This window comes from Diadema antillarum, unplaced genomic scaffold, assembly GCF_040938485.1.
Source record: "Diadema antillarum isolate AM-2024a unplaced genomic scaffold, OU_Dant_1.0 seq00000652_RagTag, whole genome shotgun sequence".
Classification (NCBI taxonomy): Eukaryota; Metazoa; Echinodermata; class Echinoidea; order Diadematoida; family Diadematidae; genus Diadema; species Diadema antillarum.
In genome coordinates, this window is record NW_027271565.1 from 736,084 (window position 1) to 808,172 (window position 72,089).

A 72,089-nucleotide genomic window follows, 5' to 3' on the forward strand; every position below is an offset into this window, starting at 1 on the left:
TGTCCAGATATATAGCGACTTATTCCTGAGTGTACTTCATTAATGGTATACGAAGATACGGGCTTCCACAGGCAATATGGCGGCCATTTTGCATATAATTATATGTAAATATATGCAAAAACTATATAAAGGGATGCTTGAAAGTTGCTATACATAACATAATTGTATTCCTTGACCTAAAAAACATAGGTTTAGAAACCGGAATTTACTTTCTATTGGTTACGTATCCCGAGATATAGGCTTAAACAGGTTGTATGGCGGCCATTTTGAATTTATGCAAATTAGATACTGATCCACCACTCGAATTTTAGGGAACTTTTAATACGTTATTTTAATAGCTCTTCCGGGTCAAATGCAAGCGGAATCGTTTCTGTTGCAATTAGTTGTGGGTTAACCCACTTTTTGTCGTATTTTGACTGGACTAGTCCAGTCAAAATATGAAATGACCCACAACTAATTGCAACAGAAACGATTCCACTTGCATTTGACCCGGAAGAGCTATTAAAATAACATATTAAAAGTTCCCTATAATTCGAGTGGTGGATCAGTGTCTAATTTGCATAAATTCATAATGGCCGCCATACAACCTATTTATGCCTATATCTGGGGATACATAACCCACAGAAAGTTAATTCCGGTGTCTAATTCTATGTTTTTTAGGTCAAGGAATACAATTATGTTATGTATAGCAACTTTCAAACATCCTTTTATATAGTTTTTGCATATATTTGCATATAATTACATGCAAAATGGCCGCCATATTGCCTGCGCAAGCCCGTATCTTCGTATATCATTAATGTAGTACACTCAGGAATAAGTCGTTATATATCTGGACATAAAACCCGCAGAAAATAGATTCTGGTGTCTAAACCTATGGCTGTTTTTTAGGTCAGGGAATACAATTATGATATTAGCAGTAACTTTCAAACTTCCCTTTATGCAGTTTTTGCATATATTTGCATTCAATTAAATGCAAAATGACCGCCGTAGTGCCACTACAGGCTTATATTTCTATCTGTAAAAGGTACCTAGTGATGGTGTCTGTGGTCTTAATTTTACTGCTGAGAATCACTAATGTAGAATACGTTCCACTCAGGAATAGTTACCTATATTTCACTAAAAATTTGCATATATTTATACATAAATCTATTCAAATTACTACCGTGAATATGATTTCAGATATACGAATACAAGCTGCAGAACGTTAATTGTACTGTAATGTCTCATCCAAGATATCAAGGGAAAATTGTTATAATACCATTTAAAACCTTGATGATTATCCTACTCCTAATGTGTATATTCTTGCATTTATCAAAAGTATTGTATTACATTGTACTCACATTTTCTTGAGATACAGCCTCAAAACAGAAAACAACTGTAAGTAGCATCGAATAGAACATACCTTTAATTAACTGTAAATTCAACTTATCTTCCAAAGTGTGCTCAATAGGTACACAAATATTAAAGTCTGAAATTATGTAGTAGGAATCGTTAAAATATACATTTCATGATTGCATGATATTTAATGTAATATGTTTTGTAATTTGCCCTCATGTTTACTCTTACTGCTTATTACTTGTGTCTATGTTGCAATTCTTTATTTCTTCTCTCTCTTTTTTTTTTTGCCAAAGGGGGGGGGGGGGGGCATATCATCAAGTTCATGATTATCCATAAGCTACTCTACAAAAGTTTCATGAGTTTGGACATATCTCATATAGGCCCTAGCTTTCAAAGTGTGCTTACGGTACACAAAAATTGGTCTTAAATCATTCAGCAGGGTTTTTTTTTTTTCAAACATCTTTTTCCTTACCTGCGATGATTTACATCCATGTTTAGTTGATACTTGTGTCCTTTGTTGCAAAACTTTTGGTAAAGGCATGTTTATCAATGAGCAACATATGACCGTGATAATTTGTATGGAAGTGGATTTTGTCATATTCTTGCACGGTTTCACCCAGTGACTCACTGAAAATGTAAAACATTGTGATTTACAGCCAGATACAAAGAAAAAGAAAAAAAAAGGTAATGCCTTAAAGGAGACCTCCGGATGACTTTCAGATTTTTACATTTAAACAACTATAAATTAGTTATACAGAGGACAGAGTTTCAGAATTTATGATAACTGGGTTGAAGAATAAGAGTATTTTCAAAATTTAGAACAAATTGAAATGAACAAGGATGATGACATGGCAGAGTCACCATAAGAATGCTTTAATTGGGGCTCAAGGAAGCAGAACAAAAGAAGAAGGCATGCATAGATTATACACAGGTGAACTCGCAAGCAAGTGGTATTGTAATGGAATTACACTGCTACATTTCTGAAATATGTGAACCTCAAATGTCATCATCCTTGTTCAGTGTAATTTATTTAAGGTCTTTCAAAGTATTGTTTCTCTGATCAAGAACCACAATAAATTCCACAAATCTATACATGGAGTTGTCGATTTATGTACTACATGATGTGAAATTATGAAAATCGTCTGGAATGTCCCTTTAACATTTCTATTACTAGTACTCTGGATTCATCAGTCGATCAATACAAACAACATCCTTCTCATTGGCTTCAAGCTCATACAACACATATAAATTCTTATAAGTCTTACTTTTACCATTTTTCGTGTTATATCTGCAGCTTTATTAAAAGAAATGTTTCTTATTGCATTGAGGCTTCGCACTAATAACATTTTCACCAACACACAGTTGTTGTTTTTTAGAAATGCGAGCAGCATGAAGGCTGAATTCAATTTTGCTGGCGAAAAAGCAGTTTTAAGTCAGATAAAAAAGAAAATACATAACATCATTTTCTGTTCCTAACCCTTCCAAAAGGTCCCTTCCCTCCACCTCGGTAGCAGCTTTTCTTCAAGTTAAACAGTGGAAGGGAAATAACATACAATCATTGGAATTGGGACGATTTGAGGAAGATGTTTAATCAAAAAATCAAATATGTTCTGATCACTACAGACAAAGCTGCAGCTATTAAGGAACTCCTGAGGAAAGTCTGATGCAACTGCAAGACAGGATGTTAGCAACTGGCAGTGTATAGTTGCAGGGCAAGCAGATTTGACTGCACACAACCCATACCAGTGTCAGATGCGGGCCATTATATATCAGACACTTGTAATGTTGTATTTCTAAAATATGTGAGGAGTGAGATTATGCTGCTCTAATTGGTGACTAGGAATAAGAAGCATTCTCGAAAGACATCGACACAGTTTGCAACAAACGTGAGACTTGCCACGCTTCAGTATGAAATGGAGCCGAGATCCTGTTTGCTTTAAATTAATCAACTGCAATTTCACACCATCCTAGTCCAGAATTTGTGGTAAACACATAAAACACTGTGAGTGTAAGCTATACTCGTTTTTCACTTTTATCATTGATCTCTATTTTGAGAGATCACATTACATACCTTAGTATCTGTATTATCACAAGCTAGAAAATGAAAATAATGTACAGGAAACGAAAGAAAGTTTTCTTGAAATCAAGTGACTTTGATCCATTAGATTTTAAACTCATCTTAGCCAAAGGTTCAAGACAGCAAAAAAGGTTCAAGCTAATATTGCAAATAGCCATCATTTATATTCTACTGTCCGGTCGTCGGTCATGCATACATTTTCAAAAAAACATTTCCAGGTTCTCTTTAAAAAAAACCCATGTAATGACAGATTTTCAACAAACTAGGCAAGTAGCATCCCAAGGATGATAGACTTTCAAGGTGTTCAAATAGACACCATGTCCAAAAGGTCCCAGAACCCCGAAATTAAGGAAACTATTATAAAAAAAAACTCCCCTCACACACATACACCCTCACACACACACACGCACACACACACACAAAAGTAGAACCAAGTGTAACAGAGCTAGGTATAATGTACAAAGTTGAATATCTTGGAGATTGCATATAGATTTAAGTTTACTTTCGCAGTTTAACTTGTTTTCGAAATATTACACATTGTATATATATATATATATATATATATATATATATATATGATACTTGTAATCCATGTGTTGGTACCAGTACAGAAAAGATGACTAATTAGGGTGGTAATGCATTTCAGTCCAACAGTGCTATTTAGTCAGACCAAATTTTCGACGAAAACATTCGTCTTTCTTCACAATTGTCATTGTCGATCCTGAGGAAGACGAATGTATCCGTCGAAAATTTGGTCTGAATAAATAGCACTGTTGAACTGAAATGCATTACCACCATACTTCGTCATCTACTATATATATATATATATATATACAATATATAGTAGGATGGAAGGCGTTGCTTTATTAGTGACTTAGCTGGACAGTCTGTTTCGGCCGAAGCCTCGTCAGCAACTAAATCAGTTTCTTGTTAAAGTACAGTGTAAGACATATGGCTCTGGTGCACTCAAGCAAGCAAACAAAAGATACAAAAGATACAAAAAATACATGCACGTGGCTACTTAACAGCACAATAAAGTTGATAATGACACTGGTACTGGGCTTAAGGCAGGGGTAATACACTTGTATGGCTTAAATTGTTACATGTGGAAGCCGGGGAGGGGGGGGGGGTGCTAACCAAGCTCTGCGAGGGAAAACTTTTTCTTATGTTTACATGTTGAAATGAGTTCTGTTCTTGAGTTCAGGATTGCTGGTTTCTTGGCCGTGATGATGTGGTATTTCTCCCATAGACACAGGTTGCAGCGGTTTGTTTTGGGCGAGTACGGTTGGGCGTGCCTGACGATCCTCCATGTGAGTGAGTAGGGAGTGCCTTCATCCTTCAGTTCCCAAATGTATTTACTCAGTTCTGTCTGGTGTCGCTTTTCCCTGTTTGTGAAGCTTGCCTTGTGTGTGGCATATCTGGATTTGAAGGAGGTTGAGGTGAGGCCGATGTATATTTTCTCATCGTCTGGGGTCGCTACCTTCGCTTCGTATATGATGTTCCTGGCTGTGCATTTCCCAGGGATCGGGCAATCTTCCTTCTTTCTGCAGTTGCAGGAGTCCCTGGCTTGCTCTTGACTGTTGTTGATTATTTTGTTGTTGTGTGCCTTTGTTATAGTATGCATATTGTCCATGCAGCTGTAGCTTACTTTCAGAGTGTTCCTGTTGCATATCTTGCTGAGCTGGTGTCCTTTAGGGAAGTGGTGCTCGACGAGGGCTAGGAACTTCCTCCCGATGTTTGTTTTAACATGTCTGCTGAACGGGGGGTTGAACCACGTTATGTTTCGTTTCCTTTGGTGTTGTCTTTCTTTTCTGCAGCTGTTGGGCTCTTTGGGGGTGTACGTCAATGTTGTTTGGTGTCCCGCCTCGTGGAGTGCGTTCTCGTAGTCTGGTTTGGTGCTGTTGAAGATTTCCTCGTTGCTGGAGATGTTGGATAGGCGGGTCTGGATGGACTGTGGTATTCTCTTAGTGACGGTGGGTGGATGATTCGATTCTGTATGTACGTATAGGTGTGAGTCCCCTGGCTTCGAGTACGGTTTGAATTCCTTCTTGGTGAGGTCGAATGTGACATCGAGGAAGTCGACGATGGTGTCATTTGCACTGGCCGTTATCTGTAGCCCGAACTCTTTGAATTTTTCGCAGAGCATCTTTTTGGTGTTCTCGGCTGCTCTGCGGGGTTTGTGGATAATGGCAAGACCATCGTCTCGGTAGAGCCCGATGTTTTCTTTGGGGATTATGGTGCCGATTTCTCCTAGTATGTATGCACCCACAAGTTCGCATGTTTCAGCTCCATCGTATGAGCCCATCGTGACATCGAAGAGGTCGTCTGCGTTTGCTTTTTGCCAAGGCTCGTTGTCATGGAAAAGGAGAGTGTTCTTGGCGTGGAAGATGATCTCTTCTTCGGCTGGCGTGATCGTGGTGAATGTTTTTGCGTATTTGATGGCTTTATTGAGCAGTTTCCTGTCAATGGACGGGTAGAAATTGACGACGTCGAACGAAAGGAATGTGGAGTTTTGCCTTGTCGGGGTACCCTTGAACCAGTTGATGACTGCGGTGGTGTTTTTCCATTGGTTGACCTTCGTCGCTTCCAGGACCTTGCCATTGATTCTCTCTAGCACTCTCTTCGATATGATGCCGATTTCACTCTTGCTTGGGTTGATGAGCCTGCATGTAGGGTGATTCCGGAAATTGTCTTTGTGGTCTTTCAGTGTGATGTATGCTTGCTTCGGGGCTAGAACCTGGATCCTGTCGGAAAGCTCTAGATTGTCGGCGATCCTTTTGGCCTCTACATTCGTGCTGTGCTCTGTTTGGTGGTTTGACCTCCTGTATGTGGTTGTGACATTATCTCTCATCAACTTGTTGTATTCTCTGGGAGTGACTGAGTAGTAGTTGTTTGTTTTGTCGGCAGGCACCAAGATGTTTTTCTCGCTGCGTATCCTTCTCAGGTCCTCCTTTAGTTTGTTCTGGAATGGTGAGTTGGCGTTGCGGAATTTGACATCTTCAATCAGTTTGAGCAAGTCATCTTCGAAGGGTTTCAGCTGAGGGACAGAAGGAGGGGACTTTTGGCTTCTGAATCCGTAAGTTTCTCTGTAGTCGGGCTTTGAGTCTTGGTTTAAGAAGAAGAATGCTCGCCATCGTAGTCGTTTTATGAAGTCTTCGACTTTCTGTATCAGTCTCTTGATGTATTCGCTATCAGGCGGCACTGGTATGTTCTTCGTGCTGTACTTGAAGCAGAACTTTTCCATCCTCAGGTTGCAGATTAGAGTGCTCGACGGAGGGAGCGGTTATAAGTAGAGTGTGAACTGCAATATGGCTGACAGTGCTCAACTATATAGGAGCCCATGTAGTACAATATATAGTAGGATGGAAGGCGTTGCTTTATTAGTGACTTAGCTGGACAGTCTGTTTCGGCCGAAGCCTCGTCAGCAACTAAATCAGTTTCTTGTTAAAGTACAGTGTAAGACATACGGCTCTGGTGCACTCAAGCAAGCAAACAAAAGATACAAAAGATACAAAAAATACATGCACGTGGCTACTTAACAGCACAATAAAGTTGATAATGACACTGGTACTGGGCTTAAGGCAGGGGTAATACACTTGTATGGCTTAAATTGTTACATGTGGAAGCCGGGGAGGGGGGGGGGGGGTGCTAACCAAGCTCTGCGAGGGAAAACTTTTTCTTATGTTTACATGTTGAAATGAGTTCTGTTCTTGAGTTCAGGATTGCTGGTTTCTTGGCCGTGATGATGTGGTATTTCTCCCATAGACACAGGTTGCAGCGGTTTGTTTTGGGCGAGTACGGTTGGGCGTGCCTGACGATCCTCCATGTGAGTGAGTAGGGAGTGCCTAGCCTAGTGCCTAGTGCCTAGTGCCTAGCCCTCGTCGAGCACCACTTCCCTAAAGGACACCAGCTCAGCAAGATATGCAACAGGAACACTCTGAAAGTAAGCTACAGCTGCATGGACAATATGCATACTATAACAAAGGCACACAACAACAAAATAATCAACAACAGTCAAGAGCAAGCCAGGGACTCCTGCAACTGCAGAAAGAAGGAAGATTGCCCGATCCCTGGGAAATGCACAGCCAGGAACATCATATACGAAGCGAAGGTAGCGACCCCAGACGATGAGAAAATATACATCGGCCTCACCTCAACCTCCTTCAAATCCAGATATGCCACACACAAGGCAAGCTTCACAAACAGGGAAAAGCGACACCAGACAGAACTGAGTAAATACATTTGGGAACTGAAGGATGAAGGCACTCCCTACTCACTCACATGGAGGATCGTCAGGCACGCCCAACCGTACTCGCCCAAAACAAACCGCTGCAACCTGTGTCTATGGGAGAAATACCACATCATCACGGCCAAGAAACCAGCAATCCTGAACTCAAGAACAGAACTCATTTCAACATGTAAACATAAGAAAAAGTTTTCCCTCGCAGAGCTTGGTTAGCACCCCCCCCCCTCCCCGGCTTCCACATGTAACAATTTAAGCCATACAAGTGTATTACCCCTGCCTTAAGCCCAGTACCAGTGTCATTATCAACTTTATTGTGCTGTTAAGTAGCCACGTGCATGTATTTTTTGTATCTTTTGTATCTTTTGTTTGCTTGCTTGAGTGCACCAGAGCCGTATGTCTTACACTGTACTTTAACAAGAAACTGATTTAGTTGCTGACGAGGCTTCGGCCGAAACAGACTGTCCAGCTAAGTCACTAATAAAGCAACGCCTTCCATCCTACTATATATTGTACTACATGGGCTCCTATATAGTTGAGCACTGTCAGCCACATTGCAGTTCACACTCTACTTATAACCGCTCCCACCGTCGAGCACTCTAATCTGCAACCTGAGGATGGAAAAGTTTTGCTTCAAGTACAGCACGAAGAACATACCAGTGCCGCCTGATAGCGAATACATCAAGAGACTGATACAGAAAGTCGAAGACTTCATAAAACGACTACGATGGCGAGCATTCTTCTTCTTAAACCAAGACTCAAAGCCCGACTACAGAGAAACTTACGGATTCAGAAGCCAAAAGTCCCCTCCTTCTGTCCCTCAGCTGAAACCCTTCGAAGATGACTTGCTCAAACTGATTGAAGATGTCAAATTCCGCAACGCCAACTCACCATTCCAGAACAAACTAAAGGAGGACCTGAGAAGGATACGCAGCGAGAAAAACATCTTGGTGCCTGCCGACAAAACAAACAACTACTACTCAGTCACTCCCAGAGAATACAACAAGTTGATGAGAGATAATGTCACAACCACATACAGGAGGTCAAACCACCAAACAGAGCACAGCACGAATGTAGAGGCCAAAAGGATCGCCGACAATCTAGAGCTTTCCGACAGGATCCAGGTTCTAGCCCCGAAGCAAGCATACATCACACTGAAAGACCACAAAGACAATTTCCGGAATCACCCTACATGCAGGCTCATCAACCCAAGCAAGAGTGAAATCGGCATCATATCGAAGAGAGTGCTAGAGAGAATCAATGGCAAGGTCCTGGAAGCGACGAAGGTCAACCAATGGAAAAACACCACCGCAGTCATCAACTGGTTCAAGGGTACCCCGACAAGGCAAAACTCCACATTCCTTTCGTTCGACGTCGTCAATTTCTACCCGTCCATTGACAGGAAACTGCTCAATAAAGCCATCAAATACGCAAAAACATTCACCACGATCACGCCAGCCGAAGAAGAGATCATCTTCCACGCCAAGAACACTCTCCTTTTCCATGACAACGAGCCTTGGCAAAAAGCAAACGCAGACGACCTCTTCGATGTCACGATGGGCTCATACGATGGAGCTGAAACATGCGAACTTGTGGGTGCATACATACTAGGAGAAATCGGCACCATAATCCCCAAAGAAAACATCGGGCTCTACCGAGACGATGGTCTTGCCATTATCCACAAACCCCGCAGAGCAGCCGAGAACACCAAAAAGATGCTCTGCGAAAAATTCAAAGAGTTCGGGCTACAGATAACGGCCAGTGCAAATGACACCATCGTCGACTTCCTCGATGTCACATTCGACCTCACCAAGAAGGAATTCAAACCGTACTCGAAGCCAGGGGACTCACACCTATACGTACATACAGAATCGAATCATCCACCCACCGTCACTAAGAGAATACCACAGTCCATCCAGACCCGCCTATCCAACATCTCCAGCAACGAGGAAATCTTCAACAGCACCAAACCAGACTACGAGAACGCACTCCACGAGGCGGGACACCAAACAACATTGACGTACACCCCCAAAGAGCCCAACAGCTGCAGAAAAGAAAGACAACACCAAAGGAAACGAAACATAACGTGGTTCAACCCCCCGTTCAGCAGACATGTTAAAACAAACATCGGGAGGAAGTTCCTAGCCCTCGTCGAGCACCACTTCCCTAAAGGACACCAGCTCAGCAAGATATGCAACAGGAACACTCTGAAAGTAAGCTACAGCTGCATGGACAATATGCATACTATAACAAAGGCACACAACAACAAAATAATCAACAACAGTCAAGAGCAAGCCAGGGACTCCTGCAACTGCAGAAAGAAGGAAGATTGCCCGATCCCTGGGAAATGCACAGCCAGGAACATCATATACGAAGCGAAGGTAGCGACCCCAGACGATGAGAAAATATACATCGGCCTCACCTCAACCTCCTTCAAATCCAGATATGCCACACACAAGGCAAGCTTCACAAACAGGGAAAAGCGACACCAGACAGAACTGAGTAAATACATTTGGGAACTGAAGGATGAAGGCACTCCCTACTCACTCACATGGAGGATCGTCAGGCACGCCCAACCGTACTCGCCCAAAACAAACCGCTGCAACCTGTGTCTATGGGAGAAATACCACATCATCACGGCCAAGAAACCAGCAATCCTGAACTCAAGAACAGAACTCATTTCAACATGTAAACATAAGAAAAAGTTTTCCCTCGCAGAGCTTGGTTAGCACCCCCCCCCCTCCCCGGCTTCCACATGTAACAATTTAAGCCATACAAGTGTATTACCCCTGCCTTAAGCCCAGTACCAGTGTCATTATCAACTTTATTGTGCTGTTAAGTAGCCACGTGCATGTATTTTTTGTATCTTTTGTATCTTTTGTTTGCTTGCTTGAGTGCACCAGAGCCGTATGTCTTACACTGTACTTTAACAAGAAACTGATTTAGTTGCTGACGAGGCTTCGGCCGAAACAGACTGTCCAGCTAAGTCACTAATAAAGCAACGCCTTCCATCCTACTATATATTGTACTACATGGGCTCCTATATAGTTGAGCACTGTCAGCCATATTGCAGTTCACACTCTACTTTATATATATATATATATATATATATATATATATATCCCAACCCCCCCCCCCCTCCACCCCAGGCCACAGGATGCCCAAAGGCACTTTAAATATTACCTATAGGTGCGGACGCCTTGGGGCTGGGACCAAATTATTGGGGGCCACTTTAGATTTTTGATCCTCTTTTTGAAAACATATGGTCACATTTTCAACAAACTTAGTACTGTAGGTGCATTTATTGCTAGTGTCATGAATATATGAACATCATGCCTCCCTGGACCATGGAGGTCCCTACAGGCTTGTAGATATGGCCCTAGAGGTTCCCAAAGTCTTCCAATTTTCTCTCTCCCAAGTAATAGTCTGTAAGAATGGATGGAAGGTGAACTTGAGATACTCAGTGAGGACTGGACCCCTGGGTCTTTTATTCAGAAAGTGAGTGAGTGACATGGTACCCTGATATGACAAGAACATTCTCTAAACAAATGTCCAAACTCATGAAACTTTTGTAGAGTAGCTTATGGATATAAGCTACTCTTAATTTGAATAGATTTATGTATAAATATATGCAAATTTTTTGTGAAATATAGGCAATTATTCCTGATTGGAACGTTTTCTACAACAGTGACTTTCACCAGTAAAATTAAGACCATAGACACCACCACTGGGTACCTTTTACAGATAGAGATATAAGCCTATAGAGGAATTATGGCGGCAATTTTGCATTTATTAAATGCAAATATATGCAAAAATGTATAAAGGGAAGCTTGAAAGTTACTGCTAATATCATAATTGTATTCCCTGACCTAAAAAACCCCCATAGGTTTAGACACCAGAATATATATATATATATATATATTTTTTTTTTTTGTGGGTTTTATGTCCAGATATATAGCGACTTATTCCTGAGTGTACTTCATTAATGGTATACGAAGATACGGGCTTCCACAGGCAATATGGCGGCCATTTTGCATATAATTATATGTAAATATATGCAAAAACTATATAAAGGGATGCTTGAAAGTTGCTATACATAACATAATTGTATTCCTTGACCTAAAAAACATAGGTTTAGAAACCGGAATTTACTTTCTATTGGTTACGTATCCCGAGATATAGGCTTAAACAGGTTGTATGGCGGCCATTTTGAATTTATGCCAATTAGATACTGATCCACCACTCGAATTTTAGGGAACTTTTAATACGTTATTTTAATAGCTCTTCCGGGTCAAATGCAAGCGGAATCGTTTCTGTTGCAATTAGTTGTGGGTTAACCCACTTTTTGTCGTATTTTGACTGGACTATAAAAATGCCTTTTGGATTCAAGATTCAAGATTCAACTTTCTGTTTCACTTCCATCAAATAAACAAAGAAATTATATACATTGCATATGTGCAGGATATTTTTAATACTTGCAGAATGTAATTTGACAAGAAAATGAGAAGTAGATGAAAAATAATGCAATAACATCTTTGATAATATATACATAAAGCGTATAATACAAGTCAACTAAGGATGAGGATGGAAGTGGAGGGTCCCAATAAGAAGCAGAGCTTGTACGATATGGGACCCTCAGAAACTACACAAGACAGCAATATAAAACAAAATAAAGCGAACCGATGTCAACTGACATCAAGATGATTGGGAAGGGCAAAAGAAAGAAAAGGAAAAAAAAGAGAGAGAAAAAGAGAAAAAAGGGGAAAAAAAGGGGAAAAACTACGGCACGTGCCATCGTGGACACAAGCAGTGTATATTCCATAATGTAAAATAAGTGATGAAATACAAGCTGGATTGAATATAATGCAAAAAAAAAATTTATACGTAATTATGTCGGTAAGAATGCAGGAGAAAAAGAGAATAGACACATTGTTATATTCAGAACACAGACAGGAACATGATTATAAGGAGGACTTGTGTAAAAAAGAGTGATGACTTGACTGAGATGACAAAGGGAAACTAACTCGGTTGGATGTTGTAAGATTTCAATAAAAATGATTTTAATTCATTCTTAAAGGAGTTCAGAGATTGAGCTGTTGTAATATTGTTGTGAAGTGAATTCCAATACTTTGGCCCATCGTAGATGAATGTATTTTGAGCCAACAAAGTTCTCAGAAATGGCAAATGGAAGTCATTTGATCGCCTTGTTGGATAATTGTGAACGGATTGATTTCTTTGAAACATTGTTTCGAATATATTTGGAAGATTATTTTGTTGTAATTATATATAAATTGTCCTGAATTAAACAAATACAAATCATTAATTTTCAATATTTTATGCTCATTGAATAGTGGGTCAGTATGGGACAGAAATGCAGTATGATATATGATACGGAGTGATTTCTTTTTCAATAAAAGTAATTTATCTAAAAATGTTTTATATGTAAAAATGTTTTATATGTAAAAAATGTTTAATATGTAACTCGTGGTTCACGAGTTACCTATCAGAAAGATCCCAATTTGTACATGTCAACGGCTTTGACTCTCAAAGTAAAACAATTGCATGTGGTGTTCCACAAGGGAGTTTATTAGGCCCATTGTTATTCATTATTTATATTAATGATTTTCATAGATCCTCGGAGAAACATTCATATTATTCGCGGATGACTCTAACCTTTTTTTTTTCTCACCCTGACCCAAACATTTTAATAAGAACAGTCAATGAAGAACTGAAAAAGGTTATACAATGGATATACGCAAATAAATTGTCATTAAATATTAAAAAAACAAAAGTTATGCTTTTTAGTAATTCTTCAGATAGCCTCCCAGGCAAAATAACATTTGATACTACTCCCTTAGAAGAAGTTTCTTCCTTTAAGTTTCTTGGCGTTTGCGTTGATAACAAGCTTTCATGGAGGAATCATATTGATAACATATGTAAAATTATATCACGTAACATTGGCGTAATGAATAGATTAAAATATCATCTTCCTTCATCTGCATTATTAACTATTCATTCTAGTTTGATACTACCTTATTTAAATTACGGGATTCTTGCTTGGGGTAATACACATCAGATGTTACTTGATAAACTTCTTTTATTGCAAAAGAAAGCGCTTAGAATTGTTTTTAATTTACATACCCGAGAACATACAGATGCTTTGTTTTCTGACCATAAAATAGTAAAAGTAAATGATTTGTATGTGTTTCAACTTGGCCAGTTCATGTTTAATTACAACAGTAACTTTTTACCTAAAATATTCCACGATTCATTTCATCGAAACAGTCATGTTCATAACTATCCCACGCGACGATCCGACGAATTTCATCTTCCATTAATGAGAACCGCACATGCCCAAAATACATTTCTTTATACCGGACCCAGACTTTGGAATAATTCAGATAATAGTTTAAAAGATTCCCCCAAATTTGTTACATTTAAATACAAACTCAGAAAATATTTACTTTCTACTTATAATCTCAGATAATTTAAATTGTTTTGATTCATGCTTGAGCCTTCACCTGTCCTGATGTCGCAGCACTTGGCGTGTTCTGTGTGCAGACTTCCTCTTCTTTCTTCTCTCCTCTTCCTTTCCTGTCTTTTGTTCTTCGTAGACTTGTATTGTTACCGTCTTCTCTCCTCTCGGTACTGTCTCGCGTCTTACAGTGTGTATACGTGTGGGTAATCGAATGTGTGTACGAACGTGTTGTCCTTGTCATATTTTCCCGGTACACGTGGTTCAGTGAGCAGTGTCCGGGCACTAGCATTGGTATTCTATATATTTTTTCCCAACCGGTGTATCTCAAAATAATTACATGTATATTATTATAGAATAGTATATAATTTACTCATTATTCATCTAGCGATCCACGTCCGACAAGCTTTGCTTTTTAGTGGATCACTATTTTCCATAATCGAATTTATTTTCCGCTCGCCCACGAAGAATTTATACAGTGTTTTTCCTAAATATTGTACATGTTATATGTTGTTCTATAATTTGTCTCGTATATATATATTACATGAATCTTTTGCAAACGTTTGAACCTTATTTCATCACATGTATACTTTGTACTATGTTTTTTGATTTTCGTTGATTGGAAATAAACTATGATTGAATTGAATTGAATTGTATTTCCCCACGCGAGAATACCGTAATTTAAATATGGCAATATTAAAGATGAATATAGTACAAGCAGGGACGACAAAGGAAAACAAAACTTAAGCTCATCAATTATACCAATATTACGTGAAATAATTTTACACATGAAGAGTTTGTTTGTGAAAACCGATAAGTCCATATTTGCCAAATGGAGATATTTGCGATTAAAGGTCAAGAAAAATAAAGAGAATAATAAGAAATTTTTTGATTCTTTTGACCATAACTTCAAAAATATACCTTCATATGTAGAGACCAATATATCATTTAGAAGGTATTATTTTGTACTTTATGACAGAGACCGTACTTCAAAATCTTCAAAAATGGACTTATCGGTTTTTGCAAACAAACTCTTCATATACTGTCATTATGAAATTTCCATGAAAGCTTATTGTCAACTGTTATTCCAAGAAATTTTACATGGGAAACATTTTCGAGTGGAGTACCATCTAAAACAATGTCAACAGGTAATGCCTCAGTAGAATTACTAAAGAGCATATATTTTGTTTTTTGAAGATTAAGAGATAGCTTATTTGCTTTTATCCACTGGGCAACATTTTCTAATTCTGAATTTATTATATTAACAAGGGTAAGAAGATTATTGTGTGAAAAAAATAGATTTGAGTCATCTGCAAAGAGAATGAAAGAAAGAACATCTGATGATCTACAAAAATCATTTATGTAAACATTAAACAACAGTGGACCTAATAAACTTCCCTGTGGCACCCCACATTTAATATCTAACATTTGTGAATTACAACCATAGAGAGGCATATTGTTTCCTGTTCATAAGGTAGCTCCTGAACCACTCCAAGGCCTTTCCAAGATCTTCGCCAGGCATAAACAGTATGGAGGAATTGGCAACCTTAAAACAGAAATTGCACACTATTTGGAGGGCTGAAAAGGAATAATTATATTTTTTTTGGGAAAACAGTATTTTACCTTTTCAGGGCTGCCAATATTGGAAACGAGTTGAGAGTGAGACTCCCATAGGCCAATGCTATGATTTAGGAGTCAAAATGAGTGAGATCAATAGAAATGCATGCAAATGAAATAAACTTTTAGAGTGAGAAAGGACCAAAATGAGTGAGTCTCACTCTCAATGAGTGAGAGTTGGCAGCCCTGCCTTTTCCTGCGATATATGTACTATGTAGGCAATGTGTATTGTAATATGGGAAAAATGGAAAAAATAGAGCATATAACTTTGCTTAAAATCGCAAGCTGGCAACCCTAAAAATGAAAAATCTCCCTACTGCGGAAGGGGATATTCCCTCTTCTACACCTCCCCCCCCCCCTCCACGGAAATAAAAAGCTAGATCCGCCCCTGGTATGGTATAGGATGTTTTGCTACCTAACCAACATAATACGCACCAAATTTAATGATAACTCAAACGTTTTCGACATCACCACTCCAAATAATCAAGCTTACTATTTATGGAAAATAATATCTCTAAAGACAAAAATATATGAGGACTTTGTTCGCAAAAACCGATAAGTCCACATTTGCCAAATGGATATATTTGCGATTAAAGGTCAAGAAAAATAAAGAGAATAATAAGAATTTTTTTGCTTCTTTGGACCATAACTTCAAAAATATACCTTCATATGTAGTGACCAATATATCATTTAAAAGGTATTATTTTGTACTTTATGACAGAGACCGCACTTCAAAATCTTCAAAAATGGACTTATCGGTTTTTGCAAACAAACTCTTCATATACTGTCATTATGAAATTTCCATGAAAGCTTATTGTCAACTGTTATTCCAAGAAATTTTACATGGGAAACATTTTCGAGTGGAGTACCATCTAAAACAATGTCAACAGGTAATGCCTTAGTAGAATTACTAAAGAGCATATATTTTGTTTTTTGAAGATTAAGAGATAACTTATTTGCTTTTATCCACTGGGCAACATTTTCTAATTCTGAATTTATTGTATTAACAAGGGTAAGAAGATTAATGTGTGAAAAAATAGATTTGAGTCATCTGCAAAGAGAATGAAAGAAAGAACATCTGAAGAGTTTGTTTGCAAAAACCGATAAGTCCATATTTGTCAAATGGAGATATTTGCGATTGAAGGTCAAGAAAAATAAAGAGAATAATAAGAAAATGTTTACTTCTTTTGACCATAACTTCAAAAATGTACCTTTATATGTAGTGACCAATATATCATTTAAAAGGTATTATTTTGTACTTTATGACAGACATCGTACTTCAAAATCTTCAAAAATGGACTTATCGGTTTTTGCAAACAAACCCTTCATCTGATGATCTACAAAAATCATTTATGTAAACATTAAACAACAGTGGACCTAATAAACTTCCCTGTGGCACCCCACATTTAATATCTAACATTTGTGAATTACAACCATAGAGAGGCATATTGTTTCCTGTTCATAAGGTAGCTCCTGAACCACTCGAAGGCCTTCCCAAGATCTTCGCCAGGCATAAACAGTATGGAGGAATTGGCAACCTTAAAACAGAAATTGCACACTATTCGGAGGGCTGAAAAGGAATAATTATATTTTTTGGGAAAACAGTATTTTACCTTTTCAGGGCTGCCAATATTGGAAACGAGTTGAGAGTGAGACTCCCATAGGCCAATGCTATAATTTAGGAGTCAAAATGAGTGAGATTAATAGAAATGCATGCAAATGAAATAAACTTTTAGAGTGAGAAAGAACCAAAATGAGTGAGTCTCACTCTCAATGAGTGAGAGTTGGCAGCCCTGCCTTTTCCTGCGATATATGTACTATGTAGGCAATGTGTATTGTAATATGGGAAAAAATGGAAAAAATAGAGAATGTAAGTTTGCTTAAAATCGCAAGCTGGCAACCCTAAAAATGAAAAATCTCCCTACTGCGGAAGGGGATATTCTTCCTTCCACACCCCCCCCCCCCCCTCCACGGAAATAAAAAGCTAGATCCGCCCCTGGTATGGTATAGGATGTTCTGCTACCTGACCAACATAACATGCACCAAATTTAATGATAACTCAAACGTTTTCGAGATCACCACTCCAAATAATCAAGCTTATTATTTATGGAAAATAATATCTCTAAAGACAAAAAATTATGAGGACTTTGTTCGCAAAAACCGATTAGTCCACATTTGCCAAATGGATATATTTGCGATTAAAGGTCAAGAAAAATAAAGAGAATAATAAGAAAATTTTTGCGTCTTTTGACAATAACTTCAAAAATTTACCTTAATATGTAGTGACCAATATGTCATTTAAAAGATATTATTTTGTACTTTATGAGAGAGACCGTACTTTAAAATCTTAAAAAATGGACTTATCGGTTTTTGCAAACAAACTCTTCATATATACTTGATACGGTTATCGACATTTAACATTTCTTTGAATAACTTTTACTGTGTTTTTAAAAAAAAGAAATGACTTTAGTAAAAGTTTTCAACTAACCATGATGGTTACCTGCCTAATCGTTTCGCCATCTGTAAGTGGATGTCATGTGCTCACGGGGTAACACATGTTTGTTTGTTTGTTTGTTTTTTAATTGGGTAAATTTTCAATCTACCTATCTTCATTTTTTTTTCAGTTTGCGATATACGGGTAAAGTGACTGGGTGCTTTGGTGACTGCACTCTGAGTAAACATTACTCTGAGGCACAATATTTCAATACTATTCTGAAAGCTAGCCACAGTCAACAAGGAGGGCTTATGACCTTTCGATTTCCAACCAGCAATATAATGATTGCAGGCAGCGTACACTATTGGGAAGCAGGCAAATCATCGCTTGGCGTTCGCATTATTTTATTTTTGTTAGAACCGTTTCGGTATTTTATACTTTCAGTTTCAAGTAGGGCATACATGCCTATATCTGTTTAGTCATATGACCCAAAGTCTGTTGAACTTTTTTTTTTCTTTTGTGCCGTGCATGTGATCAACTGAACTTTGTAATTGATGTTTTGCGGCCAGGCTGGGTACCATGACTGGATAATTATTGTATTTATGATTTTACCTATACTACAATGTCATGGCTGGCATGGCAGAGTGATACAAAACCAAAAATTGAGAGAATAAGGTTGAATATAGGTAGATTTCGAAGATTTCAATTTTCGTTTTATAATGCCACGCCTCATTTAATTCCTTGCAGTTAAAAACACCAAACATTGTAGTTTAAATAGCATAGACGTACAAACGGAAATTGCGCGTCCCCATTTTTGTGACATTTGGGGAAAAATGAGCGACTGGTTGTCTACAATATTTATTGGGAGTGTTGGACGAATCTTTTCTTCTTCCTTTTTTTTCTACAAGTATTGGGGCGTGGGTGTGTATTTATTTTTATGTGAATGATTGTTTTATTTTCATGATGATACCAGTATGAAAAAGACTATACGTGAACACAGAAACTGCGTGTGTGTGGGTGTGTGTGTGTGTGGGGGGGGGTGTCATGATAATCTATAATTATGTGCGTAGCAACGTAGTCTTTACTTTCTTTTAATGGGTGTGCATCATGAGTGTTATATTCTGTTATATTCTCATTGCAAAAAGAACACGTTTTATTGTGTTGCAATAAGGATTGATATCTAAATTTCGAAATTTCTACAGTTATATGTATATAACTACTCTTATGCAAAATCAATGACACGTGTATCCTTTTATTTTTTTCTTCGCGTAATTTGGGTAGCGACCGAAATCGCACAAACCAGTTGGATTCCCCCTTTTTCCTTTTTTTTTTGGTCTTTTTCTTTGTCTTTTACAATCGACGCAAAAACTTGGACTTTTATCAATTGCAAAGGGAAAGTAATTCGAAGTGTACAGGTCAGACAGGACACCACTTCAGGACAGGAAAACAAGTGAACTTTGAAAACCCTAAACACATAAACAAAAACACAACAACACTGTCTGACTTTAAAGGGTGTGTAATTCTGGTCGAGGTGAAGATTTAGCTTTTAACGTTTTGCGAGATATTCAGAAACTACTCTATGAGATGTCAAAGAGAATGCAGTTCTAAGGGGTATCAAAAGTTTATTCGATGAAAATCGTTTTTGAAATGGTTGAGATTTCCAAAAACAACGTGAAACAAAGATATCCTAATAAAGTTGGGGCATGTCGCCTTTTATTATTAGCACTTTTTTGATATCTCAGCCATTTGAAAACCAATTTTCATCAAATAAACGTTGAATCCTTCTTAGAATTACATGCTCTTTCATATATCATAAGAGGCTTTTCATTATCTCACTAAGGAATGTTCAAAACATGAATATCTCCCTCAACCAGTACTGTACAGTCCCTTTAAATGTCCCGTTTACCTTTGAGAGCAGAGATTCCAAGAATCTTCAAGGTATCACATTTGATGCATATAACTATTGCGAAGGTCAGTTGTATCACAAAACATCCTACCATATACAAAATGTGCAATAGAACCTTGAATATAAGGAGATATCACTATTTTCTCAATAAACCGTAACTGTAGACGGTTGAAAAGTTTGGAAACATTTTTATTATAACCACTGTACACATTTTGTGTATTTAACAATATCTACATTGATTATACTAACAAAAACATTTTACATTGGTTGTTTCTATTCCTACATGTAGCTCCCATTTTAGGCGTGAAGATCAACCTTATATTCGCAATTGGTATCCTTCATATTATCGTTAAGTAAAATTTACTTTACATAATCATGAAGGATGAAAAATGATTAGTTTTGAAAAGTTGTCATTAGCAAAATTGTTCTTATTTAACTAAATGACCAAAAATCCATACATTCATCTCATGCTCTAAAAGTAAAAAAAAAAAACCGGGCCTCTTAAAATCATGAAATTTATCCTTTTTTTTTTTTTTTGCAAGCGTAATATCGATAAGTATTACAAAAAAACTCTCAAACCATGTGAAACGTGACATTCAGTGTGCAATAGTTACTCTCTAAAAAAAAAAATTCGAGTGAAAATATTCACTCTTAAAAGAGTGAATACAAAAAAGAGTGAATTAAGAGTGAAATTGGAGTGAATTTTGAGTGAAAATGTTCATTTTCACTTAGTTTGGAGTGACCTCAGGGATCACTCGAAGATTTTGGACTGATCCCTGAAATTCGATTTTGACCCAAATTAATGGAATTCCTTGAATCATTGCACAAAAACGGCCCATCCATAATATACTTTTAGGAGGCCGAGACTAGCTGAAGTCCATATTTATTGCAATCGTATGATTCTGCAGTACTGAACTACAGCTTGATGTCTTACTTATGACACGCTTACTTACCCTGTCTCTCCTTCGATGAATTTATTGTAATATATCTATATTATGTTTGAATTCACCGAAGGGGATATGATTGCCCCAATAGCGTCTTCTACGATTAGGGCTATAGGGCTCGAATTTCTTTATGCTATTCCTGCACATGTCCCTGCATTTCGTTGTTCTTTTTTCAGGTGTTTCATCATTATCTTTTCATTTTTTCTTCCTCAACTTCTAGATGTTTCTCTTGACATGCTTCTACAGAAGATTGCTGTCTCTGTTGTGCGCTGTTTGTTATGTTGTCTTTCTGTTAGTTGGTCTTGTTCATTCTGTTGTGTCCCTTACTGTCTATGGAATGACAGTGGAACGATATGGAACGACATAAAATAATTCCACAAAATTCCATTTCATTTGGATTATTTTTCCCCATTTTTATTTCAAAGTAATGTTAAGGATAGAATCTTTTATTATATATAATCTCTTATTAAGCAGGGAAGTCAAGTGTCTCGTTGCTATAAATATAATGCTAAAAAATAGCAAAATCGTAGAATCCTCTTTAAACATTCAACATAATGTTCCATTGCGTAGCACCAAAACTTAAAATCCTCATTAAGTTCTAAACGGATTGTCCAATTTTCTCAAACCTCAACGATAATAATGTTCTACCAATATTGTGAGATTAACAAGTATTTTGTTTGGGTAAAGTTTTCCTCTAACTCATATTCACAAATTCCTACGGAGATCTACGTCTATCGATTCTCTGGTGAGCTCTTTCCTTCTAACATTTTAAACAAGATGTTACAATAGACACCAGACGGTGATTAGAATTTAAAAGCAACACTTGTTGGGAATAGGTTCCTGTGGGGTATAATATGTTTTGTGTTTGGTCCTTACACTTGAAGGGTTTGTTTGCAAAAACCGATAAGTCCATTTTTGAAGATTTTGAGGTACAATTTCTGTCATAATGTACAAAATAATACCTTTTAAATGATATACTGGTCACTACATATAAAGGTATATTTGTGAAGTTATGGTCAAAAGAAGCAAACATTTTCTTATTTTTCTCTTTATTTTTCTTGACCTTTAATCGCAAATATCTCCATTTGGCAAATATGGACTTATCGGTTTTTGCAAACAAACTCTTGACTTTCAGAATTTCTGTGGGAAATAGATGGAGACAAACGGAGGGAAAGAAAGAGAAAGTGAGAAAAAATTCAAGCACCCTGCTGTCACCTTACATGCTGTTCGACAAACTCATCAGCTGCATCGCGAAAGCGAAAGCGAAAGGAATCACGTTACTTCCTTTCTGTGTTATCACAATTGATGTTGGTATACTGTTGATCGACTGTATAAAAAAAAAAAAAACACACTCATTATTTCCCAAGCATTGTTTCCTGTTGAACCTTGTTATTTTAGCAGGATGTGGCTTACATTGTATAATCTATACTCAAACAATACCAGAGGCCTTGTTGTACAAGCCAGACAGTTATTTTTTGTTTACACCCAAAGAGTGATGATTATGATGACCTGTGCACCAGGCAAACCAGGCGCTAACACTGTGAGATTTCTAGGGAACCATCTAGGCCGTACAGGGTGAGTGCTGGAGAACGTAGTTTATACGATATTTCGCCTTAATAATTTGGCTTTACATTTTAATTGTGACCGCGCATCACATAACAAACATACGTTCAGAAAGAGTTGTTCTTTTTCTACACTGTTCTTTAGTTTTGGTTCATAAAGTGAATGGGGAAAGTGTGTTCTCAGCAGTTTTTTCTACTTTTTTTTTTCGTACCAATAGGTTGTGTGATCAGGTATGTCTTTGTAGATCGCGTAGCCCCTATTCATTTCTTGAAAATCCACTGCACTCTTCACTTTCAACTCTAATAACTAAAAAAAAAAAAAAAAAGATAGCGCTACTGCTTTGAAATTTGGCATTAATCATGAACAAAACGTGGTGGTAGAGGATGCTAACTTTTATATTCATTTGATAATGCCTTCTTCGTTGTTGTTATTAATTCTCTCAATCATTGTGCATCTAGCACGGTTGGTTTAAAGATTAAGCGCTTGAAATAGACCCTGTACAATAACTTAAGAGCCTCTTTTCGCAGTTCACACTTTTCCAGAGTGTGTGCATTCTTTCCAGTATTTAGAATGGTTAGGAGAGTCCATTTGAATGAAGTTATACATCATTTTAAAGAGAGATGGAGATTTTTTGTTCGTTTAGTGATACAGGGTCACAATTGTTAACACAACACATGTTTGTCGCAAATCAGAGGGTTCAAGAATACACGGAAGTGTATCGACCCCAAAAAGTATTATCAACGCTAAATGTAATGTGGACCATAATGTAAAACACCTTAACCCTGTATGTAATAACAACCCCAAATGTAACACATATAATAATAATAATAATAATAATAATAATAATAATTGCATTTATATGGCGCTTCATACTGACGTTTCTAAGCGCACCTTGCTACTCATACAAATAGACTAGAAAACACAAGAACATTAACAAAATTAACGTTAACAGTAACAAAAGAAGAAGAAAGAAATCACTAAAATTATCGCTAAAATAATGTAATAATCGAGTCAACCCTAGATGTAATACATATTTTAACCCTGAATGTAATAACCGAAGAAAACCTTAAATGTAATACATTCCAATCCTAAATGCAATATCGACTCTAAATGTAATAATTTTTAACCCTAGATGTAACATCGACTCTAAATGTAATGATTTTTAACTCTTAATGTAATATCCAACCGAAATGTAATGCAGCTTAACCCTAAATGTAATACATTTAAACACTAAAAGTAATAACACTTAATGGTAATGACGCAACAGTTTTAGAAGAAAAGATAACTGTAAATTGCACTAAATAAGGTAATGGGGTGGATTAAGAAAAATCGGCTCGTCCTTAACACTGACAAAACTTCTGTCATGATTATCGGTTCCCGTGCTAATCTCGGGAAAATTGAAAATTTCAGTATTTCATTAGATGGCAGTCGGATTAAAAGAGATCAGTTCACTAAGTGTTTAGGTGTTTTAATAGATGAAGAACTGAAATGGTCTAAACAAATCGAAAATGTATGCAAACGTACCCAAAAAGTGTCTGCATGATAAAGAGAGCGAAGGCCTTTTTACCCCAACAATCCCTAAAATTACTTTATAATAGTCTAGTTTTACCACAATTTGATTACTGTTCTGTTGTTCGGTCAAACAGATTTCAATCCCATACAACTAAGCTAGAAAAAATTCAAAAGAGGGCAGGAAGAATAATTATGGACAAAACATAGGACACATCGTTGGCTGATTTATTCAAAAGTCTTAAATGGAATGCACGAGACAAACGTTTTGATTTCAGCCGCGTTATGATGATATATAAATGCGTCCATAACTTAGCACCTTCGTACCTTCAGGTGCACTTAGTTAAGCCTAGTGATGTACATGAACATCATACAAGGCTAAAAGACAGTGGAAATCTACGTGTGCCAAGATTTCGCTCTGATTGTCACAAGTGCAGCCCAATCGTATTCTCTGTACTTGAATGGAACAGGCTAGATCATTCAATTAGATTAGATCAGCTTCTTCCATATATTCATTTAAGAGGTTGTTTAAGCAAAGTTGCTATTTGTAAGTAACACGAAATTCATTCTGGGTTTTATCATTCCTGTATAATAGCGTTTTAATTGTTATTTCGGCATTCTGGTGAACTCTTGCTGTGGCATGTACTTTTTATGTTACTTTGAAATGTACAGTATGCTGGTATTTATCTACACTGTATATGTCATCTTGTGTATATATACGTTTTGCTATTTAATGTACATATGTTCATCAATATTATTCAGGGCTCCATGGAAGACCACTATTTATTGGTGAATGGACTACCCTGACAAAAGATTATAAATAAATAAATAAATAAATAAATAAATAAATGAATAAATAAATAACGACCCTTAACGTAATACAACTTAACCCTAAATGTAATAACAACCCTAAACGTTATATGTTCAATAATGCTAAATGTAACAACCGGAGACAACCTTAATGTGTTACTGAGGAGTCAAAAAGATGAACATTTATGGTTAGCATATGAATTACATTTATAGAGTTGTCTCCGGTCATTCCAGTTCATTCGATTAGACCTATTCACTTAGCATTGCAATGTATACTTTTTGTACTACATTTTGGGTCGTAATGACATTTCGCGTTAAAATGTATTACAATTAGGGTTAAGGTGTATTACATTCAGGGTCGTTATTACAATTACCTTTAAAATGTATTGCATTTAGAGTCGGTATTACAGTTAGGGTGAATATCACATTTAGGATTAACAACTATTACATTTAGGGTCGATATTACATTCAGGGTTGACATGTATACATTTTATTGTTGTCTAAGATTATTACACTTTCTAGGATAAAAATGTATTACATTTAGGGTTGACTCAATTATGACATTTAGCGTGAAAATGTATTACATTCAGGGTTAAGGTATATTACATTTAGTGTTGATATTACATTTAGGGGTGATACAGCAAGTAACAGGTAAGTAACACGCGTCTAGCAGGTTAGACGCCAGTACGGAACTCCTAGCCAGCAGAAAACATATCCTGTGTGCTGGAAAATTCCTCCTCCATGTAGTTTACCCGAAAAAGGTGTCACAGGGCCTTTAGGCTACAAGATTTTTCGGCGGCCACGTTTGAGGTCACCGTGGACAGACCGGGATGGATGTGAGACATCGCGGGAATGGGGAGGGGGGGGGGGGGGGGCAGATGGGCAAATGTAAACTCATCAGTCATGGTACAGATGAGAAAGGTACTTAGTTTGCCTAAACCGTAGTGAAACAAAACGTGGCAGCAAATAGTAGCCCGTATGACAGAACTTCAAGACTGTCCGTGTAGTTGGAACTTTGCAGAGACCAGCGAAGAACGACGTCTGAAAGCTTCGTGTTTACTGAAGCACACATTACAACGGACAACGAGTCTTTATTCTCCCTTTTCCCGCTTATATTATTTATAGTAATTATACACTAATTTGAAATGATTTATGTTTGCATACAATTTGTTGAAATCAATAGAACATAAAGATTAAAAAACAAAGACTACAATACGTATTGGAATAGTCTCGCATATCACCGCATCGGGTGCCCTCTTAGCCATTTTTTCTACCTTGTGTATTTCAGGTGTGGAATGCTAGTAGGCGTTCATACTAGAATGAAATTTAAACTGAATCTCTACACTTGACTTCATTTCACTGCCTTCTCATTAACCCCGCCATTTTATAATTTTGTTTGGTATGCTATAATTGTCATTATCATTGTCATATTTTGTGTATGCATGTTTTTGTGAATGGAAACACATGAAATGGAATAAATACCTTCTTTATTCAACTACCGCATTAAATGAAATAAATAAATACCTTCTTATTCAACCACTTTTTTTGCTCTATTTTCATAGGCAGTGATAGGTACCAAACCATCGTCCTCTGAACGTTACTACTTCCATGTCACCATGAATGGCAGAAGGGTCATTCTACGTCTTATCTTCATAGTGGTTGTGCTATCAGTGCTCCTGACAACATTCATAGTCATATTATTGGGATCCAACGCATGCACGCCAGATCGCACCAATAATGCGTCTCAACCAGATTGCACAAAAAATGATCTTATGACTTCATCGTGTGCGCTCCGACCGGACAACACACTGGATATTGGAGAGCTTGTCGAAGATATTGACATAGAACTGACGAGAAAATTTGTATTTGAAGTCAAACTTACGGAAAGTTTTGAACATGTTACAAATAACTCTAAATCTGATCAAACAACTGTGACTAGATGGGTTTGGGCGATCGGTGATAGGGGTGAAACGTATCTCACATTCCCTTATGATGAAAATATACTCTCGTTTTCCACTTTGTCGTATGGTGAGCAGAAGAAGGATATCTTTTTGAACACTGGGAGTGATATCACGGACTGTTGTCTATCACAAGTGCTGCATGGTATAATTGACAAAGTAAGGGAAGGGATTAATAACAAGACGGGATTGCACTCGTTCCCACCAGCCGAGAAGGATATTATCTGTGTAGAGAAGCTTCACGAAAAAGAATGGCTTCCCATTCTAGCGTACATTCCTGGTTTTAGTTTTTTAGTAATACAGTTGGGTTCCTATTATGACTGCTTCCAAAAAGGAATATACTCTTGTATTTGTTGGACAACCATTAGCATTACCTTAGCTGTTGAAATTGCTTTGGTTGTTGCAGTTGTTGTGGTATACAAATATGGCCAACAATGCCTCTCAAGTACCCCTTGTAATACGACTGGAGAATCTGATCAATGCGAAGCGTGTTGTGGACGGCAGGATTCGCTTCCTGTTGATGATGGTGGAGAATCTTCGGCCGATGAATATGTTGACATCCTCGACATTCCACTTGTCCCTTTAATTCTTTGGATTGATGGCGAGAAGAAGCGAGAAAAATGTATTCTTTTCCTTCTACTTGCTGTGCCAGAGATTTCTTACATCATTGCCCTTATATGTCATGTCTGCTTAGGCGAGTTCATAAGAAGGTTGAATTCGATTTGTGAAGACCTCAAAATCAGAATCATCACACTTGATCTTGTATTCGGAAATATTGCTTACGTGATCGGACTCGTGGCGTTGTATCACGTGCATGAATTCCGTCGGATTGTATCGTATATCATTGGTTTTGTGGCTTTTTTGTTCTGCGTGGTCAGATTTTTTTCTTTTCTCATGTTGATCATCGAAGTCATTGCCCTCACATTGACCGGAATAGCCATTTACATTCAGGTCGTGCCTGCATTTTGGATCAACATCGTTGTTGGTATTGCCCACGTCATTGGCGCTGTATATGCCTTCTTTGATCGCTATCAGTTCGTCTTCAAAAACATCTACAAGGTCGGCAGCCGAATCGACAAAGAAGGGCACTGGTGGAAGGTTTTCAAGAATTCATGTCCAAGCGACGCGGAGGAGCAAAGCCGACCTGAACACCGGAAATGTGAGATTTCCTGCAGACTTCTCAGAAAAATAGTTCAAAATGAACTCCCTTTTGCACATCACGCAGAAACGAGCATACGGAGATTATTGTCGTTTCTGGCGATCATCATTCTCTTGGGTGCCCTTACGTATTTCATCGAAAAGGAAACAAATACTTTGTTTATCGGGCAATACGTCCTAACTGTGGTCCCGTTGACGCTTTTGGAGTTGAGGAATCTCCCTAGAAACCCTTGTTCCACTAAGAACAAAGAGGACCTCCACTCTCAAGGCTTACAGCGCGCCCTCAAGGAAAACTTACGCAAATATGCACAAACAGGTACGTTCATGACACTGCACTGGCATTTTCGACATTTTCATTGATAATGTAATGAAGATTTTAAATAATTTTTAGCTATATAGGTGTTGCAAAATAAAATGTTAACCGTAGAATACTGGTTTTAGTTAAAGTTTAACTGTTCATGTATGTAGTTATGAATTCCATGGTAAATTTATCACAGCATGATAATAATGTTAAATGTCAGATAAGACACTTCAAAGTTTGCATTAAAAAATTTATAAGATGAAATAGAGTATGGTAAAGTAATGCGCCATAAGAAAAAGAAAAAAAAAAAACCTAAATGTCGAATACAAGGATAGTGATCTCAAATGTCCAGAGTCTTCAACAATGCTAATGAGAACCGCATATACAATCATCTTATGACAAACATTATTGTATTGATAAGCATTTCCTTGCATGGACACATCACCGTACTTAAAACACCAGACTAGGATGACAAGAAATGGGGAATTTATTGAACGTTTGCATAAATGCACAACGACAAAGATATACAAATAGCATAGATATGATGATAAGAATACTACCACTACTTCCAGTACTACCCTGACGACGTTGCATGTTAATCATAACAACGACTATGAGGATGATAACACGAATAATACAATTATATCAACACTAACAGTAATTGCAATACCACTAATACAACCGTCACCACTTTATATTACTACTTCTTCTACAAATGATAATAATAATAGTAGTAGTAAAAGATATAGATGATAAATATTATCGACTGAGAAAAGGGTAATTGAAAAATAAGGCATGTAAGAAACAATTTGCTGTGCCAGTTTGGAATTCCTACCCAAAAGGGAAGTCGGCACGAAGACGGTTATACTGTTAAAATTTCAAACTGCGAAAACCACGCAATTTGAATACGGCTAAGAATGTTAACAAGCAACGGATGATGTTGTTTTTTTTTTTAACATTGTCGCAATGGGAGCTTTACTTTTATTTTCTCGATAAAATAATGACATGTTTTGCGGCCTTTCGTTTACCATGCCCACGCTATGAGGACTGCGATTAATTGTAACCTACATCGCTCATAGTATAGGTTTTCTGCGCACAATTTCATCTGATTTTCATTCGAATTAACGAGAAGGCATTCAACTTCAAACGATTTTCGTCAATGCTCTGCTCTTACGGTTCATGTAAATTCTTTCATTATTCAAATTAGTTTCATGTCACCCTTTTTAGATTGTATTTCATTCAATTTAAACGAAAATGCATTCAATTAAATTACGCAAGTGGCATTCAATTTAACACCATGTGGATACGTTCAATTTCGTCGCAAGTACAAATTCCAATTTCATTACCTCTAAATTTTATAGGTAACACAACTTTGAAAAATGTAAGCAATCAAATTGGATCAACACATAAAAGAGCTCTGGTGGATATGATTTATACAACATTATGTCAAACATTACGTCAAATTCCCATTTTCACTGTTGATACTCTTTCGAAATATTTAAACAGTGAATATCAAGCATATTTTACGTATTTCTCTCTTTGGTAATCTTTCTTCCAGTTTAACTTTATTCATTACATATCAATGTAACACCTACGGAATGGTCATATCTCTCACCTTTTTACACGTCCAGATGCATAATGTGCTTGGTATGATCTATACTGCCTTACTTTGGCAAAAGAAAGCAAGTGACATTTTTATGGATATTGAGTTTTTTCATTGATTTGGCATATTTGAGGCAACTCTATCTAACTGAAAAAAAAATACAATTTTGGCCCATTTATGAGATATTCGGGTGGCAAAAAGAAGCATGTGCACAAAATTTCATGAAAAAATATTGGCAAAAAGAGACATGTTACAACCTCATAATATGATTGACACTTGCTTCCCTTTGCCAAATCATTTATATTTGCACACAAGTTAAAACACTTCGGCAAAAGGAAGCAAGTGACATCCTTGTGATATTAATTGTCCCTTGCCTCCTTTTGCCATTTTTTTATGTTTGATGCAAATCTATAATTCTTTGGCAAAAGGAAGCAAGTTACCTAATAATGAGCTTCTCATGGAAATATCGAAATTCACCGAGTTGTCATGATGCATCGTCGTAATTATGACTTGCACGAATACCAACATTATTTGTTTCTCATCACAAATTTCCATGTTGAAGGGCTTCCCCAAAACATACTTATTTTCTGCATTTTGTAGTATTTGTACTCGATTTGTCACTAAATACTTTTGCCGAAGTAGATCAGTATAGTACTTTGGACCCCAACCCTTGGTCGATCTTTTTACGTATCTGACCCTTAATACGTTGCTCGATCAAGAGCTAGAACTTTTTTTTTTTCAAGAGTATATCGACAATTAGACATTATAATCTTCCTTGTTGTCAAATATTTCAGCTGCTACAGTGTTGCCTAAATTTATGTAATATTTCCCCGAAAAGCCGCCAAGTCGTGCATATAATTATGATTGTATGTATGTATGTATGCATGCATGTAATTGTTGCTTGTGAAAGTTGCTGTTTCTGATGACGATTTGTTGAGGACGGAGAGAGTTTGATATAAGTCAAAGGTCCCATTTGAAAGTAAATCAAGTTTGCATAATGTGGTCAAACAGATAGTTGCTACAAAGAACATAAGTGGAAGCGGAAAACACTGCCCAAATGCTGTAAATGTTTCCCTTTTCGCGAATTTGACATCCTTAACATTCATTCCGACGGTGCTCATGCGAATTTGAATGCATTTTCGTGTAATTTTTATTTGAACGAGCTTTTTGCACGTTCATGTGAGAAAACCATGAAAAGGAATGCTGATGAAATCAAATTGAATGACCTTTAGCTGGCCTTTTGAATGTTGATCTCGATGGCCATTCAAATTTTTAAATGATCGTGTTGTAAATCGAATGCAAATGTAATGAAATTAGGCGGAAAACCTATACTATAGTTTTATGGCAAACACATGCAAATAGACATGTTATTGTTAATCTTGGTTTAATTGACTGTTTGTCCCAGGGCAATATACATCCTAGCCAAAAGAAATAATGAATAAAAAAAAAAAAAATCGGGGAGGGGGCACAAAGAATCAAGGCGATTCATGTCCGTGCAAGGATCAATTACTTGTAAGGCGAATAATGTCTTTTACTTTCACCGAAAACTGTTCATTTCTGTCAGTATCTAGATTTTTTTTTAATTTTTTTTTTTATTTAGAAAGAAAGAAACTATCTTGGGGCTAACAGAAGAAAATAGCTGTGAAATACAGGTCAACGGAGTCGGTAATTTATCCCTATCTCCTCTCTCTTTCCCTCTCCCTCTGGTACACACACACACACACACACACACACAGACACACACACACACACACACACAAAGACACATATGCTCCAACCAAAATGTGCCCTTTCTTATGCTAACACATTAACTAAGTATGATGAAAAAGTGTCGGAGTGATGAAAATTCAGCGCCGCACAAGTCTTTATGTATCCCCCTCCGCTGGCCAGTCCTATTCACTGAAAGGACTGGTGCCCCGGTGATCACAACTGAGTTTCTATTATTAGTTTTGTGCCAACACACTTTAAAAACCGTTTCACGCAAGATACCACTGTACTCCCCTGTTCAAGTGTTTTAGCAGTTTTGAGACAGAGCTAATCTTTATATCGTAAGTAAGGTGATGATTGACGAAAACATGGGTTTCCTTTTCACGTCATATATAGTTGTGGATGTATTTGTACAGATATACTTTTTGAGGGCACCATGTTTGCACGTTGTTTGCAAAATAGAAAAATAATGAGGATTTGCATATCAACTGCTCATAACGATATATATACAAGAAAATTCGTCCTTATGAATGGTAATTCTAGTCAAGAAATCGCTTAAGTTTTAAAGAGTCAAGAAATCGCTAAAGTTGATATTCTAAAATTTGTTAAACTTTACAACGTGTGCAATAAAAGAATAATCATGGAGTAAAATGTCGTCGTCGCCTTATAGGGGACACATTCCTATTTTAGCGGCAGCGGTAGGCCCTCCTTGATACTACTTAAAGGTGGCTATTCGTGTTGAAGGTAATGGATATTATACTAGGATGGGAAGGTATGTCTTTGCTGGTAAATAAAGGTACTCACTACACTGAGAATTTTGTTAGGGTTGTTGGAATCGGTGATTTGTGATGCGCGGCAACATTTCTGTATGCTTGTGTTAAAGGAGAATACCCCTCGGCGTCGCAGCAAAGTCGTCGGTCAAGTGTCTCCCCGAGTAACCGGCCTCCAGATCATGGCATCACTGACAGTGGAGAGGGGACAGAGGACAGAATTTCTGATGAAAGATCGGAAGGAGAGCCTGCGACCAGGGAGAGTGCGACACCGCAGGAAAGTACGAACGGGGAGAGTGCGGCTGAGGAGCGTGAAGCCGGAAAGCGTACAAATGCTACAAGGCAGAATGAAGCCGCAGAGATTACGACCAGAGAGAGTGCAGCCGAGGAGAGTGCGACACCGCAGGAAAGTACGAACGGGGAGAGTGCGGCTGAGGAGAGTGAAGCCGGAAAGCGTACAAATGCTACAAGGCAGAATGAAGCTGGAGAGATTACGACCAGAGAGAGTGCAGCCGAGGAGAGTGCGAGAGAGAGAGTGCGGTCGGGGAGAGTGCGGTTGAGGAGAGTGAAGCCGAAAAGCGTGTAAATGCGACAAGGCAGAATGAAGCCGGGGAGATTACGACCAGAGAGAGTGCAGCCGAGGAGAGTGCGAAGAAAGAGAGTGCGGTCGGGGAGAGTGCGGTTGAGGAGAGTGAAGCCGGAAAGCGTGTAAATGCGACAAGGCAGAATGAAGCCGCAGAGAGTACGACCAGAGAGAGTGCAGCCGAGGAGAGTGCGACTGGAGAGAGTGCGGTCGGGGAGAGTGCGGCTGAGGAGAGTGAAGCCGGAAAGCGTACAAATGCTACAAGGCAGAATGAAGCCGCAGAGAGTACGACCAGAGAGAGTGCAGCAGAGGAGAGTGCGACTGGAGAGAGTGCGGTCGGGGAGAGTGCGGATGAGGCGAGTGAAGCCGGAAAGCGTGTAAATGCTACAAGGCAGAATGAAGCAGGAGAGATTACGACCAGAGAGAGTGCAGCAGAGGAGAGTGCGACCGGAGAGAGTGCGGGTGGAGAGAGTGAAGCCGAGAAGAGTGCGACAAGGGAGAATGAGACTGGAAAAAAAGGAGAGAATGCGATTGGGGAGAACGCAGCCGGAGCGAGTGATGCCCGGAAGACTCTGGCAGCGGAGAGTGCGGCCGAGGTAGCGGTGGAGAACGTGGTCGGAGAGAGTGAGGTGGAAGACTCATCATCACAGGCAGTAGAAAATTAACAGACCAAAAGTCAGGAAAAGGTTTTGTTATCATATTAGTTTCCCAGTTAAATTTGCGGATATCAAAGCGCTTTTAAAGAAAAATGTGAGCGGATGCTCTGCAACTGAATGTGTGTTCCCACCTGAAAGCGATGAACGGTGTTTTTTAATCATTATTTGCAGTTCTGTATTTCACATTTCGCAAAGTTAATTTTGCATTGATTTTATATCAAGAGAGAAATGCAACACAACAATCAATTTTTAAGGTAAATGAACAGTCCATTGTATGCGTAATATGAATAAAGAATGGGAAAATGTACCTGTACTAAAATAAAAAGACGATGAATTTCATACAATTTATGAATGACGAAAAATGGCGACACATACACCCACACACACACACACATGTCATATCGATAAAGTGATGATGCTAAGTAATGAACCACACAATTGCCAAATATAAACTACATATACAATACAGTTTTAGCCCTCAAGACAATTACATCTAGCGGCCCTTCTTTCTGGAATGAGTTAGATTCGGTTCGGTTGCAATCAAGGTCTTTAAGTTCCTTGAAGCAAAATCTCAAATCCAATTTTCTAAAATCCTATGTTTAATTATTTTACCGTAATCATTTGAACATTTCTGCATACTCAAATGATGCTTGGCTCGGATGACTTCAGTAGTTTGATCAACTTGTTACTTTTCTTAGCATTTATACCATAGGTTTAATCAAAAACATCATACTATACTTTGTACATTCCGTAAACTTTGTAATATTCTCGATATCTTGTATTTTTGCATGTTACGTCACTTTTGATATTGATATACCATACTAAAAGCCTATGTTATATTTTTGGAACCCAGATCCTACAAGCTTTGCTTTTTAGTGGGTTCCTCATATTACACGTCAATTATACGTCCTTATACATTTGTGCAATTTGGTTCAAACTGACCATTGTGTTAAAAACATTTCTTTTTCAAACTCAAATGGAATATAAAACTTGTATGAAATGTGGAATATGGAACATGAATAAAAAAAAAACATGTTTACAAGAATTAATATTGTAATATATATTTTATGTAATATATAATAAACATATTATATACACGTATATAACTAAAAAGAGACAGAGAGAGAGAGAGAGAGAGAGAGAGAGGAGAGAATGTTTTTGTGTTCATAATTTAACCATGACGCAAACATATCTTGTGACATTTTGGTTAAACAAATTTAGTAACCCGAGGGAGAAAGAAAGGGGAAAGGTGTATTCACAAGGTTTTTTAGTATATTATCAACTTATCTGTCTTGCAAAATCGCAAGGCAAACATCTAAAAAGAAATCCTACCTTTTGTTTGCAAAAACCGATAAGTCGATTTTTGAAGATTTTGAAGTACGGTTTCTGTCATAAAGTAAAAAATAATACCTTCTAAATGATATATTGGTCACTACATATAGAGGTACATTGTTGATGTTATGGTCAAAAGAAGCAAAACTTTTCTTATTATTCTCTTTATTTTTTCTTGACCTTTAATCGCAAATATATCCACTTGGCAAATATGGACTTATCGGTTTTTGCGAACAAACTCTTCATATTCTTATCCTGTTCACTGAAGGGAAATTCCTTTTGCTGTAAATATTCAAAAATAAAAAAAGGAAAAAATGTTTTCCATATTTTACATTGTGTTTTGTCAATCTATTGCATTTTGTAGAGGACAAAATGAATTCGGATATAAAATCGGTCAGAAAAGGGTAACTATCTTGTAGATATAAGTGGACAAAGGGGATTATAATGACATGTAACTTTCATTAGCATAACAATCTAGTACATTTTTTTTCAATGCGTAAAGGGAAAATCGCAGATGCACAGATTCTCTAATTCTATATGACAGGACTTTTGCATCGTGCTGACTCCTCGATCCTATGATGTATCTGTGTAAGTTGTGTCTATGTGGCGATTGACAGCATTCCATTTATTGAAATAAAGTTTATGTGCATTAAAAAAACACACAGATCTGTGTGGAATTCTTATGTGTTCTTCCATACTGCTGCAATTGTATTTGCTTCAATGTTAAACGGTTGTGATGCGCTTTCTTAATTGGTGTCACATTTTAGCTGTCCCAGGAAAACTCGTTTATTACTAATTGACGTAGTACTACACGTGGTTTTGCTTCATAAAAGACATTCTGTTTTGAAAGTCAATGTAGTTTTTACCTGGTGGTGCAGAAATGTTCAGAGCTCAGCCAAACGGGGTCATCCCACGAGACCAACACGCATGAGTCATATGAGCGACTAGACCGACATTGAACATACAAGTCTAGTAACAAGTAAGTCTATGAGTCATACAGGTATACAACATACGATTTATTCAGCTGATGAGTATGACACTTAGTAAACAGTCCATGAGTTTGACACTAGGCGAAAAAAGGTAGTGAGACTGACACAGCGCAAAGAACAATGCTCATGAGACTGGCAGGATGAACAGCGCCATCTATCATGTCAACTACAAGCATGAATCTGTAGGGGTCACACGGGTAAATAATTCCCCATAGAGACGTGTGTTAAAATTCAAATTTCAAAAAATTCTGTAAAATAACTGGGAAAAATGAGGTGTTTCAGCTTCACTAACCTGGATAAGTGAGATATACCGTTTCATCCATCAAATTTCCAGGGTGGGTTCTTCTGCTCAAATTATGTCCCAGGGTCCACAAAGCCAGACTTCGAGTTCTTGTCACTCAAAAAATCACCCATTTTCCGTACACGCACCCAATGAAATATAGTCCCCTCAAATCTCATCACAAAAGCTTTCATTTTCCAACCAAAATGCAGTTTGTAGAGGAATTCATACTCAATATCTACAGCTATTTAGTTTTTTGCCAAACTACATCATTGATTTTTAATGAATTTTTTTCCTCATTTATTTTGGTATCTTTGGTACGAATTTGTGAAAGGGGTCTGGGACATTCCATTTTATTTACAGGTGTGAGCCCTGTATTGTTTGTTTCAGGGCTCACACCTATAAATAAAATGGAATGTCCCAGACCCCTTCACAAAATTCATACCAAAGATACCAAAATAATTGAAGAAAAATATAATTAAAAATCATTGATGAAATTTGGCATAAACCCGGAATAGCTGCAGATATTGAGTGTGATAATTCCTCTACAAACTGCATTTCGGTTTGAAGATGAAAGATGTTCTCATGGAATTTGAAGGGACTATAATTCATTGGGTGCGTGTAGGGAAAATAGGTGATTTTTTTTGAGTGAAAGAACTCGGTCTGTCTCCCCTCCCCCGGCCTACCCCCTTTCCCCTTACCCCTCCCCCTCTACCTCCCTACCCCCAACTCTGCTTAACTACAATTTACTTTCTTATTTTACGTTATTGTAGTGGTGCTAGATCTTGGTAGAAACTAGTCATCAGTATCATACAACTTTTAATGATTGTGTCATTTTAATGTATCTATTTGTTGGGGCTACCACTGAAACAGCTCAAACGACATCAAGTTAATCTGTTTGGTAAATAAAAGTGTTTTACAGTACTTTGTAGGCAATAAGGTAATGATGAAACTCCCTTAACCACGTTAACAGGGGCCGCGGAACGTTTTTCAGTGTGTGTGTGTGTGTGGGGGGGGGGGGGGGCTGAGCAGCCGGGGGTTGTATCAAGGCCACCCCCTTCCCACCCCCGCTTAGACGAATGAGGTCAAATTGCGCCAAAATTATATTCTGTGGTTTCTTTTTACCCAAATTTGGTATCTATGGGTAATTTGGGGCGTAGAATTGATTGAACATAATTTCAAACTCATTATGACGTCACTGTGATGCTGATTTTTCATTGGCTACCAAAAATCTGTCTGTAAATGAAGTATAAAGCAATGCAAATCTTAGGCAATTTTTTTTTCTTTAAAGATTAATTTGAAAAGGGGTAGATTAATCTTTTCATCTTTTCACATTCACTTACTGCAACTACTACCATTGAATACAAGATGCTTATATTATGTCACAGAAAGTGTATACACATTCGGGTTTCGTTAAAAGAATCGAATTCATGCTGGAAATTCCATATTATACAAACGTACTGCAAAATAATACTGTTGTCTGTGTAAATTAATGAGAATATAAGTTTATGATGTACGCTGTACTTTTGGGTGAATTTCTTCAATCTATTCTAGCAGGACATAAATGTGTAATATAAAATCAATCTCTCTTCTTTATAACCTTTAGGCCTATGCCATATCAATTCATACAAGCGCAACACTCGAAAAACCATTTTGTCTAATTTCATTGGAAAGAAAAACAAATTGTGAAGTCAGTAATTAGGAAAATAAAAGGTCATGACTTAGCAACTAAGAATGAGTCTGCCGTGTATGAAAGTTTACTTGAAAAAGATATAACATTTTTTTTTTTTAAATAAACAGTCTATCGGAATCACTATCATATGAAATTGTAAATTCATCGCCCCGTTCCACAAGGACTTTTTTTTTCCTCATCAGTCAGTGCTGTCGTCGGAAGTAAAGTTTTTTTTTTGCTTCCGGCAACCCACACAGTGTATGGGATCACAGTCTGATGAATCCGACTTGTATTGGTCGCCTATCAGGTCCATGCAGACAGGTCGGGCATGATCCGATGAGGCAAGATCGTCCGATGAGGATCACGCGAGCAATGTCTGACACTGACCTGATAGTCGACGGACACAATTGGATTCATCAGACTGCGATCCGATACACTTTGGTGAGCGGCCGGAAAGCAACAGACTTTGCTTCCAAAGAGTAACCTATGAGAATACAATTTCTGTGTTTTGGTGTGTAACATTCTATCTGCAAATGTCAAGAGTAGGATCAGAGTATGATACACGTAGGTGTCCATACAGTATGTATCGCAGAGGGAATACCTTGTTTACAGTAGTGGCTACATTATGGACAATATGGCTATGGCCTTGGCTATGTGCAATTATGTATACTCTTTTATCTTTGGAAGAGGGGTCTTTTAGGTGCCGGGACTAGCCCTATACATGTATTTTATAACTCTGTTTACCTCTTATTCAGTGTTGATCATGTTTCTGGGCCTTCAACGTGCAAGAAAAAAAAAATGAATTCAGAAATAATGCCGCCCTCATGCGGCGCCGTATGATTTCAGAATTCCTAAGCGGCTGCCAGGTCCAAAATAGACGTAATGTGCTGCAGAAAATCGGCCTTAACACAAAAAGTGGCAAAAGGTGGCAGCCAAATCTGGTATCAGCTTAAAGCTGAGACATCAGGAAATGTGGTGGTAATAGAATTGAGTTGGAAATCCGTGGAAATCTAAACTTTTCATTTGGATATATTAAAAAGACAAATGATTAGCCTCTTTTCAAGGATATTTACTGTAAAATATTCATGAAGATTAAGTTTCATTTCATTTTTACGGAATTCATAACGTAATATAAACTCTGAGTTTTTATGTGGGAGAAATTACAGGTTGATATCTCAAAACCTACATGTTGAAATTTCTTATTTATTAAAGAGGTTACAATTTGCTTTGAAACTCTTAAAATGTTGTATTTTGCTACTTCAGGTAGGAAATATACCCCTTTAATGTACATATCTGATTTAAATATGTTAATGAAATATTCTTCAAAGTATTTCCCCTCAAGAGCGCATGTCAAAAATTAAAAAAATCCCAAGTGCCCAAAATGACTTTTGACGCACTTTGGTATCTCTCTGGCACACTGTGCGGCGTAGCCTGGATAATGATCTTGTGATCTTGGGAGGGCGGCGGTTACTATGCGAGGGAGCCGAGCGACCGAGACCGAGCGAGCGGAGGGAAAGGGGGGGGGGGGAGGGTGTGGGAGGGGATGTCCACCCCCCCCCCCCCCCATGGGGAGAACTTTTTCCATTTTTTTGTTGTAAATGGTGCAATTTGATGCATCTTTTTGAGTCTTTTATCGACTTTAACCCCCCCCCCCCCCCGCTTAGACGCACCGGCGTAGCCTGGATAATGATCTTGTGATATTGCAAGGGCGGCGGTTTCTATGCGAGTGAGCGAAGCGACCGAGCCCGAGGGAGCGGAGGGAACGGGGGAGGGGAAGGATGTGGTGGTTCTCCCTCCCATGGTGAGAACTTTTTGCATTTTGATGTTGTAAATGGTGCAATTTGATGCATGTTTTTGCGTCTTTTATCGACTTGAAACGGCCCACTTGTTTAAGGTAGCAGGATATTTTGATGTGGATTATTATTGAAGAATTTGCCTATAAAGTGGTAGCATTTAAATGAACTTCTTGTATTAATTTATTGTTATAATTGATTTAATGAACGTTGTCTGTTAAGCAATCAAACAGAAAAGGCATGCACACGAGGGTGTACAAAAGGGATATTTCTCCTCAACACGAAGGTGATTTTACATTTTCAGACTTGAAATTCAGCGATGTGGTGCAAACTTTTGGTGCAATACTTGGAATTTTTATTAGCTCCCCCACCCCCCCCCCCCAAGAAAAAAATATCAATGGAAATAATTTGGACTTTTTTCCCGAAAGTATCAATAGCAAAATCACGGCATTTAGCTCTTATTCCGCGTGTGCATCATCTGTGTGTATGTACAAAGTCTAATGAGGTAGAGGGGGAGGGTGTGGAAGGGGGATGCCCCCTCCCGCTGGACGGAGCTTTTGTGTCTTTTAAATCAAGATAAAGCGATCTGATATGTCTGAAGCACACTTTTTGTGAGAAATTCGGATAGTGTGATTTTCCCCCTATTTTTCCCCTTCCTTTCTTTTCTTTTCACGATCCAAAAGTGTGTGTGTAGGGGGAGGGGGTGTGGGGGCGGGGCTGCAGCCCCCCCCCCACCCGCCCCCCCCCCCCCCCCCCCCTCCGGTTCCGCGGCCCCTGTTTAATCAAGGAACACTACCTGCATAAGTATATGTATTCAGCTTATGAAAAACTAATCAAAACTGCAAGATTCATTTTTGAAAAAAAAAACTCCAAAGAGCATAATTTTCAAAAGTGTCTCTTTGAGAAGCTGTATAACCCTTGAATGTGCAATTTCCCATAAAGATGTAGGGGCAAATATCACCAAAACACATTTATGTCGTTAAAAAGTCGAATAAGATATATGACCTCCACGAAAAGAATGCACGCAATGCACACAAGTCAATGGGAAGTAATCATCCCATACAAGCTCTGCTGGTTTATGTTGATCTATTGTGTCAGATCTCTTCCTCCCTCCCCCTTCTCCTTCCTACCCCCCCCCCCCCCCTTCCCTACCCTCCCCCTCCTCCCCATCCCCAACTCTGCTTAACTCGAATTTGTTTTCTTATTACGTTCTTGTGGTGCCAAATCTTGGTACAAACCATTCATCAGTATCACATATCTTTGAGTGATTGTGTCCGCATTTTAATGTATTTCTTTATTTGGGCTAAAACACTGAAACAGCTAAAAAGACATCAAGTCAATCTGTTTGATAAATAAAAGTGTTTAAGAATACTTTGTAGGCAATAAGGTGATGATGACACACCCTTAATCAAGGATAACTACCTGCATCTGCGTTTTCATCTTATGAAAAAACTAATTAAAACTGCAAGATTTATTTTTGAAAAAAAAAACTCCAAAGAGCATAATTTCAAAAGTGTCTCTTTGAAAAGCTTTATAACCCTTGAATGTGCAATTTCCCATATGATGTAGAGGCAAATATCACCAAAAATACATTTATGTTGTTAAAAAGTCAAATAAGATATACACAATAATCATTACAATCAAGTAAAAAGATGAGAGAACAAAAATAACAGAAATTTTCACCCAACACTCTTTGGAAAAATGAAATACAACAACTAGAAACCACATAGAGAAAAAAAAACCTCAGAAAGACAAGAAATCAAGAGACCTTTTCTTTTCATTTTCCTTGCGTTCGCTTGCAAAGATGATTTTTTCAGTCTTTTTTTAATGTGCATTCTCTTCATTGTATGATTTCTATGTTTTGTTATCATTTCACGGCCTTACTGAAAAAAAAAACAGCTCATAGCTGATAGCATGCTTTTTATCGTGGTTAACTCAATAAACCCAACTCAACTCAACCAAATACAATATTACGCACATTTAATCTGTTCAGTTGGCGCTTCATAGCTGTTGGTCTTCGTTGCCTATATAGTGTCGGTTCGTGGGTTTGTTTTTACAATATTAATTATTTCATGGTTTCAAAAAGAATTTCAAAAAGAGAAATACCAAGTGATTCAAGAGAACACTGCATGCATAAAAACACTAACGGTTACATTTTTTTGATATAAGCTGAAAAATTTGGTCTTATATTATTAATGAAATACTCATTAAAGGAGTTTGCAACAACAAAATTTGGATCCGTCAGAAATTTGACTTTCTCTCACTTGTCCCATAAGGTCAAAATAGTGATACAAAGTCAAATCTATCTGATCGAATACGTTAAAGGCATCGTATGGTATTGGTTGAGATGAGGATTGAGCTTTTAGCCTTTTTAGAGGTACTTAGAGTCTACGTAAAAGAATGGACAGAGCATACAATCCTAAGAGGATTATAACGTTTATCTTTAATTTGATTTAAATCGATTTTGAAATAACTGGGATATCCAAAAAAAGAAAAGAAAAAAAAAAGAAAGTGAAACATAACAATCCTAACGAAAGGTAGATCCTTTTACCTTTTTCTTTTTGGTATGATCACTTTGTTCTGGTCATCTCAGACATTTGAAAACCTATTTTCATCAAATTAATCGTACATCAAAATGACAGACACACAGAATGGAGACACACAGAAACAAGGAAAACATAAAAATAAACATTCATGGGGGTCAAATTGCTTGTCCCAATGCCTACTCACTTTGACATGTCATGGTCGTTTTGCGTATTTTCCAAACACTTAAATCAATATGCACACAATGATATTAACATACACGCCAACAATAATGAAGATAGATAATATTGAAGAGAAAGTGAACATGAATAGACCCGCATATTATGTGTGTAGAGATTGAAAAGTAACACGGTTGGGGGTATATACAATACCACACACAATGTGCTGGTATATGGTGGGGAAAACCCGCAAAGACATACTTAAAGGAGACCTCCGGATGACTTTCATATTTTTACATTTGAACCACTATAAATTAGCTATACTGGGGACAGAGTTTCAGTATTCAAGATAATTGGGATGAAAAATAAGAATATTTTCGAAATTTTTAACAAATTGCAATGAACAAGGATGATGACATGGCAGTTTCCCCATTAGAATGCATGACTAGGGGCTCTTGGAAGCAGAACAAAAGAAGAAGGTATGCTAAGAATATACACAGGTGAACTCGCAAGGAAACGGTATTGTAAAGGAATTACACTGCTACATTTCTGGAATATGCGAATCTCCCATGTCCTCATACTTGTTCAGTATAATTCGTTTAAGGTTTTTCAAAGTATTGTTTCTCTGCTCAAGAACCATAATAAATTCCACAAATCTATACATGGAGCTGTTGATATATGTACTACATGATGTGAAATTATGACAATCGCCTGGAATGTCCCTTTAACCTCGTCGGTCTTATGCCAAAAGGGCCTTAAATCACTTCCACTGTTATGCCAAAAGGCCCTTCACGCTATAAACTTTGTACGCTATTAGTGCCCTTTTGGCATAACAGGGGAAGTTCTTTAAAGCCCTTTTGGCATAAGGCCAACGCTTTGTAGTTTCAACAGAAATGTGGGCAGTGTTAGGTCTAACGCGTGGATACTTGATATCAAAGGTACAATAAACGACTGAAAATAACAGGGAAAAAATGAGTTATGGCACGGCGACTTTAAACAAGTAACTAAATCTTAATTTCAAAATGCGCACATGAATTCATGTAGGATATATGAAAAAGCAAAATGGCGCACTGGGATATTGAACGAAAGAATTCAAATTTGCGAATGGCTGTGGGAACCATGACATTACGGATGAGGAATTCATAAATGGAGTGTTGGTAGAAATCTGTACGAGATGACAGCTGAAGCATTAATATCCTTGCACGGTTTACTGTCTTTTTCATCTTGTCCGATAATCACAACATAAGACTAGAATTTCTCTGCTCTAATGTCAGAATAAGGTCATGGGATGGATATTCGGACTGCTATATAATTTTTCTTTGGCATTGCATATAAACAGATCTGTGTGGAATTTTACCGCTGTATCTTATTTTTTTCAATGTTAAACGGTTGTGCTGTGCTTTCTTAATTGGTGTTACCTTTTTTTTTTTGATGTCCCAGGAGAGCTCGTCTATACTTCACGTAGTACTACATTAGGTCTAATTTCATGAATGATATTGTAGTTTGATAGTCCATGCAATTCCTACCTGGTGGTGCAGAAATGTATAGGGCTCATCCAAACAGGGTCACCCCACGAGATCAACACCCACGAGTCATATGAGCGACTAGACCGATATTGAAAATAGGTCCATGAGTCATACAGGTATACAGAGCAAGACTAATTTAGCAAATGAATTCGACACTCATTCATTTGGGTCCATATTGCCTCAGGATTTTGACTTTGACCCAAATATAATGATAAAAAAGTCAAATCCATTTGATAGAATAAATGAAATTCATTGTATGACATACATGGTTCAGATGAGGATATACATTTTAATTTTTTTTTTTTGAGAAGCGCTTAGAAACTACGTACAAATTGTGACAGAGCATACAATTCTAAAAGGAATACAATGTTTACCATTTTGATGTAAATCGATTTTTGAAATGGCTTGGATATATCCAAAAAAGAAAGTGAAATAAAGCAATCCTAATGAAAGGTGGGTCCTTTTTGCTTTTTGTTATGATCCCTTCGTTTCGGTTATCTCAGGTTTCAAAACATATTTTCATCAAATAAATCGTACAACACAATCACACACACACACACACACACACACACCAACAGAGACAAGGAAAACATAAAATAAACATTCATATGAGTCAAATTGCTTGTCAAAATGCCTATTGCCTCTTACGCGTGTTTTCGAACACGTAATTCAATAGACCCACAAAATACACACGCCATGTACACCCCACAACGAAGACAAAGTCAATAAGAACAGACCCGCATATTGTGTGTACAGATTGAAAAGTCCCACTGTGGGGGTACATACGACACAACACACAATGTACTTGTATATGGTGGGGGAAAACCCACAAACAAAGACATATTTAACAGTTTCCACTGAAATGTGGGGCGAATTAGGTCTTACGCGTGGACACTTGATATCAAAGGTACAATAAATCACAGAAATAACAGAAGCAAAAATAAAATCAATTATCACCTACATAGGAGGTAGTTTTGCGAGGCAATTGGAGTTGGTATTTTGCAGGGTCAAAAGGGCTGCAGTCAATATTCGTTGGTATTTTGCTTCTACCGGGTTTCGCCATTCACTTTACACAGGGAGGTGGGAAGAGAAGGAGTGGAATCACTCTTCCCACCTCTCTGCTTTAAAGAGCGGTCACACAGCGCTTTGCAGCTTAATCACGGCCAAAACACGTCAAAAAGTGGTCCCCTGTGAAGCAGACGATGTTGTTCGCGTTGATGTCGAGTTTAAAGGGGATGGCTAGTAACTGATCAGTGGGAATCAATGGGAATGCTGGAGGATGATTGTTCCAGTTCTTGTGGGATTCATCTAAGAGTACATTATATATCTATTGTTGTGTGAAAATTATTTGCTTCAGAATGGTCTCATATTCAAGTAATATGCAGTTTAATGTTTCCAGGTTAGCGTGCCTGGTCAGTGACGGGGCATTAATCTGCACATTACTTGAATATGAGACCGTTCTGAAGCAAGTAATGTTCACATAACAGTAGATATATAATGTACTCTTAGATGAATCCCATAAGGATTGGAACAATCATCCCCCATCATTCCCACTGATTCCCACTGATCAGTTACTAGCCATCCCCTTTAAGACGAGCTACGGTCGATTTATAGACGCGGCAGGACCCGGGGAAAAATAGGAACGGCGTCGGACGCGGTAAAAAGTTTTGAACTGCTCAAAACTTTATTCCGCGGACAACCACGGGCGGCACACGTGGTAAAGACGTGCAAAATACGTGAAACACACGTGATAATCCGTGTTCCGGCAGTGATTAAAACTTGGGTAGACGCAGTAAGACGTGGGTAAGACGTGAAAGTTTAGCGGTCTGTCACGGACAGAGCATGGTCATCTGACGCGTGTTACGCGTTGGTATCACGTGTGTTTAGCTGCTCATCACTGACACTGGCGTACATGCACGTGGCTGGACGTGGTTAGCCGTGCTTAGGCAGTGCTTCAGCAGTGGAACAACCGCCAACGGCCATACCCCGTACAATGCACGGCCAAACCAAAATTGACCTAAAAATTACCACTTTTAATATGACCACGTCCACCAGATTTTCATAACTTTTTGTACGTGATTTAGACGAAGAGTGCTGTGTGACCGGGGCTTTACATGTAAACATTCCGATCGACCACGAAGAGAAAATATTCAAGGACGTCGCTGCGTGTCGGTTACACGCACCACAGAAGAACGCCGATAAATCAACTCATACAAGGTCGACCACTTCCAGCAGCACTACGCGTCAAACAATGACAAGTCCATTTGCGCTCAATAACTGCACAGTGACCATCTGTTATTACAACTCTCCAAATTGAAACAGAAGCAAAAATAAAGTGAAAAAGCGTTCAGATGTTTGAAGTTCGCCTGTTACAACTACATATGTATTTTTGAAGTTGGAGTTGAATGGTATACATTGATGAACAATTTTTCAATTATTCGACATGTTGGTGATGATCTACAGGTAGTTAAATGTGGCTTGATCTGTATCATAGTGTATAGCCGTATTCACATAATTTCCTAATTTACCTAGGGATAGGTAATAATTATGATATTGACTGGCCTTGAGGAAGATACCAGATAAATATTGCCCGCACTGAAAGAATATATTCTTTCAGTGCGGGTAATATTTTCTGGTATTTATCTCGAGGCCAGTCAATAAATATTGGACGGTAGCTATGCAGAAATATTGGACGAGTCGAAGACGAGTCCAATATTTTGCTTAGCGAGTCTAATATTTCCTTGTATTGACCGAAAATAAGACACGCAACGTTATTATTATCGTACAGAGGATTTTAGCAAAGAATATTTTTCACTTACCCTTTCTGTCTCTGAGTGCTGTATGGTCTCCTACTGTACTTGATCCTGACATGGGGTATGGTACACCTTTCAGTGCAAGTTAATCCACTTCATTCCTAGATAAAACAGTGATCTATTTATTTTGATGAACATTCCAGAGGAAACTTAGATCAACGTCGAACTAGGCAAAAACAAATATTCTGTTCTTGAAACAAGTCTAGTAACACAATATAAACACAGAATTTTAGAAAAAACGATATTTTATTAATTCGTGATTGACCAGTCACAGATGTTTTTATTTCATATTTCGGGCCATCTCATATAAACATCTCAACCAATCACGCTGCAGTTTATAAAAACTTCCGGGAATCCCCCTCTTTGCCGTCCAATATTTTAAATATTGGTCGCCTCGACCAAAAATATTGGTCGAGTTCAACAAACTTCCTAAGTGAGTCGGAGGTTATGAGGTGCGTCGACAAAATAACACAGTCAGTCGTCACGCCGTATGCAAATTAGGCATAAAGAGGTTCCGCGTGCCAGTGTTGACTCGATGCGCATGACCGTCTCGCGAATGTGATATTTCACGGGTTTTTGCGAGATTCTGTACAAGCTCCATTACAGTTGCCATGCAATTCGCGCTAGTGTCTACGATTTCGACATGGTGAGTCCAATTACCCGTTTCGTACTCTTCATTTCGATATAAAATTTGTCCATATTTAAAGAATATTTTCAATGTTTAATCTCTCGTTGAATTTGCCTTATATTTTGCTCATAGTTTAGATGCATTCGAAACATAAACCTCTATTTTGCTGGATCCTGGCTGGTATAAAGCTGTTCATACTCTAATTTTTCTTCAATTCGACAGGGAAAGCATGCACCGATACTTGTTTTAAAAATCGAAAAGATGCAAAATCTGTAAGTTACTTAAAAGTTCGTTCAAAAACTGACTAAAAAGAGACTTGCACCGGAAGTTGCGATCGCCGAAGTCAAGATTTTTCTACAAATGGCGCGAAGCTTGGCGCGCGCCCTTGAAAGTATTTTCTCACGACGTCAAGAATGTGTAGTCCCATACGTTGCAAATTTTGTAGTAAATGTTACTAACATGAACAAAACTAGTAGAGTAACGTCTAACTTTTTTAAACAAAACTCAAAAGAAGTAAGAGTAAGACAGTCGATTGCCAAAGACTTTTAGTGATATTTTAACTGATGAATAGACCTCAAGAGTGGTATTGTAAAATTAAATGTAGATCTAGACTCTAGATCTGGACTCTCTAACGAATAGGTCTAACAAGCAAGTTAGGATTCTATTTCTAACGTAATAGTCTCTAACTGTTAGACAGAGATCTAAATTGTAGTTTAACTTTAAGACTTTTTAAAGTTAAGTTTTTAAGCAGTCTAACAGAGATCTAGAATCTAACTCTATTATTAATTATCATTAGTCTAATCTATTGACTATTGTGAAAGTTTAGTTTGAAATTGTAATCAAATTCAGGCTGTAGACTCTAGATAGATTTAAGAACATGAACATAGACGTCTACATCTAGAGTCTATTGATGATGATTCTAAATCTAATCTTAAGCTGAAAAACTAATGGTTTATTTTTTAAACTCATTTTCACCCCAGGTTTTCCCCACCAGTGCAGAAGATTGTATACTTTGGTGACTCGATTCTCAGAAATGTAAGCCAACATTTTTCATCGGATTTCCCAGTAGAAGTTCATTGTCTTCCCGGAGCAACTTTTCAAGTTTTGCAATCCTATGTTCGGTCTTTGAAGGATCCTCATGCTGATATTGTAGAAACAGTCATCATCCACGTTGGAACAAATAATCTTTACAACAGTGTTTGGCAAAAGGATCGCGTACATTTTGTGAATTTAGTGTGTTCTCTGAAAGATGAATATTTGTCTGCAGATTTATTTATTTGTGATATCCTCCCACGTTGGGACTGCGATTTATTATATGAACAATTTCTGCATTACAACAGAAAAATTAATGAACTCTCAGGTCAACTAAACTTTCAGACCCTGAAATGGAGCAGAGACTTCAATGATTGTGACAACCTCTTTGCCCCAGATGGGCTGCATCTCAACAAAATTCGGAAAGCCTTTCTCGCACAGGAAGTAGAAATTGGAATCAACCAATATTATCAATCCAAGACAGTCAAGTCATGTGCGCGTGAGCAGCCTCCGATATGGATTCCAAAGGAACTGAAAATCTTGCATCGGAAAAAAAAAACAAAAGAAAGGAACTTTCTTCCATGGACAGAAACTGACTTAGACCTTGTACTCTACATTAGACGTGAAAAATATGGGTCACAAACAAGGACTAACCGATCGACAATAACTTCAAGAAAGAAAAAGAACAGGAAACACAAGAATCACAATGGCAACAGCTTCAAGTATCCAAGAAAAACTTACCTTCCCCCTCCACCTGTGCAACTGCCACCCAACCGACATCGCTCTACACCACTACCTGCTACGATAAGTTACATCAATCTGGACTCACCAAACCATATACTGTCATCATCAAATTCAGCCAACATTTCATCACAGCCTTCATCATACATCCAAAGGAAGAAACGGGGTCAACGGAAGCGAAAGAGACGCCAGAGGGAAAAAGATAAGCGAAGAAGAAAATGCAAAAAGGTAAAATTGATTTGTTTTTGTGTGGTGGGGAAGTAACCATAATTTGTATGAAATTTCATTTTACATGTATGAATATGATGGAAGTGAATTCCTTCACTTCATTTATTGGGGGGTAATAGAATTACATACAAGTGTTAATAACTTGCTGTAATTTTACACAACCAGCAAATGGGGGGGGGGGGGGAGCTTTGGATTATTTTGGATACATGTATCCTTTTTTAATAAGTTCTTTGTATAGGCTTTTCAATTATGCATTCCCTTTTATTGCTTCATTAGATTTGAACCGTATTTATTTTTTTTTATAGAAGCAATGTGTTATGTTTTATCATCGTAGTGGATGGCTTTAAATGAAAATCATTTTATGTCAGTTGCATTTTTGTGTAAATTGTTATTATGTCAAGCTTTTGTACCTAATTTGAAAGAGGATGATAAGTTTATTAGTTCAAATTTGTTAGCATTTATCGCATTTATGCTTTTATAAAATTAATAAAATATTTCCATTTTATCTGAATTTGCAAAAAAGAGGTCTCCAGAAGTGCCCATAGGACTAAGAGTAGAAGAAACATCTTTTCGTGAAACCCCTTCATGTACATCTGATCAACATGCTTCCACAGAAGTGTGTTCGACACCACAGCCCAAATCTGCAGATGGACATCTGACCAATATGGGTAATTAACAATTGCAGAACTGAAGTTTCATGTTGTGTTAATAATCATTGGGGCTCCCATCATGCTCAAAAGAGTTGCAAAAATTGAGAAATGGCCCCTAAAAACTTTATACACTGCCATGTTTTATGTTAATGTTCATCCAATTTTGTCAATTTAGGCTGTAGGCTAGAATATGTGAGCTGTACAATAAAGTAACCTTTTTTTTATTATTCCTGCCTGCTTATAAGATGAGCATATTTCACTTAAGATCATAGCCCACAGTTTTTTTTTTTCACCACCCCCTTTTAAATCAGATCTACCAAGTCATCCTGCGGAGCCCCATCCCGACTTGCCCCTTCCTCGACTTGTGGAAGAGTCTGCACCTGAGCTGCCCCCTGGTAATCTAACTCCAGTGGACCTAACCATAGAGACCACTCACGTTCCCTGTCTTGGTCTGCCTCCACTAGTGCTTCATGAAGAGTCTCCTCCAGAGCCATACTCCTGACCCGTCACTCATGGGTGTGTGATAAAAGTGATGTTTTTTTTTTTTTTTGTATTTTGTTTATCATTTAGTGTGTTAAAAAAGTAAAAATTTCTAGTATCATTTACGTATACTTCTGTGCTAGAATTAAGATGGCATACAATGATTTTAGCAAATTCGTATAAGACTTGATAGTGAATGCATGAGTTTTGTTTATGTATGATTTTATTTCTTTTTTTTTTCTGCATTGTTGGTTATGCTTCCATATGATCACAAGTCAGAAAGTTCGATTTTACTTTTTTTTTAATTGGTCGACCACAATGTTGAATATTGGCTAGTTCTAAGTTGTAGTGGTAGATGCATTAATAATGAAATAAACAGTAAAATTCATAAGAGGTTGAATCTTTTCCTTCACATCCGTTTTTTCTTTCGTTTTCCAATAAGATCCTCCGAGTCATCCTGCGGAGCCCCATCCCGACTTGTCCCTTCCTCGACTTGTGGAAGAGTCTGCACCTGAGCTGCCTCCTAATCTACCTCCAGTGGACCTAACCATAGAGACCACTCACGTCCCCTGTCTTGGTCTGCCTCCACTAGTGCTTCATGAAGAGTCTCCTCCAGAGCCATCTCCTGACCTGTCACTCATTGGTGTGTGATAATACCTTTTAGGTTTTTTCTTGATTTTGTAAAAGATTTATCTCATGAAAGACATAATTTATCGTTTTTAACTTAAAAAATCAGAGCATGATGGCCTGTATGCTGTCGCAGTATCTGATGGTGTTTAAATATAAACTGTGAAAAAATTACGTAGAAGATTATCTTTGAGTGTGTCCAAAAGCGAAAAGTTAGTGATATCATGTCTTTATACTACTGTGCTAGAATTAAGATGGTACACAATTACTTAGGCGAATTCATATAAATCTTGATATTTAATGTATGATTTTAATTTATTTTATTAAGTTTATTACTTTGTTTGTTTTTTGCTTTCTTGGTTGGTTTTGCTTTCATATGAACATAATTATGTGAGTCAGGCACCTGAGTTTTATTTTATTTTTTTAAATATGTCAACCACAATGTTCAATAGCAGCTGGCTCTAAGTTGTACAGTGTAGATGTATTAATAATGAAACAAAAAATTAAATCCATAAGAGGTTGAATCTTTTCCGTCACATCAATTGTTTTTTCTTTCGTTTTCCAATTAGATCCACCAAGTGGACTTGCAGAGCCCCATCCTGATTTGCCTCAACTCATGGAGGGATGTTACAAACAAGAAATGGAAAAGTTGGGGTGAAACCTTGTGGGAAAGTTGTATGTGGCCCATGTAGTATATGTGGACAAGCCATGAGTTACCTACGATATACCCACATGTCATCACTAAAAACTGAATCTTTAAAAGAAATCATGAAGAATAAATGTCCACATTTAAAAGATTCAGACTGCATTTGCAATGCATGTAGGCTTAAGTATTTAAAAAAAGTAAAAGATGCTTCATACACCCCTCAGAAAAACAAAGTTATGGTTGCAACTGCTTGTCATCTGTCTTACTATGACTTGTGTACAGATAGTGGAGTAGTTCGACCTTAACTCAATATTGCTGATTTCAAGGAAACATTTCATGTAGAATGTGACTCTATTCCAGATACAATTTCATTATGTAAAAAACAGAACAACATTGTCAAATTACAAGAGAGTGTTTATTTGTGCCATATGTAAATCAGTTATTAGGGGAAATGAAAAAAAGTACTCGTCAATGACTCTTCCTTATTACGCTGTTGAGAAATTGCAGCAATTGTCCACAGACTTTGTGACCGGTGATGATTATATATGTACTAGCTGCCATCGATATTCTATGAGGAAAAATGTGAAGGCAACATTGGATGATTTAGATATGCAATTAAAAAGAGAAATTGAAAATCTTGCAGACGTTGATGTCAAATCTGTGAATTTAACACTACAAGAGGTTTTAGATTTATGTAGAAAAGAATTCGGATTTTTAATTCCACATGCGTATGATATTTATCTCAGTATATTGCAAAAGTTGAGCATAAATGAGTTACATTATCAACAAACGAAACGGTCTAAATCATGGCTAAAATGTAAAATATTGGATTTCTTTGGAGATATTGTTTCAATCAGTAAGTCACTTTCAAGAAAATGAGATTTCATTTATGTTTCAAATCTGACAAAAGATGAAATTATAAGAGCATGGCATGACTCAAAATCAGCAAATAGAAGTACATGTATGAAAAACAGAAATGAAGATGATGAAAATATGTCATATGTGACCCTGCACCTCAAAACAAACAAAAAAGTCGCCAGACATGAATTTTTAGTTAAGACCATATTCTGAAAGAGCAGTCTTTAAGCTTTAAAATGATGTATAACTCAAATCAGATGGACTCTCCCAACCTATCTAAATATTGGAAAGAAAGCACAAACTCAGGAGAAGTGTGAACTGAGAAAAGAGGCTCTCAAGTAGGTGCCAGGTAAAAATGGCAGAGGTAAAAATGGCAGGGGTAAAGATGGCAGAGGTAAAAATGGCAGGGGTAAAAATGGCAGAGGTAAAAATGGCAGAGGTAAAAATGGCAGAGGTAAAAATGGCAGGGGTAAAAATGGCAGAGGTAAAAATGGCAGAGGTAAAAATGGCAGAGGTAAAAATGGCAGAGGTAAAAATGGCAGAGGTAAAAATGGCAGGGGTAAAAATGGCAGGGGTAAAAATGGCAGGGTAAAAATGGCAGAGGTAAAAATGGCAGGGGTAAAAATGGCAGAGGTAAAAATGGCAGAGGTAAAAATGGCAGAGGTAAAAATGGCAGAGGTAAAAATGGCAGAGGTAAAAATGGCAGAGGTAAAAATGGCAGAGGTAAAAATGGCAGAGGTAAAATGTCAGAGGTAAAATGTTAGAAGTAATGAGAGCGATTTCGTCGGAGATAAACGTATGAAGAGGTTTTGAATGATAACTTAGCCAGAGCAAACTGTATTCATCGAATTATCAAATCCAAACTGCAGATTTGAAGAATGTTTATTGAATTATGTTTTAAAAAGATTAGATCACTCTCATTATTCTGAGTTTGATACAGCATGACATTCTGATGATACATCAGAAGCAGGTACACAGTGAATTGTCTTATGACTTCTGATAGTGTACAGTTTTTAACGGTTGCTCAGCAATGTGAACGCAGGAGGGAATACAGATCATTCTTATTGATACACAGAAAATGGGGAAAATTGAATATGATATCTCTGGCAAATTACGTCCCGTAAAACCATACTGTTGGAAAGACATGCATTTTTCTTCTCTCTTTTTAATGCGGGGCGTGGACGTTTTCTTGTCTGTATGGTTGAAGATCACCTATTGGAAAGCAATACGTGAAGTACCTGGTTTAGCAAATATTTAATCACAGATGATATAACTTTTGAGCCCAGCTATTAGTAAAATTGCATTTACATTGAACATCTTTAATTAAAAAAATAATGATGCGCAGTGTGGGGCACGACATATTTCAATCTGTCTTAACGGATAACGTACTATTATGTTTCTTTGGAAATATAGATATTTCTCCTTTAATCATGCTATTAATGAACATCTTTAATTATCATCACACAATGAAGGATTAAAAATCTAGGGCAGCTAGTGTTACTTTATCGGATTGTATACCATGTTGTTATCATGTTGTTCTCGGGGTGAAACCCGGAAACTGTGGTATCATAAAGTTTCATGAATAATGAATATAAGTTCATTTTGCACTACGATATATTCATAAGCATTATGCCCTTCAGCATGGTGTTTTGGAGTTTGCCTGTTATATCAAAGAGGTTCTCTCGCCTTCTTGATGATTATAGTTTACCTCGTGATGGTTACATGCCATCATCATAATGCATGGTGAATATCAGAATTGTATAAAATCCGCTAGGTTTGTTACACGCTAAATAATTCTGGACTTAGAAATTACTTATATCTGGCTTACGTTACAGTCAACGGGTTTTCCTACGAAAACATTCAGGTTTCCTAGGAGCCTATTTATCTCACAAGGCCTGATCGCGACATAATGTAGAAGTAAAATATTACAAAACGCAAAAAAAACAAACTACAGCAGATGTATCGGCAGACATAAGTAAGCTCTTGCAAAATATTTTATTACATTGTTCAAGTATCACATGGCGCAAAAACAAATATCTCGAAGTTTAATGAACACTTTGTGGTCACTTTACAAACTTATGCCTATTAAGAAAGGAGACGAACTTTAGCAATAGACTGTTCAGTGAGAGTAAAAACCGATAGTTTGCCATGGGATTTCTTTCAATCATTGTTGAACGAATCCGCAGGCGAAAAAAATGTAAATGTTTGATGCCTTTCAAACTTAGCTGTTGCCCCAAAGCACTGGCGTAAATCCAGGAACACATCAGAATCAGGTCAATAGCACCATGAGACCCAGAGATATTCGCAATTGTAGATTTCAAATGGCGACCATTTTGAAATCCAATATGGCGGACATAAAGAGAGAATTCCAAGTGGCCCAATATCGGAAAATGTTTCCAATATGTTAATGTATATTTGTGCCAAATTTGGTGCTTGTATCACAAAATGCACGATAGGTTTCCTAAGCTGCCCCACTGAGAGTATCTAGTGATACCCCTTTATATATAAAACATTTTCGTGTAATTAATGATTTGTTTAACCCCTAATTTTGGGGGATTGGGACATCAAGCGGGGAGAAATGAGACAATCTAGAGAGAAATTGGATAACCATCATGACCAAAGTAGGATTTACATGTCGCGGGGAGAAATGTAACACTGCCCTATTAAATGGCTCCCAGTGGTAACAGAAACAGTAAAAGATCCCTGCCAATTTTTCATACCTGCATGTCTGTTATCAAGCAATTTTATTTTCAGAAGTTTGCACACTTATTAAAATGCCTATTAACATAGTATAGGACCTACCAGATCTATAGTAAGTTTGATATTTTACTGACTATACCTGTAGAGCTGTATAGTGGTTATAATATGTCCATTTTCAGGTGTACCGAGGCTCATCTTTTTACTGATATGCAAGCATTTTTCAAGTTACTTGAGTGTCCCATATTTCTTCCCGTGTCCCATTTCTCCCCGGTCTCCCCCGTGCTTTATTTCAGAAGGCACGAAAAGCGCGTATATTGCGAGAAAGGTGTCAGAAACATGAAGGAAAAAAATATGTCACTTTTTCCTCGTCCTAAACAACTAAATTTTTATCAATGGTAATTTTATCTCTAGCATTTTGACCACTGACATTTAGACCACTGACAACTTTAACTCTGACATTTTTACCACTGACATAATTATTTACCTGTGCCATTTTTACCCCTGCCATTTTTACCTCTGCCATTTTTACCTCTGCCATTTTTACCTCTGCCATTTTTACCTCTGCCATTTTTACCCCTGCCATTTTTACCTCTGCCATTTTTACCTATGCCATTTTTACCCCTGCCATTTTTACCTCTGCCATTTTTACCCCTGCCATTTTTACCTCTGCCATTTTTACCTCTGCCATTTTTACCTCTGCCATTTTTACCTCTGCCATTTTTACCCCTGCCATTTTTACCTCTGCCATTTTTACACCGAACCCTGAAGTACGGTGTCTATTCAAGCGCTTAATCTTTACAAAACCGTGTTGGCTGTGCAATGAATGGGACAAAGAACAGGAAGTAAACCACCAGAGAAACAACAATGAATGGATTATCAGATTAAACTGAAATTTAGTATGCCTCATTAACACATTCTGTCCATTATTAATGCCAACTTTCAAAGCAGTAGCACTATCCTTTCAAAAGTTCTTAGAGTTGGAAGTGAAGAGTGTGGACAAGGTTTTTCAGAAATGAAAAAGAGATTCTAAAGACACACCTAATCACACTATTCTACCAAAAATGTTTGAGATAAACTGCTAAAAAAAAACACACTTTCCTGCCCGTTTTATGATACCAAATTTTAACATAATGTAAAAGAAGACCTGCTCTTTCAGAAAATATGAAAAAGTCAAGTTCGGCTAGGTTGACCCATTTCACTTATTTTCAGTCCTCACGCAAAATCAGTGTGTGCGACTTGATGTTCGTTTTGAGGTGCACGGTCACATATGATACACCTCAAGTACATGCCAGTGTTGAAGCCAAAGATATAATGTGGGATGAATTTCTCTTTAACATCAATTACTTACTAAGATCCAAAGGAAAAGAAACGGCAGAGTTATTTTCTCATGATCCTTCTTCTGTTCTAAAATTTGATCTTGCCAATATGAAATCTCATCTGAATCCTTTGGTCTGGAATATGATATGTGCCTTAACTGGAAGTAGAGAAGAATTATCCCACTTACAAAACTCTATTGCTAGTTTTGATAAGGATTTCCTGTGTTTCCCTAACGATTCTCAGGGGTGTGTGAAGCGAAATAGGCGGATTGTTGTTGTCTTTTTGCTTCAATATATTTTGAATGAAAACAATTCTTATCCTTTCCATGTTATCATGGTTAATTGTATAAAGGACCTCTCTCATTCATCCAGATTAATGACTATCATGAAAAAAACTTGGTTTCTGTTGTTCAGAGCCAACCTTAGAGCGTTTTTTTTTTTTGCAGGGCTTGAAAGATGTGCGTCAACTATCTGGCTCACTTGTTTACCTTTCTCCTTCATCTTTCAAGATAGTGTCTATACATAATATTGACGTTTTAACTCCATTTGCAGCAGTTACTGCTGACAAGCCAAGGAGCTGGCATGGTACTTTGATCATGGCGCAGCAGCCGAAGCCAAATAGTGAAGTGGTTGCTGACATGCCATCAACATCCGAACCAAGTGTTCCTTCTAAACTCCCTAACATTTCTTTTGACAAGCCAGTGCTGGAGAAGAGACCCAAAGTTCGAAAACGTTTAAAACCTTATAGCATAGAGTCCCAAGAAGTGCCATCTAAGTCACATTTTGAACCACCTAAGTATAAGACATTTATAAGAAATCAGATTAAAGAGGAACAATTTTTGGTTTCTGAAAAGGAGCAAGATTACATTACTAAGCTCAATGAAAGTTTGTTCAGCTATGTATGTGAAAGATTTGTGTTTCTCTCTGACCACACAAATATTAATGTGCCGGGAATCAAGCTCAAACTTGCTATGGAAGAAGTTAACATGGATACTGTTAAATCCAAGTGTTCATATTTGTATATCTTAGATGAGAAAGCTGACTCTCCTGCAACACTGAAGCGATGTTTAGGTATACTATATGATGTATTTCAAGTGAAAAATGAAACTAATCATCTTGTCATTACGGGGGATGCTGCAACTGTAAAGCTGATGATGAACATCAAAAAAGAATATGGGCAATCACTTGAATGGATTTTACCCTATTTAGGGAATTAGCATATTCTTAAAAACTATCAAGAGGTTTTGATGAAAATTTACTGGGATTCTGGTTTAAAAGAAATTGCAAAGTTAAGTCACAAACATATTACTTTGAATAGCTTAATGACATGTTCAAACTTCAAAAGAACACACAGATTCTTCCTTAAAGTATATGAAGCTATTTACATGTTGCAGTATCAAACTTTTCTGGATTACAGGAAAGGACAAGAAACCAGTATGGCCAATGAGAATTTCCTAGATCAAGTTAAAGGGGAAGGCTAGTAACTGATCAGTGGGAATCAGTGGAAATGCTGGGAGATGATTGTTCCAATCCTTATGGGATTCATTCAAGAGTTCATTGTATATCTATTGTTGTGTGAAAATGATTTGCTTCAGAACGGTCTCATATTCAAGTAATGTGCAGATGAATGCTCCGTCACTGACCAGGGACGCCAACCTGGAAGCATTAAACTGCACATTACTTGAATATGAGACCATTCTGAAGCAAATCATTTTCACACAACAATAGATATACAATGAACTCTTGAATGAATCCCATAAGGATTGGAACAATCATCTCCCAGCATTTCCACTGATTCCCACTGATCAGTTACTAGCCTTCCCCTTTAAGACAGTTGTTTCATGTCTGAAGTATGAAAATGGGGAAATTTCAGGAATGTGTGAATACAGAATAGCTGTAAATCATTTGAAAGCTGGTATATCTCAAATAAGACAAGAATTTGACGAATTTTGTGAAACAATGGCACAGAAGCTTATAGACCACACTTTTTGATGGTCTCATCATATAAGGATGTGGCCAAGGGTCAATAAAATGAATTGCTGGCAAGTCAAATCATGTACCGTAAGCCTAGGGACCACAAAAAGGGACCCCGAAAAATGGATTTATTCAGCCGAAGGGGGTCACGGACAAAAGTTGGTGGATATTGTTCCTTTGGGTGTACTTATCATGAAAACAGCAATGCCAGCTATTTTATCCTGTACGGGGCCTAAGACAGTAGCCCCAAAGGGCCCCACAAATATGGTGTTATTCAGCTGAAAATGGTCACGGCTAATTTCTTTTGCAATGGAAGTAGTTCCCATTAGAGATATCCAAAACACCAATGCCAGCTATTTTATCCTGTACGGGGCCCCAGACAGTAGCCCCAAAGGGCCCCACCCCCCATAGGCCCTACGTACAAACACGCACAAACATTGATTTTATTCAGTTGAAAAGAGTCACGGCTAATTTCTTTTGCAATGGAAGGAGTACCAATCAGAGATATCCAAAACACCAAAGCCAGCTATTTTATCATGCACGGGGCCCCAGACAGTAGCCCCAAAGTCCCCCCCCCCCCCCCCCTTACACACATTGATCTTAATCAGCTGAAAAAGGGTCACGGCTACTTTCTTTTGCAATCGGAAGTAGTACTCATCAGAGATATCCAAAGCACTAAAGCCAGTTATTTTATCCTGTACGGGGCCCCAGACAGTTGCCCAAAAGTGCCCCCTACACACACACACACACACACACACACACACACACACACACACACACACATATTGGGTTCATTCAGCCGAAAGGGTCACGGCTAATTTCCTTTGCAATGGAAGTACTACCCATTGGATATCCAAAATACCAAAGTCAGATATTTTATCCTGCACGGGGCCCCAGACAGTAGCTCCAAAGTGTTTTGCTTTATTCTCTTTATTGTTTGCATCTCTTCTTCTTCTTCTTAAATATGTGCTCCTTCGTCTTCATTTTCGCGACAACGACAACGTCCTCTTCATCATCAGTTTTGCTGTTCTGGCAAACATTTTCCAGCGTATCGGCTACGTTCGATTTTAGAGCGGCGAGAGCGGAAGACATGCGTAATTGAGTCTCGGAAAGCGTAACGACAGCGTAGCTAAAGCGGCAAACAGCGTTATTGAAGCAGGAATGAAGCGTCGTAGGAACAGGCCTTGACGTTATATGAGAGTAGAGAACTTAGTGAGAGCGTCGTTAAAGCGAGAAGGTCGTGCTTTGATCAAGAAAGCGGCGCAGCAGCGGGACCATGTCGTCGGTGTCTAGTTTAGACTACTTCCGTTCTTGTGCCGCTGTTACTACGTCAGAAAAACCTGGAATTGTTACGCTCATCCCGCGGTATTTACACTGTCACTGCTCTCTCCCCGTTTGAGCTACTATTCAAAATAGGTCAATCTTGATGGGGAGATGGGGAAGAAATTTTGAACCAGTTCAAAATTTCTTCCCGATCTGTAAAATTGCCAGATCCAACCCCATTACCCAAACGCTGCTGCTACGATGCTCCCGGTCCCCGTACACTTTTGCCGCTCTCTCCCGATCTGACAGATTGAATAGATCGGGATGCAGATCTTGATAGTGGAATTACATGAGGGGACACATTAGGAACACTCCGTGGGGCCCCGTACAGCTATATAACTGGTTTCGGTGTTTTTCATACCTCGTTGAGTACTACTTCCATTGCAAAAGAAATTATAGCAGTGATTCTTTTCACTTAGAATAAAATGATACGGGAGCACTTTCCAGCTACCGGCTGGGGGCCCCTTAAAGAATAAAAATAACTGGATGGGTTTGTGTTTTACGTATCTCAGCTGTTAATTCTGAATTCATCATTAGCAATTCCACACTCTACTTCGTTTCCCTCTCTTCCTCTTTCCCTCTGCCCCTCTCTAACCTTCTATGCAGAGCTTGACGGCAGGCACCAAATGGCTTAATAGTTGTACATGTTACTTTTTGTGTCTTACTGATCATATCCTGGTGAAAGTTTTAATGCAACAATAGTTTATAGTATATACACCAAAGTAGGCTGTATAATAATGATGGCTCGGTCACAGTAAGTTCATATTAATGTATAGTTTGTTTGTTTTTCTTCTACTTCTTTTTCTTCTTCTTTTTTATTACATAAAATTTGGCAACCTTACATCATCATTCTGGTCTTCTATCCGTTCTCCGTTTCTTTTTCACAAACACTGATTACTCGGGGCTTACAGCCAAACAAGCTAGCTTTCATGTAGGTCCCGTCATACTTCTCTTTGATCAACCCCATTTCGATTTCGATTTTGACCAGTGAGTTATCATTACATGTAATTACTGTGTTATCACCATGTATATTGTTTGTTTTCTGCACATTGTTCACAAGGTAAAAGAACTTGTCTGGTTTCTGTTGTAATGTTCATAAATGAGAAGTATGAAAATAAAAAATGAAATGAAATGAAATGAAATTCCAGTGCCAAGGAAAATAGGCATACATGACTCTTTTCACCTAAAAACACTCAATTCATATGGGGTGGGAATACCTTGGGGCTATACCTGTCAAGGGCCCTGCATCCGAGCCAATCTCGCACCTCTTTTAATCGAATTCTTTAATGTTGAATTAAATTTACCAAAAATTTCGCCTATAGAGATGACATGGCAGTTCAATGTCATAATCTCTTCATTCAAATTCATTTTGAAACATTCACATTACCTCTAACCTTATTCTAAATAACACTTTTCAACTGAAATCCATATATATTTAAAGACAAACACCATTCCACTATCCGTTCATTCATAAATTCATAATGATATAGTCACGCGATCACATGCTGCGTTCGTTCATTCAAATTGATTTCTGGCCATCTAATTTAACATGTTCTGCAGTCAATTAAACAGATATGTTCATGCTTGACCTCTTTCCTTATTTTCTTTCATCGTAGTTATTGTTACCGTTACGAGCGCTTTATTACGAGCGGTCGGCCAGTTCCAGGAAGTCAAGGTTATGATCCTCAAATTTTTTTTTGAATAATTCTTTCTATGTCTTCTTGAGATATACGTCTGTATCTATTGTGCTGCCATGACTATAAAAAATGAAGCTAATCTGCATTACTGGTACACGTATAGACCTATAATGACATGTATATGAAAGAGAAGGAGCGTTACAGAACAACCAAATCCAGTTATACTAGATAAGAAACATGATACTTTTACTGCTTTATAACAGTAATTTATAGATGAAACGAAAACACATAGAAAGACACGTTAAAATGATCTGACACAAAGGAATGGCATGATTTGAATTTGAATGAACGCGTTCGGAATTTGACTGCCTTTCGCGAAATTTAATGACTGAAATACCCTTTTCGGCAAGTCAAGGCGAATTTGAATGAACGTAGGGTACCAGCCAATAATTTGAATACCCATTTTACGAATTCGAACTTTCTATCAAATGAACCGACAAAAGTGCGAAATTGGCTGGGAAAACCTAACTGGCTTTGATGTTTTGGGTATCTATGATGTAAACTAAGGCCTACTTCGATTGTAAAAGAAAAACAACTATGACTCTTTTCAGCTAAATGATGTCATAATAATTATGTGGGGGAGGGGCACTTTATGGCTACTGTACTGGGCCCAGTACAGGATGAATATAATGACTGGTTTTCGTAATATGATCATCTCGGTTGTGCACTATACAGAAGTATGCTTCCTTTGCAAATTTCTTTGGTGTTTTGCTACTGTAACCTATAGGAACCCGTATACAGGATAAGATGACTTGCTTAGGTGTGTGTGATATCTCTGTTCAGTAGGTCCTGATATTTACGTTACAAAAGAATTTGTAAGACCATTTTCAGCTGATTCACAGTACATGTATAATGGATGGGAAATTGAGGAGCTACTGTCTGGGGCTCTGTACAGGATGAAATAACTGGCCTTGGTGTGTTGAATATCTCTGATAGGTACTTCTTCCAGTGCAAAAGAAATTACCCGTGTTTGGGGCTATACTGTCTGGGGCCCCGTGTAGGATAAAATAACTGGCTTTGGTATTTTGGATATCTCTGATGGATACTACTTCCATTGCAAAAGAAATTAGCCGTGACCCTTTTCAGCTGAATGAAACTAATGTGTGTGTGTGTGTGTGTGTGTATGTGTGTGTATGTGGAGAGGGGGGGGGGGGCACTTTGGGGCTACTGTCTGGGGCCCCGTACAGGATAAAATAACTGGCTTTGGTGCTTTGGATATCTCTGATGGGTATTATATACTTCCATTGCAAAAGAAATTAGCCGTGACCCTTTTTGGCTGAATAAAATCAATGTGTGTGTGTGGGGGGGGGGGGGGAATTTGGGGCTACTGACTGGGGCCCCGTGCAGGATAAAATAGCTGGCTTTGGTATTTTGTATATCTCTGATGGGTACTACTTCCATTGCAAAAGAAATTAGCCGTGACCCTTTTCAGCTGAATGAAACTAATGTGTGTGTGTGTGGGGGGGGGGGGGGCACTTTGGGGCTACTGTCTGGGGCCCCGTACAGGATGAAATAACTGGCTTTAGTGTTTTGGATATCTCTGATGAGTATGCCTACTACTTCCGATTGCAAAAGAAAGTAGCCATGACCCTTTTCAGCTGAATAAAATCAATGTGTGTGTGTGTGTGGGGGGGGGGGAGGGAGCAATTTGGGGCTACTGACTGGGGCCCCGTGCAGGATAAAATAGCTGGCTTTGGTATTTTGTATATCTCTGATGGGTACTACTTCCATTGCAAAAGGAATTAGCCGTGACCCTTTTCAGCTGAATGAAACTAATGTGTGTGTGTGTGTGTGTATGTGGGGGGGGGGGCACTTTGGGGCTACTGTCTGGGGCCCCGTACAGGATAAAATAGCTGGCTTTGTTGTTTTGGATATCTCTGATGAGTACTACTTAAAATATAATTGCAAAAGAAATTAGCCGTGACCCTTTTCAGCTGAATAAAATCAATGTGTGTGTGGGGGGGGGGGGGGAGGGGGAGGGGGCATTTTGGGCTACTGTCTGGGGCCCCGTGCAGGATAAAATAAGTGGCTTTGGTATTTTGGATATCTCTGATGGGTACTACTTCCATTGCAAAAGAAATTAGCCGTGACCCTTTTTAGCTGAATGAAACTAATGTGTGTGTGTGTGTGCCGGGGGGAGGGGGGGGGGGGCTCTTTTGGGGCTACTGTCCGGGGCCCCGTACTGGATAAAATAGCTGGCTTTGGTGTTTTTGATATCTCTGATGGGTACTCCTTCCATTGCAAAAGAAATTAGCCGTGACTCTTCTCAGCTGCACGAATAAAATCAATGTTTGTGTGTGTTTGTACGTATGGCCTATGGGGGTGGGGCACTTTGGGGCTACTGTCTGGGGCCCCGGTGTTTTGGATATCTCTGATGGGAACTACTTCCATTACAAAAGAAAGTAGCCGTGACTCTTTTCAACTGAATAAAATGTTTGTGGGGCCCTTTGGGGCTACTGTCTGGGGCCCTTTTCGGCTACTGTCTGGGGCCCCGTACAGGATAAAATAGCTGGCATTGCTGTTTTCAGGATAAGTACACCCAAAGGAACAATATCCACCAACTTTTGTCCGTGACCCCCTTCGGCTGAATAAATCCATTTTTCGGGGTCCCTTTTTGTGGTCCCTAGGCTTACGGTACAGGATGTGACTTGCCAGCAACTCATTTTATTGACCCTTGGCCACATCCTTATACGATGAGACCATTAAAAAGTGTGACCCTTTTCTGCTGAATAAATCTTCTGGGCCCCCGGTCTATTAGCACCTTCAAATTTTGGGATCAGTTTTTGAGAAAAGACTGCTTTTGCTACTTATCTTTATGGTTGGCTATCCGCAGTGGCAACTGGAATCTAAGACTAGCTTCCCTGAAAGAGATGGTTTCTTTATTCCATGCCTTTGATAGATACAATTATGCACAACTTATAACATTACATTTAAATATGATTAATGGTTTGCCAGATTATATCATTAGTGATTTTAAGAATGGTGCTTTTGTTAATAGCATAAGGGGAATTCCTTTTTCATCTGTTGCCTTTGACGAGGCACATGAAATGAAAATCAATAAAGACTGTAAAATGTCACTTTCCAGATCTTTGCCTCAGCCACAAAGTATGGATAAAGTTGCAGCCACAACACAGTATAGAGGACAGCTAGTTAGTAATTTAGAAACACAGATTGGAAGCCAGAGAAAAAATGTGACTCTGCACCTCAAAACAACAAAAAAAAGTCGCCAGGCATGAATTTTTAGTTAAGACCATGTTCTGAAAGAGCAGACTTTAAGCTTTAAAATGATGTATAACTTAAATCAAATGGACTCTCCTAACCTATCTAAATATTGGAAAGAAAACACAAACTCAGGAAAAGTGTGAACTGAAAAAAGAGGCTCTGAAGTACAGTGTCTATTCAAGCGCTTAATCTTTACCAAACCGTGCTGGCTGTGCGATGAATGGGACAAAGAACAGGAAGTAAACCATCAGAGTAACAACAATGAGGAGATTATCAAATTAAACTGAAATTAAGCATACCTCATTAACACATTCTGCCCATAATTAATGCCAACTTTTAAAACAGTAGCTTTATCCTTTCCAAAGTTATTAGAGTTAAAAGTGAAGAGTGTGGACAAGGTTTTTCAGAAATGGAAAAGGGGTTCTAAAGACACACCTAATCACACTCTTCTACCAAAAATGTTCGAGATAAACTGCTAAAAAACACACTTTCCCGTCTGTTTAATGATACCAAATTTTAGCATAATGTAAAAGAAGACCCGCTCTTTCAGAAAATATGAAAAAGTCAAGTTCGGCTAGGTTGACCCGTTTCACTTATTTTCAGTCCTCACGCAAAATCAGTGTGTGCGATTTTATGTTCGTTTTGAGGTGCACGGTCACAAATATGCTTTATCGTGATATGCAGCCATCTGTAGTAAAATCAGAATTTGCCAATGTTAAATTGTACTGTGATAAAGTCAGCCAAAAAAGTGTGTTCTCAGTAGATCAGCCAAATAACCTGTTTCACATATTTTCAAAAGAAACGGCTAATCCACAGCAGGAAAAGAGTCTTCTCAATTTTAGACAAATGGGTCAAGAATCATATGAATCATACTACAAAATTCAAATCCTGCATGACACCTCAGTGAATAAGCCAGTAAGCCGAAAATTTAATTTGAAAACTTTTGCAAAAGAGAAAGTCCGTCGTCGTCGAGTTAGTGATCTTGACAAGGAAAAGCGATTGATAACGCTTTGTTACAAGAGGACAATATCAATGTCTGAAGAACGAAAACAACCAATTTCTAGTTTATTACAGTTTGTTCCTGTGCCGAGAGCTATCTGCTCTCCTGATGGGCTTCCACGTAAAGGGTCAAAAGCTGTCATATATGACTTTTTTCAAAAGAGATACAGTAGTGATTCCCAAATTGTAAGCACTTCATATTCATCTTCTGTTTCTGATACTTGTATGGTTGTGGAAGGTATGAACATTATTTACATGTCTCCATTGAAGCAACCAAAAAAAAAAAAATGGAATACGCTAATATGCTGGTTTCAAGGTGGATAACTCCATATTTCTCCAAGGGATTCAAAGAGGTCAGAATTTTATTTGATCAGGTGGGTACTTAGGGATTGTCTCCTAAAGGAATTGAAAGGAAGCGTAGGGATAAAACAAATGAAGATACTGAATTATTTGAAAATATTGATGACAACACCCCTTTGCCCAGTCATTGGGGTACTTTCGTGAAAGTAAGAAGAAACAAGTATGCTTTAATTAGATTTTTGTCTCGTCATTTTGTATAATCTGCCCAATCCCAACTCAAAAACGATAGCCAATTGTTTATTACATCAGGTGGTCTAAACGTAGGTTTAGAAACAAATGGAGAATATAGCGGTGCAGTTGTCACTAAACAAGGTATAAACAGACATTCAATTAAACATAATCACGAAGAAAGTGACACTCAAATATGGCTACATGTTTTTAATTCACAATGCTCAAATATATTAATTTATTCAGTGGACAGAGATATAACTATGATTGGCCTTGGTTTTGAATTTGGAAAAAAAGAAGTTAGTGTGCAGTACTGTGCAAAGGCAGGAAACAATAAATTCTTGCAACTGAAAAATTTGCAGTCTGCCTCGAAACGAGATTCTGATCTGGCTCAACTTATCACTAAAGGAATTAACATAACTAAATGCATCCAAGTGTTATACATTTGCAGCGGGTGTGATTTTGTATCTTTTTTGCACACTTTGGAAAGACTTTATTTTTCAAAGTTTTTTTTTTTTTCAGTATGCACGTTTCATCACAGGAGATCTAAGTAATTCAGCACCTGGTCATTCAAATCAGACCTCTGTCCCTACAGACTATGAATATGGTTTGCTTTCATTTTATCGTCTAATATTGTGTATATACTTCAATGCAAATCGGGCTTGTTTGAATAAGTTTAGCAATCCCATCGAACTCTTTGACAGTATAAATTCTGATTCTCCCTTAGAATATCATCACAAGGCTCTTGATGTGATGAGAAGAGCTTCATGGAAAGGTACTTACGAGGATGAGCTGATGCCATCCAACAATGCTCTTCAATTTCACTGGAAAAGATCATGCTGGGTCAGCTCTGTGTGGGGTGAAGCCTTAAAGCCAATTTTCATGTATCCCGATATCTCGTTGTATGGTTACAATGTATCAAATCAAAATGGAGAAATCCAAGTCGATGTTGTATGGGATAAAGATGAAAATATTGAAAGAGTAATAAATAATATTTTGTACTTAACTCGAGGATGCTCATGTAAAAAAAAATAAGTGCATCAATCGTCAGTGTAAGTGCAAAAAAGAAAACAATGCTTGCGGACGTGGCTGTAGGTGCATAAGTTGTGAAAATACACCACATGCAGAAATTTCTGTAGTTCCTCCATTGACAAAGTATTGTCAGATAGTGAAGATAGTGATATTAGTGATGATGAATACACAGAAGACAGTGATACTGAAGAGACAGGCCTCAAAGTTGATTCAGGCAGTGAAGAGGAATGCGAAGTTTCTTCAGTATTAGGAACAGAGGATTTTGATAATCAGGAAATAGACTGATCATTGTTTTTCTTGCCTTTTTCATGTATTCATGTTTACATAGTTAAAGTGCATATATTTTAAGGTGCATTACTTCCTTCAGAGTTAAGATTGAGGTGCATGAACTCAGAGGAGGGCGCTCATTTTCTTGTCCTATGCACGTGTGTTGGATGCAGCCTTTTTGTAAGATTTAGTGTGAACCGCAATATTTATGCTTGTACAGTATATACTACAGAATAGAGATATTTTACTTTTACAGTATTACATGTACATCATTTACATCATGTTCTTATACTTTGATATTCAGGACTTGATACTCTTTTTCTTTTCTTGCCATGTTTGTTAGTAAGAAAAATATTTATGGCACTGTGGCAATTGTGTGTTGTTTTTTTTTTGTAAAACGTGACAGTGACTCGCATGTGTTATGTGAAACTCTGTAAGTAAACTGTGTTTGAACCATTATCTTTATATGCTACAGCACAGAGATAATTTATGTGTACAGTTTTTAAATTATTTTCATGTACCTTATACAATTCTTGAAACCTACTTTCTCTTGCCCATTGTGTACTGCTGCAATCTCACTGCGTGACTGCAGTTCCCTTTTTTTTTTCTGTGATTGCTTTGGTGCTATCTTTATCTACTTTCCAGAGCTAGATGTCATTTGTTGCCAGTTTTACAGGTTGTTTTTTTTCTTCATATTTTTTGAATACCTGTTTTGCTCTTGCCAAAATTATAAAGAAACAGGCTGTGAACGTAGATTTTGACATTCATTTGCTTGAAATATTAAGTTGATATGACTGCTGATAAATATGTGATATACAGTCAACTCCGCGTAAGTCGACGTTGAATACCTCGAATAATCGGCTACGTCAATGAGTTTGAAAAAGTCCCAATATTATTTCTCTCCATAGACTTGCATGTATTAAAACTCTGTATAAGCCGAATTATTGCGCAAGTCGACGTATTTCATGCAGTCCCGTGAAAATCGACTTACGCGGATATAAAGTGTTTTGTATTCCTTACCTTCATTTTCACAATTCATGAACAAGGATCCAATTTTAATCCTTTCCAGTCATTTTTTGCATGTAGCAATTTCATCTTTTGTGATTATCGTGTGTGTAATTAGTAATAATGGGGTTAACCCATTTATTTTGTTAGTCTATTGGGGTAGAAATGACAGAGCTAAAGCAGCCAACAAGTTTTGAAAAGCTTGTACCCAATGACAGTATTAAGGATAAAGAGGTATCGAGAAAATTCAGGAATAGTAAATTTATGCAAATTGTCTGCTTGCCAAAGACCTTAACTCACGTGTGAAGAAAAGTCAGTACTGTGTGCAGATTTACAATCATCTTGCCTCATGCACATGTACCTTCTGAATATTCACATTATTTACACCTTGATGGATGAATTGCACATGGTCTGTGCGCATTGTGTACCTCTTTTACATTCCATGTATTCCTGTGTACTTCTGTGGTGGTATTGTCCACAAATAAAAACTGTTTTTTTTCTAAACTCTGCCTCACAAGTTTATTATCATATATAGGTTTCTTCCTCTTTATCCTGATTGTGTAGTTAAATATATTCACTAATGTTTGTTGCTGTGTGAGGGGAGTGTTTGTTCATCTTCCTTCTCCCTTTCTCCCTCTCTGAAATGTGTGTGTGTGTGTGTGTGTTTTGTATTGTGTTTTTGTTTTTTGTTTTGTTTTGTTTTGCTTTTTTTTGGGGGGGGGGGTTGTTTGCATTCATAATATATAGCTGCCAACGTTGAAATGCAATTATTAGACAGATTGTTCAATGACATGCTTCTGATTCTATGCTGGTTCATAATTGTTCATTTCCAGAGAGTCTTCTGTTGAAACGGGAGTCCCCCCCCCCCCCCCCCCCAAAAAAAAAAAAAAAAAAAAAAGGGGGGGGGGGAATTAACGTTTTAGATAATCACCCTGAAAAGAAAACGAAACTGCTTTCTTTATGAATCCAGGCCTTCGGGCTCTAGATTAATAAAAATGATAATAATAATAATAATAATAAAAATATGTGGCATGATTAATAGTTCATCAGATTATTTAAGATTAACATTCATGCAAATCACCAGTAGTCCACAACTTGATGTAAAACTAAACATGAAAAGAAAATCACAATGGAACATTTCAGAAAAGAAAAGGCATGAGAAACATCGTAACACAAATATCAGTATACGGGATTGAACCCATGTGTTTTTTGTTTTTTTTTTTACAACGTGTGAAATTGTTGACGTGCTCGTATCTGCAAGTAGTCAAACAAATGACAAATCCATGCGAACACAAAGTGGCGATAACGAATCCTTAAATAATTATCTACGAAATTTTGACAGAATATGACAGAATAAACCTATTATATACACATTTAAGCCGAGTTTGAGTCGTCGAGACCCGACACAGCAAGTCAAAAAAACCACAGTAGCAGACGATGTGATGGCGTCATGCGACCGTCGTTTCTGACCAATCACGATCCAGCATTGTACGAAGGCGCTAATGGACGATTTCGAACAAAGAGCGATGTGACATACTGTTGTAAATTGCTGGATCCCATGAGGTATAAAAGATAGAGTGACTTGATTCGTCCATATTTTGAAAATAAGATAATCAAGTATCCTAAGTATTCAGTTTGAAAGAGATGCAAGGTGGTTAAGAACGTATTTGACCCACTTCTTTCGGGTTTAAATCTTATATTTTCAACGCGTGAAATTACTCGTATTTTTACCCTTATTTCCCTTTCCAGTATTATCAAATCATTGTCATTAAATTAGACCTTGAGCTTTCTTCTTTCATTTAATGTAAAAATGCGCTGTAAATGTTATGCTGGGGCTGCACAACGATAGTTTAAAAACAACACTGCACAGCTAATTATGTATTCATGACCGCTCCGAGCATGCATACGTCCTCCGCGCTCTGAGCGAGATTCGCACGCCGTGACGACTGACTGAACACTTGTATTTGGGCTCTAGTGATCCTCTGTATGAATAATAATCTTGGTTATTATGCAAAAGCAAAATGAAGCGTTGAATGTTGGACGAAGGGAATTGAATTTGCGTCAATAATATTCTTATACATAAAGTATGGCACCATTATGACTGTAATTAGTGTGTGCACACGCAAAACCCACAAATGATCAGAGATGTAATCTGTTTTTTTTTTTATTTGCCGATGTCAGACTTAAATTAATCTAATATTCCTTTTAGAGAGTGCACATACAGGACAGCACTACTCGTTATTTCTGTCCAGTATTGGTTACTGGTAGTGTAGAAATATCTTTTTCCAATTCTTCAGCAGCGGAGCATAGGATATGAATACAATCCTCCATGGGTCGTAACTGTTCTTAGTACAATAACAATAATAATGATAATAATAATAAGAGTAATTATTATCATTATCATTATTATGATTATTATCATTATTGTGATCATTATTTTCTCATCCTTGGTCTGACTCGACAGCGGCGGCTCCAGAGGGGGGCGCAACCGGCGCACGCCCCCCTTTATTTTTCGTGAAAAACAAAAGAAATAAAAGGAAAAAAATGAAATAAAAACCCGGAAGTGCTACCAGAAATATTAGTCAGCCCCCCCCCCCCCCTTTACAGAATTCCTGGATCCGCCCCTGCTCGACGTCTTCTGCCATTCGGGATCCATCACAGAGGTTGGGCTGCAAGGTGAGACGGATTGCATGAGATAGGCCTACACTCCTCAGGATCAAATTTTCTCTCCTGGTACGACTTGAGACCACAATTTTCATGCCATGTCAAGCTGCTGCTTATGATCAGTTATTTACATGGAAATGATACTCCTGTGGTGGAACATAATAGGCCCAGCAGAAGTGAGTTGAGCAGGGAACCGTAAATTTGGTTTGGTTTGGTATGGTCTGGTTTTTAGTTCTGTCTATTTCGAAATCACACATAAAAAAATACATATATTTAGAAATTAACATTACACGAAGCATATTCAGCTAGCATACTGTCTTACAAAGTACATAATACATACACTATGAACGACAGTATTCGTATGTATGAGACGGATAGCATAATATTACTAAAAATATTCAAAAGGAAATCGCGGAATCAACATTTGTAGATTGTGTTAATAATGATTGATTGATTATTCATTTAGAACATGTCATGTCGTTACAATAAAAGAATTTGAGAAAAAAATAAAAGACACTGAAAGAGGGGAAGTTAAATGAATTGATTTTAGAATTGAGCATTTTTAGACATTATAAAATCAGAAAAGTAGGAGACCGTGATCATAAGCAGCAGTTGGACATGGATCGGAGCCTCAGGGTAAAATTCGAAACTCATATTTGATTTACATTATGCATGATGACTGGCGGGGGAGGGATACCGAATGTGCAACCCGA

At 37.8% G+C, this 72,089-nt stretch overlaps 1 protein-coding gene and 2 pseudogenes across 1 annotated transcript; all 3 read left to right on the forward strand.

Moving 5' to 3' along the window:
- The first annotated feature begins 27,768 nt into the window (after positions 1 to 27,768).
- On the forward strand, positions 27,769 to 33,227 carry LOC139736555 (uncharacterized). Its single transcript, XM_071647305.1, has 2 exons — positions 27,769 to 28,348; positions 32,527 to 33,227. The coding sequence occupies exons 1-2, from the start codon at positions 27,769 to 27,771 to the stop codon at positions 32,997 to 32,999; spliced, it is 1,053 nt and encodes a 350-aa protein (XP_071503406.1). The 3' UTR covers positions 33,000 to 33,227.
- An 18,626-nt stretch (positions 33,228 to 51,853) lies between these two features.
- LOC139736557 (uncharacterized) lies at positions 51,854 to 53,649 on the forward strand (annotated as a pseudogene).
- Positions 53,650 to 56,660: 3,011 nt separating this feature from the next.
- LOC139736558 (uncharacterized) lies at positions 56,661 to 67,725 on the forward strand (annotated as a pseudogene).
- Positions 67,726 to 72,089: the final 4,364 nt, after the last annotated feature.

Excerpts from the sequence above, each read along its gene's own strand:
- LOC139736555 (XM_071647305.1), top strand. The coding sequence starts at position 27,769 with ATGTTGATCATCGAAGTCATTGCCCTCACATTGACCGGAATAGCCATT. Across the intron at positions 28,349-32,526 it reads ACGCAAATATGCACAAACAG|GAGAATACCCCTCGGCGTCG; the intron begins GTACGTTCATGA and ends CTTGTGTTAAAG.